We start from the raw sequence: 61,779 nt of genomic DNA on the forward strand, positions 1-61,779 counted from the left end.
GATGAATAATGAGGATGGTGGGGATCCCGTGCCGCCGCGGCATCCCAGTCCCCCGGCACTGGCCAGTGCTGGCCGGCCGCATCTCCCACCCAGCCCTCCCTCTGCGCTATCCCAGCAGGCTGTCACTGCCACGGGAAGCGTGCAGGGAGGAGGGATGGAGGAAAGGAGACGGTGCCTGGCTGGGGAGGAAGGACCCCTGACGCTGCCGGCACAGCCCCAGCGAGCTGAAAAACCCCCAGTATCGCAAAGAAAAACAACCCCCAAAACACACCCCCGACCAGCAGCTGCTCACCCAACCCATTTTTAATTGTACAACACACCAACGGAAAAAAATGACTTCTTCTTCTTCTCCAACCCATTGTGATAAATGTTATTTCACTCGGCGCTGGCAGATAAAATCAAGTTTAAGCCACGTGCCTTAAATACGAGCCTTCATCTGAGCCGGGTTTGGAGCCTGACCTTTACCGCGGCGCGGTGCCGCGCTCTCTGCCGAGCGCCGCCGGCTTTCAGCCCCGGGAGCGCGGGAGCAGACGCGGCACCCGAGGTGCCTCCAAGGTGGCACGGGGGGCCCAGGGAAGAAGAAAGAGGAAGGAGGGGAAGAGGTTTTCCTGGCCGGGGACCGGAGGGAGGGCTGGAAGGGTTTGGGGATGGACGGGCTGCCCGGCGGAGCGGGACGGAGCGAGCGGCACACGTGGGTTACGGCAGCCTGCGCCGGGGCAGGCAGCTGGGCGCAGATGTGGTGAGAGCAGCCGCAGGACGTGCACCGAGCTGCCACCGGGCTCAGGCACCTGCGGGTGACGTCACCAGCGCCGAAAAGCCCCAAACCCTACCCGCCCCGACCCTTCTCCCACCCAAAGGGTGACTCTGTTGGAGTGACCGGGCATTGCCTTCCCCGCGCCTTGGGTGCGCATCCCCCGTGCCGGGCAGGGACCAAACCTGGGTCTTCTGCATCCCAGGTGAGCCCTGAGCCACCGAATTGAAAAGAACACACAAAACAAAATAGAGCCATTACGCCTCCTCCAGCTTGCTCCGTGTCCCTAGTGGCTACTCTGAACGTGCAAAGGTTATGTATATAAAAATAGGGTTTTTTAAAAAATATAGGTTTGTTAAAGAAACATCTAACCCATCTCTGTGCGGGATGTCGCTGTTCTTCACCCATCTGCAGCGGTGATGGTGAGGTGGTGACGGACCAAGGGACGGTCCCGCAGCAGCAGCAGCAGCAGCAGCAGCAGCAACCTCTTCTGGAGGCAGCGGTGGCTGAGAACGGTCCCGTCGTGACCCGAGTGGTCCCTGGGCCGGGGCGCGGGCATTCCCCGGGTGCTGTGGCTTTGATTCACTGCTGGCCTGAGTTAATTTGTTACCGGATTGATGGGTATTTCAAACTGGGTGAAGGTATTTGTTGTCCCTAATGGGGCTGAGTGATGTTGCCTTGGGTGACATTAATGCCTCATCTGTACAGGAACCAGGACCACTGCTTCGTTAGCGTGCGCCTCGCTAATTAGTGAGGTGCCTGCAACTTTTAACAACCTCAAACTTTTTTTTTTTTTTTTTTTAAATGCCTTAAAAACTGCAATTAAGAAATTTGGCCTCTGCCGAGCGGTGGCAGGGAGATGTTGTCGGCAGCAAGGGCTCGGCCAGGGGTACTTGGCGATGGGTTGCCACCAGCAAGCGATGGAGAATCTGGGAGAGAGCAAGCCCCAGACCCCGGCTGGGGGCCCTGGCTCGCCACCGAGGCACGGCACGATGGCAAAGGGTGAAAAGTGAGTAAACTTGGGTTTTCTGCAGAAGAAAAAGCGAGCCACCCACGCGCCAGGAAATCTCTCCTCTCCGTGTGGGTGGTGGAGGCCCCAAGATGAGTTATCTCTAAAGGGCGACTCTGGGGATACCTAGAGATCTTCATCAGCGTGGATTCGGCGCGCGCCGAGGAGGAAATATCAGCGTCGCCAGCTGGGGCTTTGGGTTTTTGTGTCGTTGTTTTTTTCAAAGCTCTTTTTTAGCAGCTCATTTTAAAATCGGTTAGAAAATAGGAGCCTCCACCCCACCAGGTCATCTCTCCGTGGACCCGTTCCCACGGCCGTCGTGCCGCCTGGCCCTTCCTGCCATGGTTTTACCCTTTATCCCTCTTGCTTTCCCAGGGGATGCTCGTGCGAGGGGATTGCAGGAGCAGGTGCCCGGCACGGGGGCTTCTTTTTAAGGCTATTTAATGGAAAATCACAGGGCACAGGCAGCCTGAACCCGACCCTGCACCAGCGCGGGCAGGCAGCGTCCTTTTAGCCATCCCCACCAGCGACGCCATCTCAGACCTCTGCTCCTCACCGGGGCTTAGCCATAATCATTCATAGCAAAACTAAAAGCCCAGAATGATAAAATCAAGGCAATTGCAAGGAAAAAATCCCACCCGGTGCATCCCTGCAGGCATCCTCAGAGTTCACACCCGTGCCCGGCTTCCCCGGGATGCTCGTAGCCGTTGAGCAGGAGCAGTGCTTGCAGGCAGACGGGATGCGTGCCAAGCGAGGAGGGATGCACGGCGAGTTGTAGCTAACACCTATCTACCATATATAACGATGTGAAACTCCTACACCCACGCGAACTCCTTCTCCACTCGCGGGGGGGGGGGGCTGACATTTAAGTTCTAGAGGCTCCCGCCCGGCTGGTGGCATAGCTGGCGGGGACATACCTGTACCGCAGCCGCTGCTAGGGGGGAAAAAAAAAAATAAAACATAAAAAAATCACTACCCCGAGGTGGGGCAGGCAGAAATTAGCATGAATTAAGGGCAAACACGCAGGTAAAAACTCCATCGTGCTCGTAACGCAGCGGCGTACGCCGCTCCGAAAAGTGCGGAGCACTTTTCGGAGCGGCGTACGCCGCTGCGTTACGAGGAACTAAATGTATATATATGTTTACTATATATATATATATATAAACTTGAGCCTGGCAGAGATTTTTGCCTGGACAGAGAACAGCTGGCTCCAGCTCAGCTTGTAAGAAAATTAAACGAAGGAGGAAGGAGGGGGAAAAAAAAAAAAGTAACCCCAGCATTGAATGTTTGTATTTCCACCGGCTACAAGGAGGTTTCTCCAGCTGATCCGCCTCACGCTGCGACTTGCTACAGCTGACTTCTTAACCAGCTGCTTCGTATCAATCCCGAAGGCTTTTCCGCATGCCGCAGAAAGCCTAACAAGAAGCAAAACAGGCTGCATTAAAGGGTAATCCGAGAGTTATTTGCGATGAAGGCAGGCAGAGGAGCCCCCAGCTGCGGGAAGGAAACATCCCACGTTGCTGCGTGACGTGGAAAAGGTTTTCCCAAAGCAAGGAAATAGCAGTGCTGCCGGGTCTCCCGAAACTGCAGGCAGGTGGACAGGCAGCTGCGGAACCCCAGGGCACGCAGCACCGCATCCTACGGGGAGGCATCGGTCAGGGGCAGGTTTGCTGCCGGCAGCAGGGAGATGAGCGAGAGCCCGATGCGAGACCCGGGAGGAGCGGATAAACAAACAGCGTAACAGTGAATTACTCAAAATAACGCATTCGCTGGGGTCAACGCCCCTCCCGCCAAGACAGGCTTTCCTACGGTGCGGTTGGATTTATGAAAACAACCGAGCGAGCGTTTCCAGTACCTCTGCACGCGGAGCAGCCTGCGATTCCAGCTCGCTGTGTGGCCGCCTTTCCCTCCGCGGCCCTCGGGCCACAACAGCAAACCCTACGAAAGCCAACCCATCCGTCCCCACTCGCGGCAAGCCCGGCATCCCTGCCCTTCCCTCAGCATCCCGGGCTGTATCGGCTGGCCTGGGCTTAGCTCACCTACCCAACCGCTGGATGGTTTTCAAGTTGAACAATTGAAGCGGAGCAAAAAATAGCCCTGAAATACAGCGAGAGGCAGAGAGATTTATGAAAGTCTGTTGTTTGTCTCCCTCCTGTGGATAGACTCACGAATAAAATTAATGCCCTCACCTGCCCCCCCGGGGCTCTGCTGATAACACACCCTTTTTTCCTATCTATTTCACAGGATTATAAACCAGGGCGCCGCATGAACGCGACTGCGAGCAGCATCAGGATAACTGCATCCCGCAGGCTGCGTGCTCCTCCGGAGCCCCTCTGAAGCGTGCCGCCGCGAGAGCGCTCTCCAGCTTCTCCGTAGATTAAGTCCGCACATCCCTCGCGCGCAGCTTGAGCGAGGAGGATTTGCAGGCAGCAAAGCCAGGCTGACAAAGCCCAAATGCCATATTTTTGCATGCTGCACATACGTTGAGCACTAATTTCCCCATGCAGCGCTGCTGGCTCTCCTCACCCTCATACGTTATCTTCTTTACAAATCACCCCAGGTCCTATAACTCCCGGTTACGGCTCCCCATTTTATCCACGGACGGGAAGAAGGTCTTCAGCGAGAGAAGCATCTCAGTGCTGGGATCATCCCAGTAATCCTGGCTTCTTGGCAGTGCGCTGCACTGCCGGCCATCCGTTACTCACCGTTTGTAAGGCATCAACGCGGAGCACACCCAGCCCGCGAGGAGCAAAGCCCCGATACGTATTTATCCCCCCAAGATCAAATCGGCAGCCACAGAGGCTCGAGCGAAGGCAGCAACGAGCTGCGGCGCAGCTTTCGGGCAAGCAGCCGCAGGAGCACCAGCTTCCCCGGAGACGGGGCAGCCAGGGAGATTTTGCCACCAAATGGGTATCCCAGAAGGGGAGGGGGAAGGCAGGGGAGGTCCAGCTAGGAATCCCTCCAAAGCGAGCGCAGTTGTGGCTCCGGAGAAAGGTCGCACAGACTAGTTTTAGCAGCAAGTCTCGGCTTAGCGATGCTGAAGGATGAGGAGAGACAAAAAGAAAAGTCGCTCCGCGGCAAGGGGAGCTCGGGAGGTGCCGTCCGTCCTTCGCGGTACCTAACGGCCACATCCAGCTACTCCTGGTACCCTTTTTAAATGTTTGGCTGCAAGAATAAATACCGTGAGCAAGTTTTGCTTTGAAGCAAGGCAAGCAGAGAAAACGTCCACCCGAGACGGTTGCTTGGTGTGAGTCAATGCAGACGTTGCTCCAAAGAAGCAATGTCCGTTCCCACCTGAGGAGAACGCAGCCTTTGCTCCCAAGCCAAGGAAGACAGCCCAGCACGGATGCCGCCGTGGAGCTGGTGTGTTCAAGGTGCCTGCTAGATTTCTTTGGAGTTTGTGTAATTCGGGTAATTCAAGTTATTTTGACGTTTAAAAAAATAGCTATAAATTCAAGCCAGCCTCACGCAAACTCGAGTGAGCGACTTGCATAGGCAGCAACGATTCAGCGTGTTGGGGTACGGCCGCTGTAGTTAAGAAACATAAAAACAGATAAAAAGGAAGAGGGGGCACTTTTAAAGGAACGCTTTCCTGGCATTTTCCCCAGAGTATTTTCACAATATTCTGCCGCAGTAAAGGCAAACAAAACCTCAGACCGAGCAGAAAACAACCATTTCAATGCCAGTCAGGAGAGACACTTGCCTCTTGGCTTTCCCCCCTCCTCTCTAATAATTGTGTTGTGGCTGGTCAGAAGTGGATGTAACACAAGTGGCAAGTGTGACTTCAGTCCTCTCTCATCTACATCTGAGCTGCGAACCTCGGCTTCTTTCAACCCGAGAGAAAGGGCAGAGCAGGAGGGCTGTGAAGGTAGGAGCCCCAAGCCTCAAAGAACTGCAATAGCAGCGCTCGGAGCGCTGTCGCTCGTCTGCGCCTTCATCTCGTCACCGCCTCGAAACAGCGTTTCCTCGTATTCATTAATTATCCGCAGTGGCTTTTTTAGATGAGAGACCTACAGAAAACCTGTCCTCCTTACACCTACCGACCGTGGGATTTCCCCTGATCAGCTGTAGAAAGCTATACGAGTTCACGCTCTCGTAGCCCGCGTTACGTACGTGCTATTTCACTTCCAAGTGCTCTCTTCACTTCTCTTAGAAGAGATGCGGGAGTCTTCCACGATGGTGGAGTCTCAGTCTGGAATTACGTTCCCGTTTCCAACAACTGGCTCCTCCCCAAAGGCTCTGTTCACCATTTTTCATGTCGGGAAAATGATTCCTCGACACCTCACGTACGTTTTACGCTTCAAAGATCAGCCTGCCCTTCACCTGGCTGGACCGCATTGAAAGATTATCTTTCACCAGTTTTTTTTTTTTTCCCTCTTAGAAATGCACAATATTACGACAACTGTCTACAGTCTCCAGCACGCCCATGCCTCCCAAAGTGGACAAGTTAAATTAACAAGTAATTTTAGGGTAATTTTTTTTGTTTTCCACAAAAGCATAGAAAGATGCAAGTTATCATTCCTGAAGTTAACCCCATGAACGTTTATTTTTAAAACAAGTTATTACAAAAAGGTTTCACATCAATAAAACGCCAGTCCTCAGTAACTGTGCAAACGAAATGCTTATTTTCGTGACCGCTTGTGTTCTATGAGCAACACAACAAGTCTGTTCCGAAGGAACTTTATTTCCTTTGCGTATGACTTGCAAAATAAGTCCTTCAGCCTTTCGCGCAAAACTCCTAGAGAAGGCAGGCTGTGGCAACTGGGGATGTTTAGCATGCTCTCAAAGAACTCTTTCCACAGGTCAGCGTTGGCAAGCCTGCAAAGGAACAAAAACGGATCAAAAAAAAAATTTCTAAAAAACTCAAGCTGTTAAAATACTACTTCCCGTATTTACCCCGCTCCCTCCCCAGTTAGAGGCTGGAGCAACTGCAGGCATCGCTGTAACACAACGCAGCTTCCGTTGCGGCACGCTGCTTAGCGAACCAGTGGGATTTTTTCCTCGTTAGTTGTCGTTTCCTCCTTCCAGGCAGCAAGCAGCTGAGGACGCCGTGCAATTCACCACGTGCGCTGCTGAAACGCTTCCTGTGCTTCAGTCAGTGAATTCTCTGAAGCAGTTCCCCTGCGCTGAACACCCGCAGTTTTTTAGGGCGCCAGGAAGTGCACCCAAGCACCACTGAAAGCTGTACAGAAACTAACCTCAAACAAACCTGGTACTAATGACGCATCTTTCTAGAGAAAGGAAGGTTTTGAAAAGATTTTTGACACCAACCTTCTGAAGGCTCCCTCAGGCTTCCAGATACCGTTTTCATTCTTCACTTGCATGTAGGTACCAAAGAGCATGCAGTAGACCGTTGCTGCAATGCCAAAGTAGTCCGTCTAAACAAAGTATAAACAAGTTTCGTATTAAAAACGTATTGAGACCGCTAAAAATTAGCTGAAGAACACGCCGTGGAGCCAACAGGGCAAGCTCCGTAAGAAGAGGGTTCAGGATCGCGTTTTTAAAGCGACAAGCTGAAGCTACAACTCTAGTGCAAAAGCCTAGCATTTCTATACTCCCTTTATTCACGCCAGATGCATGCAGTAAGCTCCAAACGTCCCGGCTGTCTATGCAATCTCATACCTGGTAGTTCCATGGCTTCTGCGTCAGCATTTCAATACACTGAAATCCAGATGTTTCACACTTTGCAGTAAAAGCTGTTCCTTCAGGAAAGAGTTTCATGTCTATACTCTGGCCCAAGTCAATGAGCGTCAAGCCGTGAGAGAGACCATCTATGTCACATGTATCATTGTCCAGAAACCTTCAATCATGACGACATGAAGCGATCACGTAAGTATCAAGGCTACGACATCACAATCTGCTGGCATCTCAGGTAGCAAAGGGAAATACTTGCCTTTCTCCAAGTATGAAATTGTCAGGTTTAATGTCACCATGAATGATTTTGCAGCTGTGGAGCTCTTCCACCATATACAGAATTTTTACGGCAAAGTAGATTACAAGTGCTTGAGGCATCACCTTCTCCGGAAGCTTTTTGTAAATGTTTATGGCATTCTGTAAACAAAAAGATAGGGAAGAACCATCAGCGACACAGAGACAACTCGACAGGGATTACAGGTCCATGTTGATAAACACGGAGTATGTTCACAAGGAAGTTCCGTAAAGCGGGGAGTAGAGGAGACATCTGAATACTGTAATGTGATAGCACTCCAAAAAGAATATAGAAGTTCCAGAGCACAAGCTGATCACACTTACCAGCAATGTTCCGTAGTTGTAGAGCTCACCAACCAAAATGCTTCCATTTTGAAAGAAGTGAGCAGAATAAAAGTGGATGTAGAGGTGGCGTACACTCGGACTGAGCCTTTCTACCAGTTGTGTTGCTATATAGAACTCCCAAGGGTTGGCAGGCTTCTGGACCTGTAACCAAAAAGTTGATTTACTAGGAAAATCTATTAGCGTTAAAAGCAGAAGTTCTTCTCAGGTTGAGTTTTTTTGTTGTTTTTTTAATGGCAGACTAGGCATTTTTCCTCTTGACCAAATACAATACTTGTATCTACAGTAATTAACCTCAGGTCGATACACTCAATGATTAATCCTCTTGAATCAAGACTTCAATTACACGCCACAATTCCATTCTGGCTTATACACTCTTTTGTGTTATTTAAAATGTCGGTCTTTCTGCGACATCGATGTTTCTGCTGGCAACAGACATTTTGCATAAGAGAGAAGGCTTTTGAAGTCAAAACAGGAAAACCCTTCCGATTCCTTCCCCTGCTATTTCCCCCGCTACGTTGAATACCTGATGCTTCAAAAAACACTGAAGTCACCTTTACATACTAGAAAGCTCTCAGTTAAGGTGTTAACACGAACAAGTGTTTTTTTTTCCCTGAAAGATTAAATGTTCCAGAGGAGATCCACAAAAAGGTTCCAAAGATAGATCTAATGTGGAGTGGCTTAAGGGGGGTGTGCGTGCATGTGTGAACTCAATCACACAACCACGTTTCAGCCAGACTGTAGTAACTGTACACGCGCCCTCTCAGCCAGCAGCAGACGCAGGGATGTGTGACCTAGCACAACCCTCTTGGGCTGAGCTGACCTCGCAGTTGCACAGACTTTCCTTTTGGCAGCGGTTCTGATGTAAACACATGCTATCATCTGTTGCTCATTCCTGCACTGAAGCAGCCTGGAAGAAGACAGGGCAGAGCAGAGCGGGAGCCGCTCAATCTACAATCGCCATCGAGACAAGCGCGTTTATTAATAAAACCGCGCCAGAGAGGTATCACCCAGCAAAGTCGACGTAATAGCCAGCTGCCGCCAAACAGGCTGGCTGCACAAAGTGCAAAAACGCTTGTGGAAAGCTAGCGGGCACGTATCTGGAACAAAGAGCGGCCCCGATTTTATCATCAAACCACATACATTTTCATTTGCTGTGGACTAAGAGCGCTCGCACAAGTAGCTGCCTTTGTTCAGCTGAGAAAGATAGCCTGGCTGTAATTCTTACTCCTCAGGATACTTGTGACGACCTTATAAAGAAAAGATGAAGAGGCAAGTCGAGTCAAGAGCATAAATAACTTCCCATGTAGAATGAATCCGACATCACAGCACTCAATCTGAACGAGGCTTTGAGGATAGACCAATATGCTTTACTTCATATTTATAAATAAGAAAACTCAGCAGAATCCACCCAGGGTAGGTGTCATTACTATAAGACTCACGAATTTTCCAGCAGAGCTATTCTGAATCAACACTGCTTACCTTGAATATTACTTTCTGATTGTTTCTAGGGTTACTTGCATCCAGAATGGAAGCCTGATAGACTTGGGCAAAAGCTCCCTCTCCAACCAAGCAGTCCACATGGAAGGAGCTGGAACCTTTAAGAGATTAAGAACTTTAAGCCCTTCTTGCAAACTTCACAGAAGAGACATCGCTACTCAGGGAAAAAAAGAAAAAAAAGAAAAAAGCACCATATAGGTGCACTATAAAGCATATATATATATATATAATATATATATAAAAAAGCACTGTTAAAAATAAGTTACTGCTTCAACCCTAGTGCTAGTCTTTCTTTACAAGCCTCTTCTTGCTAGCCAGCCGTTCCACAGAAGAGAGCCTGCACTCACTCTTGAGAACAAGAGTGCTGCAAAGTGCCACATACTAAAAAATCAGTGTTTCTATTTCTGTCTGACTCCCTGGAAGTAATCAAATTCCAAAGTGCATTCCTTAAAAAGTAAACACTAATGTTTAAGTCATACAAGTATGTCGCAATCACTGTCATACAGATTTTGTTGACACAGGACTGCTGCTCTATACAAAGTTTGAGAGTTGTGTCACAGATTACTAGGAAAGGAAAACTAGGAAAATTCCCTACTCAGAATGCCTAATCAAAAATGCTTATGCTACAAAAGACAAACAAAAAACCAGGTCTAATTTAAAATCTGAGGCTCAGATAATCTGGAAGCTATCTGGATATAAGTGCAAGTAAACTGAATTACAAAAATACTTCCGAGGTTCCCAGAAAAGCTTCAAGAAATGCTTTAAAGTGAAATGTTTGAAGTAGCTCTTACCCAGTGGGAGTTCAGCCTTCAGTTTGATGGATGGAAGAGCAGATTTCCATTCAAAGTAGTTGGCATAGGTGTGGAGTGGTTTAGGAAGCTCTGATAAGAATTTGCAAATCAGTTCCTTATCCCAAGGGTTCTCAACAAGGACTTCACAGAAAGAAGAAAAATATTTAAGCTATAAGAAAAGCATCATTTCAAAGGGGTAACATAAGCTTATAATTGAATGAGTGTCACTGATTTAAAAAAAAAAACAACAAAACAAACCAAAAAACCCACAACACAAAAATCAAAGAGGGATAAGTTAAGTATTCCTTAATTTTGACAATCCAGCTTTTATACCTATGCCTTCCGTTAAAGACGCCCAGAAATTTTTTTTAATCGCAAGTTGAAAACAGATGTTTCTGAAGTACAGTATTTGAGCCTCAACTAGCAAAGAACTCTTAGGTACTCCCGAGTACTCCTGTACTTCAGAATCTCTTTGGCATCGTGTAACACAGGTACGACCCACATTTGTCCTTCCTTACATCACTTGCACGTACGCAGCGATCTCCTTGCAGGAGCTGCGAGACTGTTTGCTCACTGCAGTGACCACCTGCACGTTGGAACAAAGCACTGCTGCAAGAACATGAAACCGCTCTGGTCTCAGGCTCGATGGGAGAAAACTGTAGGCAATGCTCTGTACCTGCAGCTCTAACACTCTGGGCTGGCCTGTCCTGCCCAGCTCCAGACAGCTTTTCATGGGAAATTCTGTCCACCCCAACAGACGAGGAATATTCAGTTCTGCTCGTGGCAGTCTGCTCATGTAATCTTTGAGAAGCAGCTGTAGCAATTCCTTGAATTCCCTTTCCTTGTTTCAAGACATTTCCTTGAAGCTCTCCTTGTTCTGCAATGTGTTCAAGAGCAGGGCTACATATTTAAAACAAAATATTATTAATTGACAGTACTGCCATGGTATTTTGCATCTTCAGTAAGCACAAACGTGTCAAACGTCCACACTTGCAACTTTGGCCATAACCAACATTAAGATGAATAAAATGGACATTTCTTAAGAAAATAAGATCTGGCCATATCGTGCTACCCATAGTCTAATAACTTTCAAGTTCATCGGTCAACAGGTTCAGCCAATATTGAAAAGAAAGCAGTAGTTTTACATACACAGCCATTAAAACTTTCTGGACGGTTAACTTTTGATTTAAACGTGTCAGAAAACTTAAATCCTAAGAGCATTTTCAGGGGCATTATCACCATACCCAGGTTCATTTAACTCTGCAAAGTGCTGAGATGTATGCTAAGCAGAGTCAGTCTGACACAAACACGTCAGCTCTAGATTACTTGGAAAACTTGCATTGAGAGCAGCATAGCAGACCTGCCTGCTCTGGCGTAGATTTGCCCAGCACTCTCAAGCCTTGAAAATCTCAGCAAGTCATGACATACCTTAGCTTCTTAGTTTTTGTCTGCTTGTGCAGTTCTTCAGAAAACTCCAAATCCATTTGCGGCAAGTCATCCCCACAGGCTGCACAAAAGGAGTAGCAACAACAGCAAACGTTTATTTTCCCCAAAGGCAAGCACATTTAGAGTATTCTTACCAAGACAAGAAGGTTAAGTCACACTGCAGCTGTGAAAGCTGCTAAGGTATCACAGAAGCTAGAACTGAACAAGCCTATTTTAAAATATATGAGTAAAGATAGTAGCTTGATTTCTTTAGGGAGTGTATTCCAAGACTAAAGAGGGGCAGACGAGCATAAAGGTGCCCCCAGAAGAAGAAGGTGCTGGGACTTCAGTCAATTTTTTGACTATTTACAACCCCTTGGAACAGTTCAGAACACAGCAGTCCGACAACACAGTCAAAGCCTCTCTTGTCCCTCGTTACCTTCTCTTATTCCCCCAATTAAAAATTCTCGGAAAGCGTATGCGCTGGGCCAGCCCATGCTTCCAGCTGCTGTTCTGCAAGGAACACGTCCTCAGAAGCGGCAGCAGCGGGAGCCACACCTACGTGGTATTTGGCAAGGCCTGGGAGGCAACCAGGGCACAGAAATGGAGTTACACAGTACTGAATTACATGCTCTCAACCTGAAGTATTCATTATTTTACCTTTGTCCTCCAAAGCTTGTCGCGAATGTGCCGACAGGTAATTAAATGGTGTTGATACAAGCTGGGCAGCTCGTGCAAAGTCTCTTGTGTTGTTTGGACTGGGTGCTAACGTTTTGTTACTACTTGGTACATTCCACACCGTATAATCATCCCGCAAGAACTCCGGTGTCCCTGTTTCTTCCTAGAGAGGAAAAAATACATAAAGATTTAAAACTAAGCCATCGGAACTATCCTGCCAGAGCTGCACTGTAACCTACCAGCAGCCTCTGCAGTCAGTTTCGACAATGTTGAGACTGCATGTGCCAGCTTACAATATTAGAAAAATAAAGGAATGGCAATCGAACCTAAATCACAGGTTTACATTGTTTTGTATCAGACCTGAGCATTGGCAATAATCAATACCACAGCAAAATGCCAGACAACTAAAAAATTGCCTTAAAAGTCTGAAAAAGCCCATCTCATTACTTAGTGATCACTTATATCCAAGCAGCCTGGAGTTTTATGCATCTCCTTGGCTATGAAAACTGTGAGGTGGTTATTAGAACATTAAGTGTCTCTTCCTCCCTGTCCTTCCTCCCCCAAACAGATGCCAAATCTACACATCAACTGCAGCCAGATTTGTTCAAGGGATAGCCGTCTCCACTATCAAGCTCCTAGAAGTTTCGTGAAAATTAACAACTGAAAAAGTTCATCCCATTGGGAGGAAATGGGAAAGGTTATCTAGGCTGCAGCTAGGTATCAGTCACAAGAATATTGCGGGATTGGGATAGAACAAAGGTAAACACAACCACCTCCGATACCCCCTATAACTACGTAACCCATTTTCAAGGCTAATTCTTGCAATAAGACCGAACACTCACTTCTGTACTTGCTGTACAGTCAGTCAAGGGACGTTCTCCAATAGTTCTGGGCTCTTCTGGCTTGTTTTTATGCTGTGGGATCCTGACAAAACAGGTAGTTTAGAATAGCTTTTCCCCAGAAACTTTCCCAGGCAGACTGATCAGAACAAAGACTTATTGGTTTTAACTTTTAATTTTTAAAAATTTTTTTAAAGAATCCCATTTGCAGATCCTTAGAGAAGTTGCAGTAGCTCAAAGAAACAAGCTATGCACGGCTATGCAGAAAATTAAGCATCTCAAGCACACTGCCCAAACAGGAAAGTTGCGCAATTCCACAGAGAAGCAACTACAGCTTTCTCATGCCACTTCCACACAGCTGCTAGTGATCGTACGCAAGCCAATCCTGATACTGCAAATACAGTCACAGCAAAAATATATGGAATAGAATCAATCCTATACGTAACTCTTCATAAACTGAACTCAGCTGTTACTTTTTTCCTCCTTACCCACTGTTCTCTTTTTCATTCTCATCTTCAAAGATAGAAAACGCAGGCATGACAGGGGCAACAACATTAGTTTTCAGACTTCCATCATGCCCTTAAAAATAAAAAGATAACCGATATTATCTTCATCCAATGAAGATTATATAAATAGTCACATTTTCACCCCTAACCAGGCAACTGATGGTCATGGCTGCATCCAGCTAGACCAGGAGCATCCTCAGAATTGCCACTCAACTTATCTCTCCTATAAGCTCTTGGAAACAGGGAAGATTTTTTCATCTCAAAACCAAGACTGGCCAGAGTACAGAAGCCTTCTTGGCTGCATCTGACCAGTTGTGAAATATCTCTGTGCTCGCTCTTGAAAGCCACTGCTACCGCCTGGTTTTCAGACGATTTTAACCGTTACAGCAAGCTGGCGATTCAGACACCAGCCTGCAAAATGTTTTAGGAAAAAAGCTTTACTCATATGAAGTACCAGCTGTGCCCTTTTCAAAATTAGGTTTTAAATATGAGAGAAGTCTCTACAGAGAAGCAACATGTTCAATACACACATTGCTAACAGTAAAGTGCTTCTGCCATTCTCAGACTGTACATCAAAATTTAGAAATTGTCAGTAAATTAAATTATCAGGAAAGAAGTTGCTTCTTCACACCTACTCAAACAACTACTTATCTCAAAATTATGAGGACTGGTGGGAGGGGTAAACAGGAAATAAAGGAGTGAAATATCATGGATTGAAAAAACAAGTAGTACTTACCACTTTTTCTGCAGAAGACTTCAAATTGCTCCTCGCTTTCTTCAAGAGGAGATGGTTCAGGCAAGATGGGTGTTTGAAACATATCCATGAGAAATCCTAAAAAAAAAAAAGAAGAAGATATAAACCCCACAAGAATATCACCCCCAGTAAAAGAAAAGAAATTTTCAGAGGTTCTTCCATTGTGTGGTAGTCAAATCAAAAGCCAATTAATTATTATTTGTCAAATGCCAATAACCAATTATTCCTTCATATTGCTTTTAAACACTCCAGACAACTGAACAAACACAGGAAGATCTGACTTGGCCAACACATACTTGTTGGTGCCCTGGCCTTTTTTTTTTTTTTTTTTTGTTCCCTCTCCAAGATGAGTTTTCAAGTTCCCCTAAAGGAGCAAATTCTCCTTTATCTTCTTAGATATTTGGAAGGCTAATGAATATCGCAAGCTTTTTTTTAATTATTATTTTTACACATATATATTCAGCTGCAGCAGTTTGCTACATGGTAGCAGTTAATAGGCTTACTATCAAAACAGAACATGGCAGAAGAGTACAAAAGGGATAAAACAGCATCAGGACATTATTACTCCACATCTGACATCAGAAACACAATTGCAATTTCCCTCTTAGGATTTTGAAAAAGCAACGTTTAGAATTGACGGTGCCCGTTAAATAATCAAAGACCTTTTGCATACGGCACTTTGGGGGAAGCTCAACATCAACCAGAGTTGATTTATTAACTTCCTAACATTCTTCCACATTAGTCTGTCGTAGGTCTTCACCTCAGAAACAGGAGTCGCTGACAGTACTGACAAGAGCAGCTCAGAGAACATGCTGTCCAATGGAGCCTGGCAGGTGTATCACCAGTGACGTATCCGGGAGTTTACAAGATGTGGCTGCTGGGATGTTATTAAAGCATCTATTTCTGGTCAAAAGGTTTGGGTCATCCAGACAATCGCAAAAGAAGAGTACCAATTTAATTTTATTTTCCTCTTTGATTGAACGGTGCACATGCCCATCACTAGATAGCCTCCTTGTATATTCGACTCCACTAAAATTACCAGGCAAGATCCCATTAACCCCAGTGGAACTAGCATGTTATTCCAGACGCTTACCCAACGCTTCCTTCGTATGAACTGTAGGTGAAGGTTGCACTTTGAACGGTGTTGCCTGCATTGCTCCTCCCAGCGAGGTGTTTGGGGTAGCTTGAGAAGCATTTCCAGAAGCAAAGGAAGAATTTCCAACTCTAGATGCTAGAAAAGAGAACAGCAAGATCATTTCTGAAGTAGCCTGGGATTGTTTATTAACATTTCAGTAGCTAGCAAAATGTTAGTAAGAGAAGTAAACAAGATGAGTAGCAGAATGACAACCCAGAATTTTGGGAGAGATTTTGGCTGGTTCAGAGACCTGCTTGGCAGATTCCCAAGGGAGACTGCCCTGAAGGGCAAGAGGGACCTTGGACAGCTGGGTGGCCTCCGAGGACTCCGTCTTCGATTCACAGGAATGATCCATTCTGACACAGAAAGTCAAGCAGGCAGGAAGCCAGCAAGGACAAACAGCGAACTCCCGACCGAGCTCAAACAAAAAGGAATTGCACAGAAGGTGGAAACAGGGACTGGCTCCATGGAAGGGATATAAAGACATTGCCCAAACATGCAGGGATGGAGTTAGGAAAGTCAAAAAGCTTAGCTAGGGTTGGAACTAGTAGCCAAAACGCTATTGATCCCCAGCCAGTAACAGCGATACCAATAGCATTGGTCTTATCAAAACTGGGCTTATTACCTTCTTTCACATCCACAGAAGTAGTTAGTCCAGTGGATTTCTTGTTAGGGTGCCTTCAAAGGAAAGATTAAGAACATTAGCTTGAACTAAAAGCTATTATTTAAATTCCAGCTTCAGTTCAGGACTTAGCAGTACTGCACTCTAAGCAGTAAAGAGGCCTTTCCCAGTCTAGAACAAAAGAAACATCCCAGACAGACGGCAACTAGTGATCCTACTTTTTCCCCCCCATGAATGACTCTTTTTTTTAGTCACACAAACGAAGCAAATGAGAGATCCTTTAGAATATTATTAGAGACTGCCCCCCAGAAAGTTTCTCATACAGTTGCCAATAGGTATAAAACCTGAAAGGCAGCAGAGTCCTTGAAAAAGGTTAAAAGGCAGGCGTTAAATACTCTTCTTGGATACAGTTTGCCTCCAAGTAACTCCATAACGTGAGTCAATGACAACTGGTTCCATTTCCTCTCGTTGGCCAAGCCTACTCAGCCATGCTTGCTTTGCCAACCGAGGTTTCTCCCTCTGCCCCCAATTTTGTTTCCTGTATTAGCTAAGGCACGCAAGCAAGAGTGCAGAAGATAAATACAAGCACTTTTTTTTCTTCTCTGGAGACCTTTGTGGCCAAGATGTAACGTATGGGATCTGCATGAACTAAACATATCCTGGTGTTTATTTCAGGCATGCCAGGGACAGCAATGCTGAATAATTAATTACTTCAGTTACACACTGAATTTCCTCTTAGTTATTACAACAAAAACACAGGGTTAAAGGAATTAAAAACTGAAATTAGGACCGTAAGTTATGTAAGTTTGATCTATGTCTAAATATTGGTTTCCACAGGCTACTTCAGATTTTTTTTTTTCAGAAGAGGAAGAGAGACACCTTTTCTTTTAGTTAATTCTCAGCTGAAGTGTCGATATTGAAGACTGCACAGTTTGCAGAGCAAGAATTAGCCTGTTTATACGTACTGTTCTCCAGTGCTCCAATTAAGAGCTGAGTCAGGATGTGCCCGTTCCCAAGCTGAAACGTTACTGAATGGAGGGTGTAACAAACTGTTCTGGAGTTCTCCAAGCTCTAGCTGAGTTTTGACTGCATCCTTCTTATATGTTACTTCCCCCAGGGAGGCTGATGTCGTCCGGTGGCCGACAGGTTTCACTGACTGCAGTGTAAGAGCAGTGGATGACAAAGTACTTGACTGAGGCTGGTCTGGCACCAGACCTTGGGCGTTTTGCAGATCTGAACTTTGACGAGATGCCATCCAGTTCTGCTGTAGAGCTGCACTGGGTGTCACATGTGGATGCACCTTTAGAGATGAGAAATGTTCTTTTATGCTCAAACACCCCCCCACAAGTATAGCCGTTGCCATTTTCCCTTTTATTTCTGCATAACTAGAACAGTTTTTCATGCATAAGAGAACTTTCGTATGCAACTAAACCTAAATTGTGTAGAAGCAAAAATGAACTTTTGGGTTTAACAATTAAAATATATTTCCTCAAGTATTTCAAGTTATGCCAGGTATCTATACTAGTCAGGTGTTATTAACTAAATTCTGGAAGTTCAGGCTGCAATCTACTCTGGTTACTGTCTAAAGCATGGTTAAATTTTGTGAGATAGAATCTTAAAATCATAGAATCATTTAGGTTGGCAAAGACCTTTAAGATCATCGAGTCCAACCGTTAACCTAACACTGCCAAGTCCACCACTAACCACATCCCTAAGCGCCATGTCTGCATGTCTTTTAAATACCTCCAGGGATGGTGACTCCACCACTTCCCTGGGCAGCCTGTTCCAGTGCTTGACAACCCTTTTGGTGAAGAAATTTTTCCCTATATCCAATCTAAACCTCCCCTGGCGCAACTTGAGGCCATTTCCTCTTGTCCTATCACTTGTTACTTGGGAGAAGAGACCGACCCCCACCTCGCTACAACCTCCTTTCAGGTAGTTGTAGAGAGTGAAGAGGTCTCCCCTCAGCCTCCTTTTCTCCAGGCTAAACAACCCCAGTTCCCTCAGCCGCTCCTCATAAGACTTGTTTTCCAGACCCTTCCCCAGCTTCGTTGCTCTTCTTTTGACAGGCTCCAGCACCTCAATGTCTTTCTTGTAGTGAGGGGCCCAAAACTGAACACAGGATTCGAGGTGTGGCCTCCCCAGTGCCGAGTACAGGGGGACGGTCGCTTCCCTAGTCCTGCTGGCCACACTATTGCTGATACAAGCCAGGAGGCTATTGGCCTTCTTGGCCACCTGGGCACACTGCCGGCTCATATTCAGCCGGCTGTCAACCAACACCCCCAGGTCCTTTTCCGCCGGGCAGCTTTCCAGCCGCTCTTCCCCAAGCCTGTAGCGTTGCATGGGGTTGGTGTGACCCAAGGGCAGGACCCGGCACTGAGCCTTGTTGAACCTCATGCAGCTGGCCTCGGCCCATCGATCCAGCCTGCCCAGATCCCTCTGTAGAGCCTTCCTTCCCTCAAGCAGATCAACGCTCCCGCCCAAGTTGGTGTCATCTGCAAACTTACTGAGGGTGCGCTCGATCCCCTCATCCAGATCACTGATAAAGATATTAAACAGAACTGGCTCCAATACTGAGCCCCGGGGAACACCACTTGTGACCGGCCACCAACTGGATAAGTTCATGAAGGCTGCTCCTATTGATCATAGACTATTGATCAAGACTTACCACCATCTTATTTGGTTCAGCTGATGTCGTAGATGCTGGTTCCAATCTAGTTTCCTCCAAGCTTTTAGTGAGCTGGGTGAGCTGTTCCAGCTTCTGCTGCAGGGCTTGCAGTTCAAGGACAGCTGACTCTTTTTTCCTTACGGAGTCTCTCTCTTCTTCTTCTAAGGATTAAACAATGATATTAAGTGAAACAGTTAATCAGTATACAAATGAGTTTCTCAACACAGACATTACAAGCTGCTTGAATTTTAAATTTAGCTATGCAGTCTGTACAACAGTAGGATGACACTCAGCTCTGGAGGCATAAGTTTGGGAGAAGCCGGTATCTCCCACATGACCCACCGTGTCTAACCTCTCAGTCCTGATCCCTCAGGGGAGGGCTACACAACGCTATCTCAGCACGAGCCTGGCAATCAGCGGCAGCCAGCCCTAACGCTTTTTAGCAGAGCTCACAGGCTAGCCTACCTCTCACCTGCTGTGCGCTTGTGGTGCCAGGCTCTGTGCTGCTGCAAGCATGCTAATGGCACCCATCCTCAGCACAAAAGGAAAGCAACTCTGAAAGATTCTACCAACATGACCCTTTGGAGAAACTTGGGCGGGGATGGAGCCTGCGGTCCCCAAGGGAAGAGCTGCCCCTACTGGGATTTATCATACACAACTACTGGATTAAAAAAATAAAAGAAATCCAGACTCAAACACTTGTTTTAAAAATGCATTAGCATCTTCCCTCCCACTGAATCTCTCCCTGTTCCACTGACTACAATTCATCCATTTCTTCCTTCACCAAATGAGGTAATCACTTCTTTCATCCAGCAACATCCCCCAGCAACGTTTTTCCCCCCTCCTATAAATGTTTAGATAAACAACTAACTCACTTCTGAGCAGCTGCTCTTTATTTGCACTCAGTTTTGGCTTTGCTTCTCTAACACCTGATTTGTCTATTTGAAAGCCCACTACTTTTTCTCCAAAATGTCATCATTCAGCAAACAAAGGTATTACCCCTAATTACAAACTTTGCCTTTTCTATGCCTTGAGACCATCCCAGCTACAAGCATGCCATCGCTGAGAATACAAGGGGCATCCCACAGCTACATTTGCCAAGGCGGCCAAGTGAAGACAGAGTGCCACTCTTTGCTGCAGCATGCCTTTGACTGACTGGGGCCAAGGACCAAGTGTGGCATCACACATAACCATATGACAGTTTAAAGACTACTCTGGGCGCTCTCCGATTACAGCCTACTGACAGGAACCAAGATACTCTCAAATCTTGAATTACAGGGGGCAGAGCGCCACAGCTAGAGCTCACATCAGGGTAACTAGTACTGCTAAGAGCTGCTCACACTTTCTTCCCGTTGCCTCAGAAGAAACACCACTGTCTATGAAAATCTAGGTTTGAACAGACAAACCCAAGGGATGAGCTTAAACAATAAATATCGATGTCAGTCATTTGGCACGTTACCCGATGTTTCCAAGCTCACCCCACCCTGTTTCTGTACAGGGATGCTAACTTGGGCTTTGACAAAGTTTTCAGGCTTCAGCAGAGAGGCTGAAAAGAAATGAATGCAGCCAAGTACTAGTTTTCCAAGAATATGAGAATGTTTCTGAAATAGCTAGGTGGAAAGAGAAGAATACCCCATTCTTGCTGTCTTCTGAGGCGCTCGTATTTCTTTAAGTATCTCTTGGCTCTTAGCTCCTCAAATGAAAGTTCAGAGCCTTCACATATGAGCAGGTTTTTATCATACATTGCAATCTGCTCAGATTCAACAACAGTAGATGACGACTTAGGAAGAACTTCAGATTTGGAGATGTATGTAACGTACTTTCTGTGAGGAAAAATAAGAAAAAGCTCTATTCAAGTTTATTGGATTTATTCTGGGAGCATGTTAGTTTTCCCACAGTGCGACTTAAAAAAACCCACCCAACACTTACACTTCTTCTCTTCCACCAGAAGAACAGGACTGAGGACCAGCAGAATCGCGACCCTAAAGCAGGGCAGGGGAAATAAAAAAATAAATAAAAAAAAAGAAAGAATTCCAATATTATAGTTAACCATTCATTTTGACAAGAACAGCAACCACGAAGCCCCTAATATTTAATTCTGATTGAAGAGATGACGATTCAGACCATGAGCATGGCAAGAACAGATCAGACAGAGAGCTCTACAAGTCATCAGAGCCTGAGGAAGCTGATCCTGAAGAATTATCCATATAACAGCTTGCTGTAATCTCTGAAAGCTTTTGCAAGACAAACAAGATCCCAGAGAACTAAGAGAGACAGATGTAGTTCTGGAAACTGCAGTCCAGAAGGACACTGGAACTAGTTGAACAGGTAGTTTCTATTCCAAAAAACAGGAATATAAGTTATAGATCACTTGGGTTTGTTCAGAACAGACTGGACAGCCCCATCCAATTTTTCTTTGACAAGCTATCCAACCTCGGGGCTAAGGAACAGGCAGCAGACATAGTAAGTTTTAAGCTCTATTCCATCATCCAAGATATCTGTCAGTATTTGCAGGCAATACTAAACTGGAAGAGTCACGAGCACTTTAGAAAACAGGACCAAGTTGAGAAAGGTTACATCAGTTTCCTACCCGCAGTCTTTCAGTTTTTAATTTCACCCCCCGTTCACCTCTCATCTGATTGTGCCAGAAAGACTGTGAAGAATTGTAACTAGCTTTGCCAAACCTCAGAAGAATGAGAGTGCTGCGTTCTGGTACTTAGCTGAGTTACAAGAAGTATGGTTTCTTTTGTTGTTGTTTTATTGTGGGGAAGGGGGTGAAGGAAGACTACAGGGTGACAGGATTTGGACTGTAAAGTTAACTCAAGATGTCCACAAAGTATGAACAGAACCTCAGCTGGAACTTTTTAGAGACAAGCTAACCTGGCAAGCTACAGAGGGGCTCAGGAACTGTGATAAAGTCATCTCCTAGTCATTTCCCAGCTCAACAGACTGACTTCTATAAGAAGCCACCATCACACTGAGGACCAGCCCGGAAATTTCTCTTCTTCCTCTGGTATTATCTTTTATTCATTCTTAAAGAGGGTACTGAAGAAGTAACTTGAATTTCACCAAAATTCAGTGTAGGCAATTTCCAAGAAGCGTGACTGGCACAGAATCGATCGATAATATTATTCCTCTGAAGAATGCTAACCAGCTGGATGGATCACTCTTTGCCTGTGGATCTGGAAACATGTCAAGTGACTAAAAAGTGTGTCCCAATGCTTCCCAAATGAGAGATTTCTATGATGTGATGCTTACAGCATAAACACATCAGTAACATTTCTGAGATACACCAGGTATAGTTCATATATTTTATCATTCTTATTCATCAATCTAAACTTTATGTGAGGGCTCCACATCTTTCCCACAATGTCCAAGTCACTTATTAATAGCCATTTACCTGATTTTTGCCAGCATACACTGGGTCATTAGGATTTGAAACACCTTTTTGAGGAGCCATTTGATTTGCAGCATGTGAAGTTTGAAGTGGTTTTATAACAGTAGCACCTGGGACAGATAATATAGGTTTGCATTAATGAGTAGAAATCATTTTCTCATTTATGAATTTCTATTAGCTTTAAGCATCGGAAAACTAATACCTTGTTTTGAATATACTCCCCTTAACAATTTTAAATACGGCCAGGAAAACAGGGGGGGAAAAAGAAAAAATCAGTTTCTACAGGAAACTTATTTTCTTCAGTGACAAAACTCACTGATCAAGGTAAAAGATTCATCTAATTGAGCTACAGCTCACAGGCTGTCCTGGTTTCGGCTGGGATAGAGTTAATTTTCTTCTTAGTAGCTGGTACAGTGCTGTGTTTTGGATTTAGTATGAAAATTGTGTTGATAACACACTGATGTTTTTAGTTGTTGCTGACTAGTGTTTATACTAAAATCAAGGATTTTTCAGCTTCTCATGCCCAGCCAGCAAGAAGGCTGGAGGGGCACAAGAAGCTGGGAGGGGACACAGCCAGGACAGCTGACCCAAACTGGCCAAAGGGATATTCCATACCATATGACATCATGCCCAGTATATAAACTGGGGGGAGCTGGCCAGGACAGGTGGCTCGCTGCTCAGGAACTAACAGGGCATCGGTCAGCGAGTGGTGAGCAATTGCATTGTGTGTCACTTGTTTTGTATATTCTAATTCTTTTAGTATTATTATTGTCATTTTATTATTATCATTATTATTATTTTCTTCCTTTCTGTCCTATTAAACTGTCTTTATCTCAACCCATGAGGTTTGGGGGTTTTTTTTCCGATTCTCTCCCCCATCCCCCTGGGTGGGGGCAGCAAGCGAGCGGTCGCGTGGTGCTCAGTTGCCGGCTGGGGTTAAACCACAGCACAGGCAGGTATCTTTAGCCTCACCTTGCAAAGGAGGATTCCGAGGATCATAATTCTGCAGCCAGCTAAATTGCAAGAAATGTCAGTTATTATCATTAAGTCACCTGTCCCTCATTCCTCCCCACTCCCCAGGAACCTTTGATTTCCTTGTGCAATCATCATGCCATGAAATGTAACACTGAAAAACTCAGGTTAGTTACAGGACACTTATTACTGTACACGGACATATCCCATTAGCTTCACATTCGCAAAAATAAAAAAGCCTGCAATAGGCAGCAGTATAGGGAAATTGGGTTCTTGTTTTATCATCACCGGCGGGAACATGTATCATCATGATTCTCAATACACCCAACAAATATCGAACAGCAAAGAAGTACTGTTAAGCTTATACCTGCCTTTAACAAAAATAATCATTGGTCTACCTCTGCTACAGCACAGGGCATACACACACAAGAAAAAGAATTAACCGTACGCTATCTGAATAGCTCAACAAGTAAAAGACGCGTCAGAATTACCAATACAGCTGTTGCAAGTTCTCTCGTGGCTGTGCCTGGCTGTGAAGTCCTTTTTGAAGGACAGCTCCTGCACACTGCGCGTTGCCTTCATTTACCAGCTGCTGAGCCCAAGCAACATAGAAGTTGGATGCCTTTGCACCAATTCCCTGCCCGTACAGGTAGTCAAAATACTGGCAAGGAGAAGTGATGAACTCCGCCTGCATAAGATAAAGATGCATAAGCCATAAGCACTTTCAAAAACATCCAAGGAAGTTGCAGGCAAAAAAAACCCCAATAACATTTCTTAGTTACCATCACAGGAAAGCATTATTTTCTAAAGATAAACCCCAGCTGGCAGATAAGATGCCTCTCACAAGCTAAACAGTTTAATAACACAGCTTTAAAAAAAACATGCTATCTTTCAGCAAGACTGAAAAGATCTCAGAGCTCCTGTAGAGAGCAATACCTCTGAATTCCACACCACATCCCTGAGGGCTCCTCCTTCTCCCACAGCTCTTTGCAGTCACAGAACTACGGAATGGTGGGACGACTTTAATTTTTTAGGATAGCTTAATTCCCAAAAAAGCATGTACCTACCAGCTTAATGCAGTAGTTAACAAATCTTGGATCTTGGTGGTACCGCTTGTCACTTAAGAACTTCTTCACAAGCTGCTCCAGGAGACTGGGCAAGCGGCTTTGTTTTTCTTGAAGGGGAAGACATCCTTCTATCCACTGCAGGTACCTGAAATACACTCGAGGAAGTTATAATCCTGACGCACACCAGCAGCGACGCTAACATCCGAGCCACAGGCGCGCCGACCTGTCCCACGGGTCCAGCGGGTCGGTCCCTTGGTAGTTCCGTATCCGAGCCTCGTAGCTCCTGCAAGGCAAAGGGCAGGTCAGGCTGGGCCAAGGGGAGAGAGCCACAGCCAGGACGGACACCGGCCAGGCTCAGCACCGCCCGGCGAGGGGCTAACCGCTCCCCTGCCACCGCCCGCCGGCCCCTCCCAGGCCTTAACACCCTCACAGCTCCGGCGGGAAACCGGCGGGAAAACCACCCCCGGGGTAAAGGCCGAGGCCTGCACCCCTCTGTCTCCCCTATAAACCCCCAGCCCCGCCACAGCACCTGCCCCTCTGCCCTAACGCACCCCCCCTCCCCCAGCACAGGTCCGGCTGAGCCCCGGCGCCCTCCCCGCACACAGCGGCCCCCGGAGCCCCGTCCCGGGGCGGGGGTTCCCGCTCACCGCACGGCCCCGTCCATGGCGGACCCGCCTGCCTCAACCGCCGCCGCCGGACGATTCAAACCCGCCGCGCAGGCGCGTTGCGACCCTGCGCCGCCTTCCTATTGGCCGCCCCGCTTCCGCCAATCCCGCCCGCTTCCGCCGGGAGGCCACGCCTCTTATCATCCCGGTGGCCGCTCCCGCCATGCCGGGCCGCGGCTGGGGCGAAGCCTGCGAGGCCCCGGGGCGGGCGGGGAGGAAAAATAATCAAGATGTAAAATAATAAATGCAGATTTAGCAAAGCTAAAGGTTGCATAGGGCAGGCCCAGGCAGCGCTACTCACTGCAGCTCGGTCTCGGCCAGCGAGAGCGGTCCTCCACGTACGCTCAGATGATGTCCTCTGCGCGCGCAGGGAAGCAGGAAAATTCGGAGGAGCCCGTAGCCCTCTCTCCCGCATGTATGGCCCGGGTTCAGCCGTAACCACGTCCAGGGCCTCGTGCCCGTTAACGGCCCGCAAGGGTGAGGATGCGACGCAGCGCACCCAGCCCCCTCCCATCATTAACTCTGGGATAATCGGTTTGATTTCTTTTCCTCAGACTGCTGAATTTAATGTACTACAGAGCTGTTTAATCCAGCTTACGTTGGTCCATACATGCATATAAGAGCGCTGTAATACAAGATTCCAGTTACAAGAAGTAGGTATTCCATAACATACTGAATGCAGCACCGTTGCTCGACTGGCACGGTCAGATACACCAAACTCTCCCTCCGCTTTCCCGTAAGGGTATTTCCAGTTTCAACATTTATACGAGACTTTACATGAGATAAAGCTCTTTTACATGACGCAGCCGTTTCCGGCGTCAGCTGCCTCTTCCACTGTGTAATCTGGCCCCCCCGCCACGCGTGTGAGCGCGGTGGCTGAAGGCAGCCAGCCAGGGAACACGCTCGAGACCCGGGCAGCTGAGCGTTAGCTCCTCCTCGTCGACCGCCGTGGATTGCCCCCCTTACGCAGCACTCTCCGAAGTCAGATTACTGGGTAGAGCAGTGGTAGGGGACAAGTTTAAGATCTCTTCAAACGAGGGGCCTTCGTCCTCAAGGGGTATCTCTGCCTCAAACATACGCTGGAGCAGAGCGTCAACCGTCCTGTACCCTGCAGGTGGCCAAAAAAAAAAAAAAAAAAAAAAAAAAAAAAAAAAAGAGTCCCTGTCAGCATCCATTCCTGTTCCTCAGCAGAAGCTAGGTAGTGGCTACCTTAAGGCAGCTCTTACTCAAAGGCTGCTCCCCATGTTTTACACTAAACAGGCAAGAAAACAAATGCCCCAAATGATGTTCCCTGGTATTTCACCCCATATACTTTTAAGCACTGGGAGCACTTGTAAAGGATAAGACCATTATTTGAAGATTTTAAGCACTTCTATTCCTGTGTGTCCTTCAATGGATCTGTGACCCCAGTCAGCTGCCATGCTGAGAAGCATGAGCTTGGGGAACTGCTAAGGTACAGCAAGAAAGCCAGAAGAAAAAGTAGTCATTAAGCTAGAGGAAAGGAGTGTACAGTCACCCCGTGATCCAAGCCAGGAGGAATGCAAAGTGCATATAGGAAGGAGAAAAGAAAACAGACTTCTTGGCAACAGCAGGACCTCAGCCACCAAGGCAGCGTCTTCACAGACTGGCTAGCAAAGACAAGCGTGCACAGAAGGGCCGAGGTAGAAGAGAGGAAAAGAAGTTGCTACAGAAGTAAAAAGAAACAGCAAACATGAGAGTGTCCACAGTTCTCCAAAAATCCCCACCTGGGTTTTAGCTGCTTTTATAGCCCACAGGAAGCAGAAGTGCTTGGGAGCTTCCCCAGAGAGAGGGCTACCATCAGGGACAGTTCAGAGCCGTGGCCTCTTAAACAAAAGACTGGGCACACTGTAGGGCTGCACTTACGTTTGGAGGCAATTTTAAACACCAGCCCTTTAGACTGTGGCTTTGTTCCACCTTCCCCCTCGAGGTCGTGCTCGGCACTCTCCATGTTCTCAAGGAGCTGTTCATCCTGGAGCTCATCCCTACACCAGAAGGACCAGAAGTTACCCCGAGGGGGGAGCACGTCCTACCCCAGGGGCCCACACGTACCCAGCAGCAACGGATTCTCTGGGACAGGGCAAGCACCAGTCACGGTGTTAGTTTCCAGCATCTCTCCTGTCCTCTGGGCAACAGCCCTGGGCGGGAAGAGCTGCAAGGCCAACACGAGTAGCCTTCTGCTAAGATCTAGACCAAGCCTACATGGTCATGGCAGATTAGCAAGAACTTTGTGACAAGGAAGAGGAGTCTCAGCTCGCACCTCGGGACAGAGGGTGGCTTTTTCCTCCAGTCCCACAGCCCTCATCAGATGTGCCAAACCAGCCACATCCAGCACTACCCTTTTGGGGGGCTTACTCTTGAACTCCCATTCCCAGCTCCTGGATTTTCTGCTCAATGGCTGTTTCTACTTCACTCTTCTCTAGGGAGTACTCCACAAAGAAAGCTTCCAAAATGAACGACACAAAGATACTGAAAGAAATGATGAGCACAATTACATAGCAGCATTCCCTTACTGACATCCCCCCTGCTTCTGGGCATCAACTACTGTCTCGGTATTCCCAGGCTCATTCCCCAGCACTCCATCCCCTCCTCTGCTGGAGACGGGGAGCTCCGAGTCAGAGCAGCGCTCAGCAGAGGTAAGAACAGATACAGCAGATTCCTCTATAACACATGTCCTGCCTGTCTGTAAGAGTCACACCACGCGTGACCCTGGGACCACCAGCAGCCCCCTGGCAGGGGGCAGAGCCCCTCTTCCCTCCAAAGTGGAAGGGAGCAAAGCAAAACTTACTTGACGATAATTATCACCATCACAATGTGGAAGGCAATGAAATACAGCTTTGCGGGCTGAACCGTCACGTTGGCAAATCCATTGGCAAAGAGTATAATGGGGAGTTAAGGGCAAGAGTGCTAAAGGAGGAGAACATCCTGCTGTAGATCAGTGCTAAGGGAGGAACCAGATAATACCCCCCAGCATCGACCTTCCGAACAAAGCCCTCTGCAGGGACCATTTCTCTGTCGGCCGGCACTATGCGCGTGGCTGCGTGCAATACAAGGGGAAGAGCAGAGTCGGGGAAGAGCACGGATGGCCAAGCTCTAGTTCGGACCTTCCACCACAAAGGATATCATGCCACTGATTGACTACAGTGAGCTCCATCAGGACGATGAAGGATGATGCAAAGTTGTTGAAGTTGTTCTTGCAGTATTTCCCACGGGCAAACAGAGAATCCTTGAGAGCTGGGTTTCCACATTCCAGGGCATGAGGAGCATTCGAGTTTGCAGGGAAGAACTGGATTTTCCCATGGAATAACTCCATGCCAACGATAGCAAATACACAGTACACAACCTGGGAAGAGAAACCCCATCGCCTGCTTCTCCAGTGAGCAGCAAGCTCCACGGGAAGTTTAGAGTTCCAGCAGGTTTTCCAGTTTTTACAGACACGGCAAACTGCTGAGGAGCAGCACAGAGTCCAAGAGACCCAAGCCACTCAAGAGCAATTACCAGGCAGGAATAAGAAGCCAAGAACTACAGCCCAAATACACGGAAATGAAGTATTCTCAAATCATAAGATGAGAAGCTATTTTTAGGAAGTTATTTGAGAAACAGGTTTCTCTTTCAGCTTCTTGCCCAAACCACAGTTTGATTCCTTACAGTGTGAAGCCCAGACTGCACAGAACATCCTCACTGCCCTGTGGAGCAAAGAAGGATGTCCTGACCTGGCAACTAGCAGGAACCCAACCCCTCTGCACACGTTTACATGTGCGATGACCAAGAATCAAACGGACACTTACAGTTTCAGAGGCCTGCCATCCAGGCATTTGCATTTATCCTCTTGGAAACAGCACAAGCGTGAGACTTAAGACACATTCTTGTAAAACTGGAGTGCTTTGAGCTAAGATACCAGGATTTCTTACCAGAGTCAGCCCACCAAATGTCAACATTGTCGGTACGATGTTTATCAGTGTGTTCATGATGACCCGGAACCTACAGCAAACGATTCATGACAACACCTGCTGTGGGGAAGCTCTTTTAAAGCCCATGCTTGCTTATCGTCATATCCCATCCAGCATGTGCTCCCCACATGTTCTTATTTATAAGTAAGTCTCCAGAGAGGCTGCAGCAACTGGGCTCATCCCAGGCACGCTGGGACAAGGCCTTGGGATGCTTTGTTGGGTGGCCATGGTCAGTCCAAAGCAGCCATGCAGAGCAACTGAAGGCGCTGTCTCAGCCAGCCTCTGACACAGCCTGCACCCCAAAAAAACCATACCCCTATCCCATTCTCTTCATTACCTCTGAATGCTGTCAACAATCCTTATTAGCCTGAGGACCCTTAGGATGAAGACAATGTCCAGGATCTGCTGGCTGTTGTACTTCGTGGCTGAGAAAGGAAAAAAGATTTTTTTGTGATAAAAATAAGCAGGGAAGTGTAGAGGTAAAGCATGTTCTTACATTTGTTATGATTATGTCCTTGTTAAACACTATTTATAACGGGTAGCTATAAAAAAGAAAGACTGGGTTAGTTCTTAGAAACCCTGTAGGAAATTCATCGTCTTGTCAAAAAGCCTCCCAAGCCCAAGGTGATGGCAAAAGACGACTCAAGACCACCGAGTTTTCCCAGATGCATGCAGACTGCTTAAGCTGCACTTACTCGATTTCAGGGTGGTATTGAGTATCGTTGCAGTCAAGGCAGCAAAGATGATGAGGGTATCAAACCTAGCACGAGGGAAGGCAGTGCTGTTAGATTTGCGGGCAACAGAGAATGGGCGCTTAAGCCGCCACACGACATAAACAAGTAGTGACCCCTCTTCCTCACGTGTGTGCCAGGCAGCCCTGCATCATCTCAAACTATTTGCAGGGCGGGAAGATGGGAAAGCTTTGTTTAGCGAAACACTTTCCCCTGCCCAGCCACTATCTTCACATGCTGCAGAGTCACCTTTGACTGAGCTAGCAGAGCAGGGCAGAGAACAGTAGTCTCTGTCAGAGCCAGGTTAGTGCCACGAAAGAGCACAGTGTCCTCTGACGCATACGATCATTTTAACTACACCCTGGCACAGGAGTTAGTGTCCAGCAGCCCATCTCTCCAAGAGACTTTCAGTTCTTGAGGAGCTGAACACAAAGATCTCGTCACACTTCACACCACCTTTAAAACAAACTTTCATCCTACTCACCAGTTCCAGAACTGATTTTTGCCAAAGAATGCCCTCGGTTCATAAGTATACACTTTCAGGAGTATCTCAATTATATACAAAGCGAGGAAGACCCACTCTGCGTAAGAAATATAAGGGGTTTCCTCATCCAGAGCAATGAAGATAGCATTTATTAGAATGATCACATCATAAGTCCAAACAAATCCCCTGCAAGAAGAAAAAGAGAAATCAGTTTGCCACTCCCAAGAAGGTAAAAGTTACACACTTACTTCAGGAGTTCTTTGCCTCCTCTCTCAAACGTTGCCATTTAGGAAACTACCTTTGCCCATCAGTTCTCCCCAAACCTGAGAGTTTAGGAAAGTTACTGCAGCGTTTAGCTTTGCCCTTGAAGTCCAACACAAAGCAGAGCACCAGCCTTCACGGTACACCACTGCCAATGCTCTCAGTGTTAAACAAACTCTCAGAGACAGACTGCAACTGAGTTTCCAACAAGTCAAGCAGCATTTCTCAAGCAGAAAGACTGGATGAGTAAAACAGAAGACTATACAGAATTGGGAGGGGTGGCTGGTACACCAGATGGGTGCACTGGGGTCAGAAGGACCTGGACAAGCTGGGAAGCGGGCACAGAGGAATCCCACCATGTTCAAAGGGAAATGCAAAGCCCTGCTCCTAGGGAGGAATAACCTCAGGCACCAGTGCAGGCTGGGGGTCAACCATCTGAAAAGCAGCACTGCACAGGATCTGGGAGGTGCGGGGGGGTCTTGGCTGACAAGTTGAACATGAGCCAGCAATGCACTCTGGTGGCAAAGAAACCCAACAGCATCCTGGGCTACATTAGGAAGAGTGTTGAGAAAAGGTCGAGGGAAGTGATTTTTCCCGTCTACTCAGTACTGGTGAGGCCACATTTGGAGTGCTGTGTTGACAACTGGGCTCCCCAGCACAAAAAGAGACATGAACAAACCAGAGCGAGCGCAGCAAAGGGTCACAAAACAATTAAAGGATAGGACAGTCTGACACGTGACATGTTGAGAGAGCTGGGATTGTTCAGCCTGAAGGGGAGAAGGGTCAGGAGGAGCTCAATATGTATAAATACCTGATGGGAAGGTGTAGAGAAGATGGAGCCAGACTCTTCTCAGTGGTATCCAGTGAAAGCACAAGAGGCAAGGGGCACAAGTTGAAATACAGGATTTTCCATTTAAACAAAAAAGCTTTTTTTGTGGTTTGTTGTGGTTTTTTTTAAACCGAGGGTGATCAAACACTGGAACAGGTTGCAGAGAGGTTATGAAGTCTCCATCCTTGGAGATACTCAAAACCCAACTAGATATAGCCCTGAGTACCCTACTCTAGCTGACCTTGCTTTGAGCAGTGGGGTTACACTAGACCGTCTCTAGACGTTCCTTCCAACCTCAGTGATTTTGCAATTCTGGGAAGACTCAGATGTGAAACAGAGCACTAGTAGCTCATAGTACCAACTTGGTAAGAGCTGATGAAGCAGCACAATGCAGCTTTGCAGCAGAGACTGCCAAGGTAAGGTCACCTTTCAGTGAAGCATTTAGTCTAGTCCTTCAAGGTAGGCCACAAAGCACTTCTTGCTTTCAGTAAACACTATTTACACTCAGCACCTATAGAAGATCTGAACAAGTGGGACTGGAAGAGGTATGGACTCGCCAATAGCCAAGCCTAGTTTCTCCGCACCACTGAAGGTAGGCTAAGAGCAGAGCTGGTCCACAGAACACTTGTAAAAACAGAACCCCCAATGTCTGCCTAAATGCAGTTTGTACTTTCCAGCATGACACTCAGATGAGCATTTGCTTGCACCACCACTGCTCTGCAGCCCTTTCAATATTAAGAGCTGCTTGCTCCACCCGTAGAGGCTTACCTGTGCCTGACCATGCTGCGCAGGAACTGACTCACAGCTGACTTGTATACACGAGGCATCCATTGCCCCAGCGGATGGCTGCGTATTTTCAGGGTAATCACCTGGATGTTGAGGAGATCTGCCAGTTGTACAAAGGACTTCTTGTCTGCGGTAGGGGAGAGCACTACGCATCAGTCTGCTGTCATTAAAAAAAAACCGACAGTGTCTGGCAAATGCAAACCTATATGCACACAAGTTGCAGCAGTCTGGACTCAGTATCTGTTCACTGCAGCAGGCTAAGCACATGCCCAAAGTGGTATCCACCACAAAACAGGCTGAACTCAGTACTCAAGCAGCTCCTCTTGCCCCATTCCTGGGGGACTGGCCCAAGCCATAGGCCAACAACCAACACAAACCTTTAATGATCAGGATGGGCACCATCTAGCATGAGGAGACTGACCCATCTCTCCTGATATCCTGTCTCCAGCAGGAACAGAGCGAGAGGCTCCAGAGGACTGTGTGGGAAGCCACATTGCTTGGAGGAATCTGATAACAAGGGAGGCTTTCCTTGTCCTGTGCTGAGAACAGGAGGTCCCATTCTCCATGGCGAGCTTGGCCTGATGTCAAATGGCCATGAAGAGCTGCCCACAGCGTACATGACACGGGCTACAGCACAGGCAGAAAGAACAACCTTTCAGGACTTAAGCAATCTGGAGGGAAGCAGGAAGAGGGGCCTGGAGTCCCTCTGGGTCCATTATAGACCACAAGTCCCAATGCCAAAACCCTTGAAGCATCAGGCTCCTGACCCCCTTGAGCATAGCAGTGCCCCACTGCTCACCTATGAAACCCTTCTGCTCATCATCCGAGATGCGTAGCAGCAGCTCTCGGTGGGAGTTGCTGATATCAGGAGCCACCAGCTTGACAAGCTGCTTCCACCGGGCTTCTCTAACCACAAACTGCGCTCCTTCCTCTTCCTTCAGGAGGTTGAAGGCCTCTATCATCTTGCGGTGCTTCATGTAAGCAAGCTTACGGATCTCATTCTAGAGAGAGTATCATGATTCAGGCAGCTTCAATCACCCTTCCCCCTCTTTTTTTTTTTTTTTTTTAATAAAAAAAATCTCATTTTCATGGCACAGAGATGCAAGAAGAGACTCAGAGGAACACACTTGGAGTGACAGTAGACACAAAGTACAGCACAGTCAGTGGGGGTGATGAGAAATGCTGTTTGAGAGGCAACCACGGGCTCTCTGCACAGCACTCTGGAAGGATCAATAGATTGCTTGCTGCTGGGCGATGCACTGAAAAACCGGAAGAAAAGACAAAGGATAGCGTCTAACAGGAAGGAGATGACAAAGATCACAGGATCTGCATGTCCACAGGTCACAGAAGCAAAGAGGCTGAGTCCACACATGCTTCCCATCCGTAAGTGAATACTGCTGAGATCAGGGGTGAAGATCCTCTTCTGCACACTGTTACAAGCAGGCTAAAGAACCTCATACCCTTGGGAGACCAGCCTCTGGGAAGACCGAGCAGACTGCTTACTGAGAAAGAGCCAATCCCCTCATGGGAGCACCCAGGAATTTCCAGCTCTCACCCTTTGATCACAAGCACCAAACTGCACCTACTCAGTTTGGGTAGAAGCAGCAAGAGTTCCGATTTACTTAGACCTCCCTTTACATTTCCTTTGCTTTAAGAGTACATGCAGTGGCAGAAAAAGCGGGCTGTGCACTTATAGCCAACTGAGAACAGTCTCCTGCATAGAGACAGCGTTTTTGAGCTAGGACTATGCCTCTAACAGCAATAATGCAGAGACACGTGCTCCCTATCTGTTGCAGCTTCTTGGGTCCACAGCGCCATAGAATATTTCATTGTTAAATGCTACAAGCAGAACTCACAACAATCCCCACGATATGAAAGGTGGACCTGTGCTTGTTATTTGCAGAGCATCAGCAAAGGCAAGAAGCTGTACTCCCTTCTCCACACTGTCCAGAAGCAGCAGCTTTCCAAGGAAAAGCCAGATATTTCCTTACAAGGTTATATAGAACAGCAGGCAGTCACCAATCACAATTCACCCCTCCAAACATTACCTTCAGGTGTTTTTTGTAGTTGTTGTACACAACAGCCAGGAAGAGAGACATGAAGATATAAGTGTTGACGATGACAAAGGCAATGAAGAACAGGGCATACCATGAGCTGAAGTCGAAAGCCGGCATCCTAGAGAAGGGGAGAGAGATTGCTACTTGCTAGGCAGACAAACAGGGAAAGAAAAGAAACCACAAGAAAACTGTCTTCCAGATGGATTTCTAAGTACTGTTTTGGATAGCCAGATCAAACTTGCTAGATAATACCCAAGCTAAAAAACTGTGCATTAGTTCAGTTAGAGAGCAGTTTTCTTCCACTAGGTTTTCATCCTAGTTTATCAGGCCCCGATTGAAGGGACACAGAAGGGAAAGCACAGAGATTAAGCTTCTGTCAACATGGCTAAGTTTAAGTGCAGTCTTGAGGTGATGTCTCAGTCATAAGCTGGTTATTGGCTTCACAGACCCTCGCTGCACTCAGACCTCCTCGTCCGCTTACTCTAGGAGGACTAGTGGCATTTCTCAGTCTAAATTCCCAGGGTCCCTGCAACATCCCAGTTCTGTTCAGTACATCTCCAGCACACAAAGAAGTGTGCCATTCCTCCCCGCCCCCCTCTTTGATGGCACCTTCACAGTACAAACCAAAATGGGAACCCAGTTAGAAGAAATGAGGATGGAAAGCCCAACCCTGGCATAAGTTTAACACAGCTGTGAGAATTAAAAAAAGTCTGCATAGAAAGCCCTGCAAATATTACGAGAGAAAAAGACACCCGATCACTACAGCACACCCTTCCTTTTCAGGAAAGGGTTTTAATCAAACAGTGTGTGTGTTTGTCCCTCCGGTTTAAGCCTTCATCAGCTACTGGGTCATTTAGAAAGCAGTATTTTTAATGCATCTTTTCTAAAAGTCTTCCTAACCTCAGATTCTGGTTCAGAGCCATTTATAAAACAGATGGCTGAGAATTCACAAAACCCCTGCAGGCTGGTAAAGTAAAAGCCCTGTTGCCGCTCTCAAACACCTTGTTGTGCACAACACAGTATTGTTCTAACCAGAGATCCTGCCACTAGGAGCAGGACACCAGCATTCACAACAGAAAGACTGCAAGCTCAGCATACATACATGACATCCGGGCTGTTTGCTGTCGTCACCAGCACATAGAGGTCAAACACAATTTCTAGGTAGTTTTTGAAATACGGCAAGCCTTCTGCTGTCTGGAGATTCCTAGGAGAAAAAGGACAATCTGAAGTTAAGCACAGAGATCACATGTCCCACCACAGGAACTGCACGTATCAGCAGTGCTTGTATTCACTAGTAATCGTTTGGAGTTGCCAGATTCCCTCCTGCCCAAAAGTATCACACACATTCTTCCCACCCAGCTCTGAGCAAAAGAAGTATTCACACCTCTCACCAAACAGCTTCAAGGCCATGAGGGAGAACATGAGAAGGCTAAACATGAAGAGCAAGAAGACATAGGTGATCTCTGGCAGCGTGTTGCGGATGCTGCGGAAGGCTCTCCGAATCTGCCAGGGAGAAGGGAAGCGTTTAGAGGCAAGGTGGTACCCGTTTTTCCCCTCACCGTCCCATCCGGATCAAACGCCTGCACAGGGACAGGCAAGCAAAGTGGGACACAGGTACTCTTCTGTCACCCAGCAGGAGAGATTGTGACCTGGATGTGCCAGCTCCGTTCTGCTAAAACCTCTGCAAGAGTACCAGGCCTTTCCTCCTCATTCCCCAGAGGGGATGCTAGAAGGAGAAACCCTATCTACATACCATCGTGAACTCCGCTAGCCAAGGGACAGAGGGCCCTGTGGCACTGCTGAGATGCTCTTGCTGCAGGGGACTGGTCAGGGACAGAAGCCCATCACTCCAGGCCACAAAATACACGCTCTGAGCTGGAGAGTTCAACTGCTCCCTCCCCCAGGCCGCCACACCACAGTAGTTTATTCATTTGTAAGTCAGGACCAGAACGGTCTCGTGCAGCAGGGCAAAGATCTCCCCGTGACAAGAGGAATCAGAGTCCAAATCACCCATCTGGACTACAAGTTCAGTTTCTGAGAACAGCATGACACTTGTGCTTGTTTGCCTAGGAGACTTCCAGAAATAAGTAACCTGGCCCCTGACCCAGGGAGAAACAGTTTTCTCGTCTGCGGTGCTGCTCACGTTCACACCTCCTGAGGACAGCCTCTAACTCTGCTTGCAAACAGAGGCTGCTCCTCCACACAGGCTGGACTAAGCACAGCCCATGGGCTGACCTTACAAGAAACATTCTTCCTTCTCCATGCAGTCTTACACTTTGTTAAGCGCGATCTTCCCTAAATCATCACAGCGCCGTGTTTGGTGAGAAGCTCTAGTTCCAGCCCCAAGCAGGCTCAGGGCTCTGGACAGCAATAAACCAGCCCATAGGTACAGGGAGAAGCCTTTTGGTACTCTGCACAGAGCCCAAGCAGCACCAGTGCGAACGCACCCTTTTCTCCATCTCAGATTCTTGCTTCAGGCCACCTCCGAGAGAAACCTTTACTCACAGGAACCGAAGTTCTGCCATTTCTGCACAAAAACCTTTCTACTAAACCCCCTGGACGTCAGAAAGCAGCAGGCTGTCCAAAAATAGGACCCTTCACCAGAGGTACATCCCACCAGACCTCTTCCTTACCTGGCGACTCTCTGCAAAGTTGATCAGGAAGATGGGCCTCACAATTCTTGACCATCGAATGCTCCTCACGTTGTACATCCTGAGGACCCCATATATGGCCAAGTCTGTTAGGGATAACTGTAGAAGAAAGAAGGAAAATTCCCCGAAGCAATGTTGGAAATGTGTCTAGATGGCGAAGACAATAGGGTTAGCTGATACAAGACAGCTGCACACGCGACAGGTTTGTGAGAACGGGCCCAACTGTGTGTCGATTTGGCCACGGCTCTTGTAGAGCCCTTGTGCATCAGGCCTATGTTACCAGGAAAGCAACAGGAGGAAAAAGCCACCTCCACATTGGCCACTTCAACCTTGGAGTTGGCCTAACTCACCAGGATTGCAACCATGATGCAGATGTTCTTGGTATCCTTCCAGAACACGTTGCGAAGGGTGACTTTTGCAAAATGTGTCAGTCGGCCGAAGAACACCAGAAGGCACACCACCTCGACCAGAGAAGTGACCTGCAGAGAGAGAAGGGGCCCAAGTCAGGACAGCCAAGAGCAGCGCTAGCCCTCTTCGCACAGATGAGGATGTTCAGGCTAGGGTACAGGCAAAGAAAAAATAGGCAGAGTCAGTATAAAAGTTTTCCCAGTGGGTTTTGCTGTCGGCTGTTTTACAGGCTCACGTATCTGGCACAGAGCAATAGTTTCAGGCTTCCTTTTGTGAAATTCCCTGCCACAGGCAGGTTAAAGCCAGTAGATCTGTATTTGCTTAGGATTCAAGGAGCACATCTCTCACAAACACACTACTGCAGAACAAATAAAGACTACAGAAAAGTCAGTCCTAAGGGCAACACTCCGCTTCTGCTTTCAGACATGAGGACTGGACTTGGGTCACATAGAAGGCTGGAATTGTTCTCCGAGATGCAGAAAAGCAACATGACTTTGTCTGCAGTCACGTCAGCCGTTGCTGACGGCCACGATGGCTCTCATAGTCCCTGTCTAGCTCCTATGCCCTTGTTTGGCCCCATTTCAGTAGATCAAAGATATCAACAGAAATATCAGCATCAATTATCTCTTGACACCTTTGACAACTAGTTTCAAGCAAGGAACCCTTGCTTGCTCTACCAAGCAAGGCAATACTAGTTGCATTGCTGCTTCTACACTGAAAACTTACCAGGAAGGGGAGTGGATATACAGCAGGTTCTTCAAACATCGCAAGGGACAGGTTGAGAAAGATGAAGAAGTATGTGGCTGTTCGCATAATCCAGTGGTTATAGAGATAATAAAGCCTGTGGAAAGAAGGCAGCGGCACCATAAATAAAGGCTTCAGTGCACGTACCCATGGGCTCACCAAATGCATCTTGGAAGAACAGCACATGCTGTCCCAAACAGCCATGGAGGAAGAAGGGTAACAGCAGCACGATTTTTGCCAGCCAGGCATTTGGCAATTTGTTTCCTGGCCCTTCCTTATAGTCTCACAGCTGATGGACGCTATACTCCCTTTCAGGGAGCAAAAAGCCCGGCAAGGTGGAACGCAGGCATTCTTCAGTTCTGTTTAAGACTGCAACATACAGATTTGGTAAAGCTGCTTCCTTTTTGTAATTATCCTGTTCCTTAATTTTAGCGCAAACTTCTGCTAAGCTCAGGCATCCACATGACAAACAAACTAAGTCTGATTAGTTATCTAACATCCTTTCTTTGCAGGTTAAAAAGCAAAGAGATAAGAAAAGCCACCAGAGAGAAATATGGAGTTGCACAGTAAACTGTTTCTTTTATACACAGCTCAAGCAGTATTCTATCCCCTACGGCAGCAAAACCTCCGGTGAACGCTATCAATAACCATGAACACATTGGCTCTAAGCCTCCTACAGGAGGTTTCACACAATGACATGCAACAGTGGCTCCTTTGGGGAAATGCAGAGCAGATCTGCAGAGCATATAGTTTCTCTGTCAAGAAAAGAGCTGCCATCATTGCCACACAGTCATCTCATCTGCCAAATAACCACCTGCATAAAGGCTACAGGGCAGGTGATTATACATATGACATGATATTATGCCCTTAATAACGCCACCGAGGCACAACCACGTAAAACCCGATCATTTGTATTATTTATACCAAGCATACTTGGGCAGGACAAGATTACATGCACACATTCTGTTTTTCCAAAGCAGACAGGCATTACAACTACACAACAGCACACACCTGCTCAAATCCTTTGTAACAAACATACTTAACCATACTTGTGTCTCCAAGATATCCAAAAAACTTTATTAGCTAAGACATGAGAACTAAGTAAAAGGGAAGGGGTTTGTGGGGAGGGCTATAGGAGGCATTAATGCTCACACACGGCTTTGCTGGCAGTCTGCTGCTGTATCACCTTTCACTTCTACACTAGCCACCTTCTCTTAAGTTTTACACATAGAAATAGTTTGCCTAAAGCAGTCCGAGCCTGAAGGAAAAGTCACCTCTCCGACTGAAGCTGCTCAGCCTCTTACCAGCAACTAAAAGGGAAGACAGTCACCATTGCAGGCAAAATATCCTCGACTTGGGGAATTTCACTTAACGTATCACCAATTAACATAAGCTTTTAATTACTCCTGCCCCTAGCAGCTACCGCCCTTTCTGAAGTACACCTGAGCAGAGGCACCATATGCTCCTTCAACTAACTGAAGTTCTGGCGTGCCGTGGGTTGGCGTCACCCGCTGCCGCACCAGCTGACAATGCCTGTGTCCCCCTAGCACCGGGCTGTTCTCCCACACGGGCCAATTGTGGGGGCCCCTGCTACCGAAACCCTGCCGCTTACACCCAGCACGGCCACACTTCAGCACCCCTTCCATACAGGTGAGGGCTGACCAAGCCTCCCATACTCTTCATCCCCACAGAGTGCTACAGCTTCAGTCTTGAAGATTTTTTTTTTTTCTCCAGGAATAAACAAGTTTTTGTTTCCTCTCCCATCCTCCACGTACAGCTGCCATTCATGAGCCCCATTCAACACACGGATTTCAGCTTAAATCCAGTTCTTTGCATCCCACCCACCCAACCTTCTCAGCACCCAGCTGGTGAATCCGAGGTCCCCAGCCTTTGCTGGCTGTTGCTCGTTGGACACAGCTGTGGTTGGTTCTCCCCATCCCAGCTTGGGTGCCACACAGCACCGCACGCTGCCCGCGAGACCAGCACAGAGCCCTGCTCCCAACGCGAGGGTGTGGGTGTTTGCGGGGACACAGGCTTCCTTACCTGACTGCCTCCGGGGAGGTGTTAAAAGGAATATTTCTGTTGTACTGCGCATCGGAGACAAACGCTGCTGCCAGCAGGAGATCCTGCGGAAAGGGGAAAAACACAGACAGCTGGTCAGTAGGTGTTGGAGCTTGACACAAACTCCACGCAGATATTCAGGGGAGGTCCCTGTCACCCCAAGGCACGCTATAGAGGCGACAAGCGGTACAAGGGATGCCGCAGCTTCGCACACCCGCATTCCCTCTTCTGCTAGCGAGGACACATCACCGTCCCGTCCCGTCCCGTCCCGTCCCGTCCCGGGCAGGGCCGCGGGACCCCCCCCCGAATCCTCCCCAGCGGGACCCCCCACCAGACCGCTCCGCTACCTGCGAGACCCCCTCCGCCATGGCGCGGGCAGACGCTGCGCCTCCCCGGTCCCGCCGCCTTTAACGGGGCCCGCCCCCGCCGCCGGCGGAAGCGGGAGGCGGTGCCGAGCCGTAGCCGTGAGCGGAGCTGGACCGGGGATGGGGCCGGAGGCGCTGCGGCAGCGGGCCGTGCGCTGGGCGCTGCTGGCCGCCTTCGCGGCCGGGGTGCTGGTGGGCTGGCAGGCCGGCCGTGCCCGCCGCCGTTTCCTCCGCTGGCGCCAGCGCCGCCTCCAGCGCCGTCTCGCCGCCGCTCAGGAGCAGCTGGAGGCGGCGTGAGCCGAGGAGAGCTCTCGGTGGGTCCCCGCGGCCGGGCTGCCGGCCTCCTTCCTTCCTTCCTTGCCCTCGCAGCGGGTTTGGGAGGTCAAGGCGACCCTCCGGTTGTCTCCTCCAGCAGCCTCGCCTCGGTGGATGTGGTATGAGCAGAACCGGATTCGTCCTCCCCACCGCTCCCGCCACGCCGCTGTCGGAGCCGGTTTGCAAAGGGCTGGTGAAAACGGCGTCGAAGCGCTGCTGGGAAAGGACAGCATCCGTGGAATAGCAAGGCCTTCTCTCCTGTCCTTCAGAAGACAGGATCCCGAGCCGCGTCGGACTAACCCAACAAAATACTGAGGACACAGGAACGCTGCCGCCAGATGTATTTCCGTATTTCAAAGGGTTGTCTGTACTCGTCTTGCGTTAAGTCTGCTACTGAGGTACGCTGCTCTGCCCTTGCCAGGGAGCGCTGCTGATACATTAAACTAGCAAAAGTCATGACGTGATATTCCTAGATGTGTTTATTTCTCTGATAAGTGAAAACATACTTTACGGGCGCTTGTAATGAGTGACAGATCTCCTTGTGAAAGTACGCACGTGAAAAAAACCCTGTGGGGACAATTTAGTGGTGAAATAGCTGCAGGCGTTGGGTAGGGTGAATGAGCAAATCAAATGAAGGATGCTTGTGCTTTCGACTCTCAATTTCTTCTTGCGCTTTGGACAAGGAATTGTGGCGATAGCTGTAGGGTGTTCCTGTTTCCCCACCCCTGGCTAGCAAATTCCAGAAGAGTCTGAGAGAAGGGGGTGCTCCTGCTTTGCGCCGGAGGATTTACTGCATGCTGTGCAGGCTGCTGGCTTTCAACTATATTACTGAACTGTCAAAGTTTTAAAAGTTTTCAGGGGGAAAAAAAAAATACTGCCCGGCGCCCCTTAAGATCGCGAAATGCTGATTTGTAGCCAAAGAAGTAGTCCTGTGGCTTTCTGGTAGAAACAAGGTTTCAGACCTTTGGGAGTTCCTTCAGTGCAAACGCGGGGGGGTGTGCAGTATCGAGTGCCCCTGTTCAGCAGAGCTGCAGTTCACTGGAGTGCCTGGTCCAAACCGCACCAGCTGGGTCCAAGTTGTACTTACTTTACCAGTGATGTGTTGATACCTTTTCACGGTGCACCTTTTGGCGTTTTTTAACCTCGAGACTGGCAGACTGTTAGAAACAGGGGTTTCCGTACAGCTGCCGATGCCACGTCGTGGCCTCGTCTGCCTGCGGGTGCTGTTTTGTCGAGGCGGGGAGAGTGACTACCAGTTAAGTGCGAAGCGTGCCCTCGTGCACGTTTTCCAGCACGAGCTAGAAGCTGATGTACCACAGCCTTACGGCTTGCCCCGGGGAGGGCAGGAACAGGATTTACCTGCGGGATGGCTGCAGGCCGACTGTCTGTCAGTCCCCAGGCCAGGCCCTGCCTGGCCAGCAAGGACTCCCTGGCTGGCGGGCCAGGGCTGGGTGAAGCTCTTCTGGCTCCGACCCGCAGCCCCGACCACGACCAGGCCGTGCCCGGTCCGGGCTTGGCGATCCCCGGGAGCGGAGGCCGCACATCCCCCGGTTCTCCCTCAGGCAGACGGCCCGCGGCGCCTACGATTCCCGGCGTGCCGCGCGCCCCGGAAGTGACGGCATCTCGCAGCGCCCATGCGCCCGTTGCTTAGCAACCATGTCGGGGCGGCGGGCGCGGGGCCCGCTGCAACGGGTACAGCGGCGGAGCCGGGAGCTGCAGGCGCAGGTACCGGGGCTGACGGCCCGGCCTGGGGCGCGGCGGGGCTCCGCCGGCGGCTAACGGCGCCTATCCTGTGTTGCAGGTGGAGGAGCTGCGGGCGGAGAGCGTGGCCCTGGCCCCCGGGCAGCGGAAAGCCCTTTCGCAGAGGTGAGGCGGCAGCCGAGGGGTCCCCGCCCGCCGGGGCTGCGGGGGACCCGGCCTCGCTCCCACCCGTCCCTGCCCTCAGCCTTCCCCCCGCTCTTCACTTTAGCAGCGTTCCGTGGCCAGGAGTTGCATAGCTTAGCTCTGTGTTGTGGAAATGAACCATCTCCCGGTTGCTCTGAGCAAAGCCCCTGGCAGATTCACTCCGTTCCCCGTCACCTTTGCATCAGAAGAAGTAGCAGACAGTTCCCCGTACGCCTTTCCATTTTCCTCCTAATTGTACAGATCTCTTCCCTGCCCCTTCTCACTCGTCTTGTTTTCCCGGCGGAAGCAACAGGCCAGCTGCTTCCCGGTCCTCAAGGGCTGAGGTAGTTTTAAGTGGGAACTTGCACATCACAGGTAACAATCAGCTAAGCTGCCGTTTGGGCTTGTATTGATATTTGTCAGGCTGCGTGAAGGTCTGAGTATGTAAACTTACACGTTTCAGCACGCATGCATGATTTGGGTCACCCATCTATCAGAATTTTAAGAAAATGCTATCTATCTGTCTTGCTTTCAATGCAGATGTATGCAGCTGAAGAAACTGGTGGATGAGAATACAAATGCTCTTCATGACTTGAAAAAAGTAAGTATGGAGACAAATTTGTTAATGGTTTTCTCCAAAATACATCACGGAGAGCATTTAGAGAACACCAGGCTCCTTCGATTTTAGATGCCTCGGGACAAGAGCAATGCCTGGCACTGCACAATCCCCGATTGGGATCTCTGAGATACATTTATATTATTTAAAGGCACATTTTTAATGCTTTATTCTGTACAAGTTTGGCGCTTAAAATGTTTATCAACCCAACGCATTATATTGGAAGTGGAGAATGCAGATTTGAAATTTAACACGAAATTTCATCTTGGCAGAGTAAAAGGGCAAGAAAGATGTCACTAAACAGGGAGTGACAGCAGCCCAGGAAGGTGAAAGCTTGTAAGACATGTCTGGAAAACTAACTTTATAGGGGAACTTTAACTTTGATTCTTTCAGCAATTTGTTGTGTTCTTCTTTCTCAGGCTGATGAGCCTGCACCCGTGGGGAATTACAATCAGAGGAAAGAAGAAGAAGAAAAGCTATTGCTGAAACTCTCTCAGCAGCTGCAGAAACTTGTTCTTGTCTTGAATCAGGATAATGGGACTACGAATTCTGCAGCGTAAGTAGCTTAAACAAATACAATCTGCACTTCTATAGAATTGTACGTGTATGGTTGGAAAGGACCCTGAAAACTTGTTAGCTCATCCCCTTTATTATGTTAACATACAGTTAAAAAAGAAGCACTGAAGAGCCAGCTCTTATGGGGCTTGTTTTCTTCATGCAGTCATGAACAACTCGCTGGAATTTTCTAAGGGTGTTGGTTAATGGCTGAAATATAAAGTGGCTGTTGAGAGGAGAAGATGCAATGTGGTCTGTACGCTGAGGGAGGAAACACCACTGGGATTCTGGAGTTTTGTTTAGCTCAGGACAGAGAGTAAAACACAGGAATGAAAATTCTGTATCTGGATAATGTCCTTGCGGAGAAGCCCATATTGCAAGGCTTTACAGCAATTTCAAGAAGTTTTGTTAAAATAATAATAAAAAAAGTTTGATTGATTTTGGGTAGGGATGAGGAACATCGGAAAGATCCTCAAACGGAAGATGAAAATGAAGAAGAGGATGAGAGTGAAGATGATGAAAGTAGTGAGGAGGAAGACAGTGAAGAAGCAGATGATGATGAGGAGGATAAATTGTTGGATGATCCAAATGTTAAAGAATGTATTGCAGTTGGAAACTTTAATGCACAGCAGGAAGGGGATCTCACATTTACGGTAAAGATGTCTCTCTCAAAGTTTTTTGACTGCAGATCATGCCATATTAAGCAATAACTATAATTAAATCCTATGCTTCTGGGATTCAGCCAGTTCCTTGCCGGATTCAGGGGGAAATGGCTTTTCCCGGTGTACGTTTGGCTTAGTGGAGTCCAGTGTCCTTTTGCCACCGTCTGTAGTGGCAGGGTCTGTTGCGGTAGTCTGTGATCTCTGTTGTGAGAAAAATTAAGCTTTTGTGGTTTGGGTTTGGTTTTTTTTTTTTTTTTTTAAATTGTGCCTGGAGCCATTTTGAAATATTTGGTTGTCTTTTGTCTCTGTCTCTCCTTCTAATGGCAAAGAAAGGTGAAGTCCTACTTATACGTGACAAGAAGGCGGATGGCTGGTGGGTAGCCGAAAACTCAAAAGGGGAGAGAGGCCTCGTTCCTAGAACCTATCTTGCGGTTAGTGTGCCGCTACCTTCTTCTGTTCTAGTCTCACCTCTGTTATTTTATATATATTAGTGATAATATAGCTGCATAAAATTGATCACAATGCTTATGTGGGGACACACAGCAGTGTTTTGCCAGTTGTTTGGAAATAACACCATGTTTGTGTAAATGTGTGTGGAGACAGCTAGCAAAAGCAGTGGTTTTGTGCCTTGTGAAGATGTGACACGTAAGCGCAGAGAAGTTTCTTGAATATGAAAGTCATAATCTTTGTCACTAAAGGTCAACTCTGAAGACTCCAAGCTGCTATGGACTAATTCGGGCTTTTCGTAATTTATATGAAATGTGAGTCCATGTAAATGTTGGAGTATTTTGTAATTCAACATGGAAGAACCTTTTAAAAAATCGATTTTAAAGCTTTGTAACTTTTTCCCTCTCCCATTTTTAGAGTTGCTTACACATGTTAGTTTATGTACTTACGCCCATATATATCCAGTGTACCATTGTGGTGAACATTTAAATGTGGGTACACAGTTTGGATTGAGTGATCAGATGAAACAGAGCTTTTCACAGTGTCACTAAAGAGCATGTTGAGTAGCTAGCTTTTTACTTTATGATGCTGATGCATTTCTGTTTTTAAAGAATCCACTTTGCAAATGCATTCTCTTGCTTACTTGTAGGAATCCTCCAGTCCCTTGCTGTAGCTGCAGAACTAAGGGCAGTGTTCTGCAGTTACAGTGCTCTGGAGTGATACATCACAGACAGAAAATCTCCTCTTCTAAACTATTAACATGTGCTATGGTTGGAGAAAGCATTTTTAAGAACAGAACTGTGAAGAAATCAAGCACTTTCCCATTTTGAATCTGAATTACAGGTCCATAATGAAGATGGCGAAAGCCAAGAGCAAAGTGAAGAACACATAGAAGTGGTGGATGAAACAGCAGATGGAACTGAAATTAAAAAAAGGTAAATGGAGTGATGTGAAAGCAAATAAGTATAAAATTATTCTTCGTCCTCCTTAAATCTGACAGTACATTTCTTACAGTGAGAATACCTCACAAGGGTATTTGGTTCTTTGCATTTTTCTTTTCAGTACAGCAGTCACTTGCCTTTTTTTCAGTTTGCAGACACACTTTTACTTGAGTGGTTTGTTGGGGAGTTTTGCTTTGGTTTGCCTTCCCCCCACCCCCCCCATAAAATCAAAAGAATGACTGGGTCATGTATCAAGTTATGTTCCAGTTCATGAGACAGTCTAGCAATTAGTCTTAGTGGCTGGAAATATGTCATTATTAGTATCTCAGATAGATACAGTTATTAAGCTGCTGCTATTTGAAAACAAACCCATATTTAGCGTTTAAATTTTTGTCCACATGAGGATGATATATTATAAAAAATACGTTCTTTTTCTTCCAGAACAGATTCTCACTGGAATGCTGTAAGAAGAGCTATCACAGAGGTAGGTTAATTATTTTGTAGACAAGGTTTGCCTTTTACCAAACACTGTGTCTCTCATTACAGACCATTGTTTTTAATTAACATCTCTATTTTGTTTTTTGTAGCAAGAAATGCTACAGAAATGTTCTCTAACGCTTTAGAAATAGGCTGCAGCCCAGCCCATGTGTCTGAATGAAGATGCAAATAAGACGTCTTTTGTTGTTTTGCCACAGTAGTACGATACCATTTCTTTGTCAAGGGTGTGATTTTGTTCTGTAACTGGCTGCTCTGCTGCTGCTTTGAAATGGAAGGGGGATTTAACAAAATGGGAGTCTGCCTGGGTTCATACATGAAACAGAGTAAAAGTTCCTCAGGATGGGCCAAACTAGCTTCGGATGAGGTGACTGATGCCCCAGGTCTCCGACATTGGCGGTGTGAGAATTAGCTGTTAAATAGCAGGAATACTAATATCCTTTTTTTTTTTTTTTTTGGTAATAGAATGACACAGTAGAGGTACTGGCAACCATAGGAGCAGTTCCTGCAGGATTCCGCCTATCCACACTTTTCCAGCTCTTAGAGGAAGGTAAGGTTTTCTCATAATAATTGCAGCGCAGGATTCTCGAGTGTCTATGGTGAGTTTCTTATCCTGGTTACTAGCCTATTGGACTAAAATCAGCATGGCGTAATTACAGTTGGGTAATCTGTACAGGCTATATTTGACCCATCAAATAACGTATAAAAGGCTTTTTTTTCTTCTTCAATTAAGTTTTAATTTATCTGTGTGAAATCCTGGCCACACGGAGGCAATGACCAATTTCCTAATGATTTCAAAGATTTTCCTCTTTGGAAGATACTTCCTGTTGATGTTGCAGAAAATAACTATTTTTTTTTTTTTTTAATCTTCCCTTTTTCTCAGAGATCTTTGGAGTCTCTTCACCAGATATATTACACATCTCACGTTTTATTCGTCTTTTTGTTTAAAACTGTTTCAAATCAATAGCTCTTTTTGTTAATTACTCTGCTTCTGGAATGAAATACTGCAGAACACTTACAAATAGTAAAAGTACCCTTTTTAAAGGGTGCTTGTAGAAGATACCTCCCTAGTTTTGTTTGGACCAGTCAAATAGTCAAATGGAGTTTAGCCACATCTGAATTTTGGGGGGTGTTCATTCTGTGGCAATAAAGATCATAAAAAATTTTAAGAATTTTTAAAATTACTCTTGTTGTAGGCAGTCAGTTTCGAGCAAGTTACTTTTTGCAGCCTGCACTTACTCCATCGCAGTTGGCTTTCAAAGACTTGGTGTGGAACTCTGAAAAAAATACTGTGAGTATTAGTGGTAAGAAAGCTATGATGCTTTTTGTTTGAGAGAAATGACAGGATCTCTAGACGTGAATTGCTAGCAACATTTTGTATTGGTGGGTAAATATTGCTGTGAAACAGATGATGGATTTCGATGTCAATCCAGACTCCTTAGGCAGTAGATGTTATCACATCCTACTCTCTAATAGGCAAAAAATCGGTACAAATTGTCATGTTGGGTGTCTTTTAAGAGTCGTGTTTCATCTTAAGTTTGTGGGTTCCTTCCCTGTCTGGGGTGAAGCAGATCTGCATGGGTGACTAGTCTGAATTTTTAAACCATGAACTTCTGCTAGGCACTGTGAAATCATGAATTTAATTTGTCTTCTTTCATTTTGGCTAATGATTATGTCTTCATTTGCACCATTTTTAGAATATTTCTTTCTTCTCAAACTTTGATAGGACCTTCTATCTGTCACACTAAAATATTTGTAGTAATTTCCTTAGAAGAGAGCTAAAGGCTTATGAAGAAATTTTGCTGCTGCTGCTAATACTACACAAGCTTTGTGGTTAGAAGAATCCAGTCTAGTGAACAGTACACTTGATCATCTCAGTAAATAAACACAAACTGGCACCACGTGCAGGAGGACCCTGTAGATTTAATCCTTCTTCTGTTGTCTGTATTTCAGATCTATCCTAGACCAACTCGAGTATCCCTGATTGTAACTTTATGTAGCTGTAAAATGATTCCTCTCCCAGGAGTCAGTATACAGGTTCTCAGCAGACACGTTCGACTCTGTCTATTCGATGGCAACCGGGTAAGTTCTTTGGCTATCAAAAAAGTCTTGATGAGGTGTGGATCTTTCAGGATCTTTCGTGCTCTGGTTCCTCTGGTAGCCAACTCCTCCAGTTGTCTCAGAGAGAAAGACAGACAGACAGACAGACAGACACACACACACACACATGCAATCTGCCTCCCAAGCCGCTTAACTTACTCTCCCAATAGTCTGGCTTGATACTCGCCTGTGATCACACACTGACATACGTACCCTCACTCTCTCACTTGCAGTCACCGCAGGCGCGTAGGCCCCCAGTGACCTGTGGTCTGGCTAGCTGCTGGCACCTAGACGTACACACACACATGCATTCAGAATAGAGAGCCCATTCACCCAGAAAAATAGTTATAAATGGAGTTTAATGAGAAAACAGGACAGACTGCATTGATCAGGCGCTGGGCGTGTCCAGACACGCATACTTATCCCTCTGTTTTCCCACCCTTGTTACTCCAGAAAGCACCTTGATCCCTCCCTTTTTCTGCGTTTGGTTTCTCCTCCGAACATCCCGTAGTAAGTCACAGGCAGTCCCCAAATGCCCTTCCCCTGCACGCCAGTGTCTCATACCCCTCAGCAGTGACCCCTTTCAGTCTGGAAGGCGATCCAGCGAGCCGCTCCTGTTGACTCATCACGATGGGAGTCACACCCGGCCTCTGGGGCTGATGGCTGTCCTGGGCAGCCCTGGGAGGGGCTGGGGCGGGAGCTCCGCTTCTCTGAGTCCATAATTTCGGTTCCCCCACCTGCCATTGTGCCTCTTTGCTCCTTTGTGTTTGTGGAGATGAGCCTTTTCTGGGCTGATCTCTCTCCTGTGATGGGCCTGGGAGTAGCTGGGTCAGGGTCATATTCAGATTCCCCCACCTGCTGTTGATCCTCTGCGTTCCTTTGTGCGTATGCGTAGAGCAGCTTTTTATAACAATCTAACGCTGACCATCCGGCAGTTCTCTTTCAGCTGCGCTGAATGCTCCTGGGGGCAAAGGGACTATTACTGGTGTATATGAAGCAAGGATGGTTGGAAAGTGCTCTGTGGCTTCAGAGAAAACTTCCTCTGTAGTCCTTTAAACGGAAACCATCTGATAAAGTTGAAGAGAAAGCGTAATTTTATCTTTGTTGTGTGCAGTGTTGGATTAATCTGAGATTACACTGCATTTTCTTAAAGCTGCATAGCCTTCCAGAAAAACTTGTCTTAGCTTTTTTGACCACTATCGTGCTTTAGGTGCTGAGTAACATTCACACAGTGAGAGCTACGTGGCAACCTAAAAATCCTCAAACGTGGACCTTTTCTCCAAGGGTAGGTATCTCGCTCAGGGAGTGACATAGCCAGTAACTATCTATTTACAGCTTCTTATTTAGTGACGCCTATTACTTCTGGTATTCGTGTTGAAATAAAATGTACTGCAACCAAAATGAACATGCAGAAGAGAAAAGACTTGCTGAAGTGCATGAATTCAAACTTAACCAAGTGTTGTGGCAAAAACACTTTGGAGAAAAGAGTTGGGGGGAAGGAAAAGTAGCGGGAGGGACTGGTGATCCAGCCGGTGGCACTGCTTAACTTTGAATCAGTATCAGGCGCACGCTACGTGGTATTCATGGAGAAGGGAAGAGGCTAGCCACTTTGCATGTCAGCTTTTGCTTTGATGTCATTAAAAAAAGAACACATGCGTTGTCCCATGTTTCGGGTGCCGTGCAGGGCCACACTCACAGCAGTAGCGTTGTCATGTTTTACCCCAGTTGTTGCTGTGTTCTTGGAGGGAGTTAAGTGCTTTTTGACGTCTAAAGTTCTTTAATAGCTTGTCATCACACACAAAAAAAGTACCTTGGTAGCACAGCTGTGTTTCATTGCAAGATAAAGAATAAGGGGAGCAAGGTTTCAGCTGAAATTGGTTCTCTACTCATCATTTTCTCTTATATGCGATGGGATTGGGTCTGAGATCTTATGTGAATGAATGATGTGTTCGATGGCCTTCAAAAATCAGTGGTTTTTTTTTTTTTAATAGGTACATTCACGTTTCTTCTTTTTCTCCCCCCCCCCTCTGTATTAGGTAACGGGCATTTTACCCAGCTTGCTCGACGGTGACTGTTTTGTCAGGTCCAGCTCTCTGTCTTCAGACATTGGTATATTATTTGAGCTTGGCATCACTTATATTCGCAATGTAAGTGTGTAAAGTTGCAGTATAAATTGTTCCAAGCACAGGTTGATAAAGTGAACCAGCTGTCCCATATTCGATGTTAAGCGGCAGTATCCCAGCAGCGAACTGTGAGATCCAAATGGAAATTTAGCTCAACTATTCCTAGCTTACTATAAGATTGTGTTCCTTTTGGCTTCTGGGAGGGATGAGAGAGATGTTGGGAACTTTTAGTTCTAGTCAATATTCAGAGAATAAAAGACTTTCTGACTAGTGGACATGAAGGTACCTTTACTTACACTGAAGTAACTTCTGTTAGTCTGCCAAAGATCTCATCTAATGTGATCGCAAAGGACCAATTCTCTCTTCACTCCTGCATCATTTTTCTGTCGTTGGGATTTGTTTCAGACTACTGTGCTACATAGTTTGGAAGCTAAAATTCTAACTGCTTAAATAGTATGGACACTGGTTCCTAGCTGCGATCAATACAGATATATCCTATCCATCTAGGATATGCTTCTGAAAAGTACAACAGGTAGTGACACAATAGATGGTAAAGCCCGTAAGAACTACCGTGATAGAAGGTGGATGCGTGCAGGAGCATAAGAAACACTAATATCTGGAGGACACAGTGGCTTTTTGGAACAGGTCACTGTTCTGAAAGATCTCAGCCATTTTGTCAACAAGACTGACTTGAGTCTTGCTGCCTCTTTCTGAACACTTACGTTTTCATTATGGTCACAATCTTCCTCAGGTGAATCTTGCCAATCAAGTAAGTCATGGGTGAAAGACAGAAAGTGGGGTAACCACAACGGTTAGCAAGCAGGGTATTAAATAGTGGGCAATAGAATTCTGAAAAGATGGAAAGAGAAGTTGCAAAGGGGAGTATTGCTGTATTTTCTCTTTCACTAACACCTGTATGAACTTGGGGTGCAAGAGCGCAGCGCCTGTGGAGATGTGGAGGAGAGACAGGCTGATAGTGTGGTGGGGATGCAGAACTGTTGTGCGGGGAGATAAGCAGAGCGTGTAGGGAACTGGACTATCTAAGTCCTGGTGATGAACAGCATGTTGGTAAGTGATGGTTCACAGAGACCCAATGGGGCATAATGGCCCTCCTCATGCTAACTGGAGTAGTCAAGATTACGCAAAGTTGTCTGCTTCTGTTTACAGAGTAAGTTTAAATGAAGGCTGGAGCGTGTACAAGTTCCTACCTGGTTTTAGTGCTTTTGGGGTCTGGAAACGGATGGGCTGGCACACAGGATCAGCTCCCCTTCCCAGGCACTGTCTGTGGTACTATGAGTAAAGCCTTCCGATGCACAGGGTCACTGGCTTGGAAACTGTTGACTCTGGAATCAGATGGGTAAATCCTCTGGGTAAATTTTTTCCCCCTCCTTTCTGTCCTGCATTCTTTAGAGCATCAGTGCAGGTTTGGGGGTCTTTACCTTTGTATCTGTGCACTTCTTTTTCAGGAGCTTGATATACTTAGGTTTCCCTTAAATGTGTATTTCTTGGCTTTAGAAATCCTCGTCTCTTAAATACGTTCATGGACAATCAACTTCAGCAAAACTCTGTGTGCTGTTTGGTAAACATCTTCAAACACCTGTGAATGTGACATAGTCAGTGTTTGCTTTCCACAAATCTGGGGCTTTTACCATTTTTATGTGATTATTCTAAATAATTGTTTGTGCTTCAGTTACTCATTCTGCTTTAGCTGCTCCAAGTTATTTACGTTTCTCTCTTTTTTCTAGTCAACAGGTGAAAGAGGGGAGCTAAGCTGTGGCTGGGCATTTCTGAAGCTTTTTACTTCTAATGGAATGCCTGTTCCTTCCAAGTAAGTTTATTATGTTTTCCTTCTCTCTCTCTCTTTCTGTATTTATGTATCTATGTATATACATCTGTTTTAGGCTAGGAGTAAAGTTCATATTTCATACTTACACACTGATAGGTATAGGTGTAATCCAGACTAATGTGCAGGTTGTAACTGGTCTTTCAGTGAGAATGCTGGTCCTGCTTCCACACCCAGTGTATGTTCTACTAAGTTTGTGTGGGAAAAGTGCTCCCGGACCCAACATTCAGGTTTGAAATGTTGCAAGTGAATATGTGTTTAAAAATATTCTTCAGTGGAATTTTAAAACTGGAAATGTCTGAGTTAATAGGGAGTTATTTAGAGTTCTGTCTATATAAAATAGAATCATTACCTACATTGAAGGTGACAACCTCCTTTTTGATTCTGGCTCTTCTTTATGTGCACTTTGCTGTGCACATGTAAAAATTAGGAGATTGGTTTCTAAGACTTGGAAGCAGGTAAGAGTTGTTGTGAATGAATTTCTTGCTGTTCACTTGGAGAGTGTGAATAAGCTTATATTTTGCAGCTGATTTATGATTGGTTCATGGGTCCAACAATCTTAAAGAATAATAAAATGTACATATTTCTATTTTATTAAATGTAGGAAAGCTTTCTGTTAATTTACAGAAATGATTCATTGTAGATCAGACTTGCAATACTTGATTTTTACCAAATATATATTTGTATTCTGAATATATTTGGATTACAGGGCAAAAAAAATACCCACGGGAGACCTCTACTGTTCTATGTCTCTAAATCTCTTCTAAATCTGATCTCTAACAGTGTTTTTCTGTTCCATTAAGTTAAAGAGGGTATCTAGAGAGTGAAATTGCATGCTTGCTTCAACAGCGACTTACTCCTGACAGAACTGGGATTACATTATTCTTCAATGTTTTAAATCTTCCATATGTAAAATTTGCTACATAAGCGATGACTCCTCAAAAACATTTTAGTGAAACAATTGCTAAATTTCATGTAAGAAAAATATTGAGTCATGTGGAAAAGAATCCATGTTGCTAATTTCTTTTAAAATTATTAACTAGCTTCCCAATATAATACAAGTTTCAAATTTATCATTTGAGGTTTGGTTACTTAATTAGGTGTAGTCATTTCATGTAAAATACTAGTCATAACATCAAGCACCATGTCGGTTTTTTATTTGAGATAGCAGGTTTCTTTCTTTCTCAGAAAGCGCTTGTGCTGTTCTCACATATCCTTACATCTTTTTAACTTCTTTCACAGGATGTATGAGCTGCTATTAAATGGTGGTACTCCCTATGAGAGAGGTGTTGAGGTTGACCCATCAATATCAAGAAGAGGTGTGGTTTCTCCTAAACATTATATAATCAAAATGATACAACAAACGCTATACCTATTTTACAACATGCTCTCGTTATCTCCCATTAGCATGCAGCCACCACAGCCTGGTTCTGTTTTGTGTGTTCTCATTTTGCATAAGAGAGTTGTTAGGGCTGGTGGGATTCAGAACTATCTGCCAGTGCTAATGTTTCTGTAATTTCTAGTGTTTGCAGGTTGAGGATTATTTCTGATAAACGTATTCAATTATTTCTTTAACTGCACTTAACACTTCTTGGCTATGGGGTGATGGTACAAGGCTCAGCAGTTACACTGGTCTAAAGGGTTCCCAAGCCAGGCTGTTCAAGTCCCGTATCATCAATCCCATATCACTTATGCACAAGTTCCACATGTGCATAAATATGCTACAGAACATCTGTACTGGTTCTCCCTGTGGGATTGAATAAAGCTACGCTAAGAGCTGGTACAGACGATAGACCACTTGTGTTTTAAATAAGGGCGGGCACGGCTTTCCTCTGGAAGCTGTAACAACATCCATTTGCCAGTGACGCGTGCTGCAAGCTACGGAAGACCTTTACCTTTTGTTTGGATGCTTACCTCCACATTACTCCACGTGTATTATGAATCCGCCAACCTAGAGAGAGGTAATAGCTTCTGTTAGACCAAATGCTGATATAGCTGATACGTTGGTATGTTTCAATTCCTCCTGGTTTTTAGACCATCCTTAAACCATTACAGTTTTAGCAAAACGTCTCTTGCCAAATGTAAATGTCCATTCTTGTAATATAATTCTTGATGTTCTTTCAAAATGACTGATTTCCTATCGGGTGTTTATTTCTTAAGCAGGCAGTGGTGTTTTTCATCAGTTTATAACACTCAAGAAACAGCCTGTGCTTGTAGTGAAACTGAGGTCACTAAGTGCGCAGTCGAAAGACATCCTGAAGTAAGTATGCATGTGTGCTGCCATAAAATGAAGAAGTATTTCAGATAGCCTAGAATGGTTCCAGAGGTCTAAAGCGTTCCCCTTCCTTGCAACACTGGCTATGGAAAAATCTGAGGGTCGCGTCACCTGCATATTGTACTTGATCTCTGTTTGACATTTAGAGCTATTCTGTTGAAAACAACTAAAAAGTCTTTAAGTTTAGATAATATTGAAAAATGCAACAGCAGGAGTCTGGCTGTTACAGCTTTATCAATGTACACCTTCAAAAGTTGTGATAGATTCGTGGAAATGCCAATACGAGCTATTAATCATCTCCATGAAGCTGTCATTACTCTCAAGTTTTGGTGAACAATGCTTTGTAGGAGCAGTTTTCAATAAAAATCTCAACTGCGTGTTCTTTCTTTTCCCAACAGCTTGCTACCAGAAACGTTAATTGGCAGTATGTGCTACATCCACCTCTTGATATTTTATCGACAAATACTTGGTGATGCACTCCTGAAAGACAGAATAAGCATGCAAAGCACAGGTAAGAATTGCTGTTGTGGAGAAGAACTCAGTAATGGAGAGCGTGTTGGAGAAAGATCAGGTTCCTAAGGAGAATTACTCTCTCCAGAGTCTTCCTTTTGTAACAGAAAGCAGGGGTCTGCAGGAACTACTCTCACTGATACAGGGTACTCGTAGAATTTTGTTCCCTGGTAGTGCTGGCATTGACTGACCGTCTCACAAGGCTAGGAAGTCGTGCTCCCTGTGTAGAGGATTTCAGTGCTTTAACTTTCAGTCTGCAGGTGTTGTGGGACAAAGAGAAAGCTGTTGTTGTTCTTGATAAAAGAGAACAGCCTCTCGCTGTGAATACCACCACTCGGTGTGTTTGCCTTTCAAACTAGTAATATTTCAACTCGCATCTGATGTGTTGCCCTGTTTGACATCAGTTCACATCGCAGAATGCAAAAACCACAAGAATAGTTTTGTTTTCTGTGAAGTATGAATGAAGTGCTTTCAGTGAAATTCTCACTAAAAAAAACCCTGTGGGTAGGCAAAGGGTTATTTCTAAATAAATAAATAAAAATAAAAAGCAAATAAAGGATTATTTGGAAATGTTTCCTTTTCACCACCCATGCAATGAGAGATTAGACGTGCACACGGGTTTACTCATTCATTTCTAGTGTATGCGTGTTCTCTGAGTTATAGAAGAGATTAGGCAGATGTTTTTGTCATTGAGGCTAAGTCATCCTCTTTTTTAAATTATTATTTACTTATTGGCTAATGCAGCAGGGAGAGACAGGAGTGGAAGAGTTCTGGTTTTAGAGCTCAGTATCTTGCTCTGATTTTGCAACTCTGTATCTTATTCCTTCCATATCTTTCCTTCAACAGAAGTGTAATAGTTTATAGTCTTCTCCATTTTAAAATCAATTTGAAATATGGAAAAATTACATTTCTTAACTGTACTACGGGTAAATTTATATTGGTACTGCAAAGTGATTTTCTTGTGTTTTCCCCCATCTCTTCTCCAGACTGAATTATGTATCATCTATTCCTATGGCAAATAAATTTGCTTGTGCACTTACTAACATTTTAAACTTACAATCTTTAGCCATACTTAGGCATCTGAATTACAGGTTCATCTTTCAAAGGTGCTCAGAACTCAACTCCCTTCCTGATTTTCTTGAACTTTAATATACATTCTGAGTAAACTTTTTGCAGTATCTGAAAGTCAGACCCTTTCATAAATTAATGCTTTACTTAATAAACTTATCACAGAGAAACTGAAAATGCTTAGTTTTTAAAGGCCAGTTGAGAACCGCTATACTTACTTGATTTGATCTTTGTAACATAGGACAATAGACCGGGCCGATGACCTCTCCTGGAGTTAAATTGCATCCATTTGGATTCAGACTTCATTTGAAATGATTTAAAGGCTTTACCCCAGCATTTCAGAAGTTGTTCTGGTAGCGATTTTCTACTTTTTTCTGGTGTAACAAAAGAAGATTTCTCTTATTTCAAAATCAACTATCGCTTTAGAAATAGGCAACTTAAAATGCCTGTTATATTTCACAAAAGTAATCAGTTCTGGCTTGCTTCCCTGAAATGTTTAGTTATTAGTAAATGGTTAGTGTTTGCTAAACTTCCCATCAACTTCAACGTGAAGAAACAACAGCGTACATTAAATATTTAAAATCGCAAGAGAAAGAAAACACTTCAACCAAAATTCCTCTATATGTCACTTGTAGCACCCTTGTAATCTTATCCACAACCTCATTAACTAAAATAATGACAGGGCCCCGGCACCACTGGGGCTCAAGACTTGCTGTGCTTTGTAACAGAGAGCTTTGATTCCTGCCAGTCACAGGGAGGCAGCTCTGCCCTGCCTGATTTTGATACAGCCGGCCTGTTCAGCTCAAACAGGAGACCCAGCTATTACCCGGCAGATAACCTGAAAAGCACGCGGGAGACCTATGCAGTCTGATGATGTGCCCCATTTGGTAAATTTACTATGCCACTTGTTACCCGGTTATCTTAAAATAGCACACAACACAAGCCAGATTAAGGTAGAATGAAAGTGTTTATTCCTAACATCCAAATCAAGCAGCACAATTTCAGATGTTTATAAAAAAGACAGGTGCAGAAATGAGGAAAACCACCTCAATCTGCCCCCAGGTTAAATCAGTGAGGTCTCTCGCTTGCTGGCTTCTCCTAATAAACCAGCAACTGATTTTTGTGTGTGTCTCCTCTCTCAGGTTAACTGTCTCTCAGCCACTGAGAGTTTGCTACAGTCAAAGAATGCATTTGTTAGCTCTTCTACCTTTCCTGCTGCTCCGGAGTACTATTACAGCTAATTTTCCCTTTGAAATAATCTGAGGGGAGGGGATGTGCTGAATACCTTGATGTGTTGATACCTTGAAAACCATCCTGTGTCTTCCTTAGCCTCGAACGTGTTTGTTTTCTGTTTCAGATTTGATCTGTAATCCTATTTTAGCAACTTTCCCTCAACTCATGGATCAGCCAGACCTGATGGACGCACTTCGGGTATGTTATCTACATAGCGTTCAATTACATCTGATGTGTCAGCGTTTCCAGATAGTCTGCAAAATTTGAGCTTTTTTTATCCTGTGAAAAGATAAATGGGAAAGCCAAACAGCAGAAAAGTTTTATAATTGTTTCAAGTACGCGCAGATCTCATGTGTCTTAGTGCCTCTAAACTGCAACAGAACGCTCAAGTACGTTCAGAAGGGATACAAAGATATGAATTGGCTAGTTTGAGCCCTGCTAGCCATGTAGTCACAGCAAGAGAGTGCTCAGGTGCGTTAGCTGCCTGAATGTTCGTTTGGCTCCTAGGACAGTGCTGCTTTCACGACAGGTAGGAGCTGACTTAGCTTCTGACCGGCAGGACAGCGCTCACCGTATTTACACTGCAGTCCCTTGCAGGTGTCCTAGTACCAGACGAAAACAGCCGAGTTACTTCTGCCCGAAGGACACTGCTGTTAGAAGCTGTCAGCCTTTGGGGTTAGGCTGTATTTCTCCATGCTTGTAGGGTGGGACAAAAAACAACCTCGGTTGTGACTGATTTTTCTGAAAAGCGGATCCCCTTGATTTCATTTATATGGCTCTGATTGATAGTTTCAAATCTCCAAATCCTCACATCTGTAAAATCTGGTGGAACGGCTGTTCGCTTAAATCAGCTAAACTGGCACAAGGGCGGAATGGGGAGTGTGAGGAAAGTGGGACTGCAACAGGAGCTCAAACTACTGTGGGATCGCAGTGAGAGAGATTTTTGCAGCTAAAAATGGAATTGCTTTAGATCTCCACAATCTCTGTCTGATTCTACATTTCATTTCATTTTAGAGCGCTTGGGCAGATAGAGAAAGAACGTTGAAGAGATCTGAGAAGGTAATAAATTACAGGTTTTTCTTTGACATATATTCGATCTAATTCGAACTAGAAGCTTTCTGTCAGTGTTATTGCTAGTTAACTATTCCGCTCACCATACATTTATTTAGAAAATGTAGATACGTTAAATGCAGTTCTTAACATTTCTTACCCATATTTATAACAGTAAACTAGGAGAAGAAGGAATATGAAATTAACTTGTAACTTTTTGTCTCAGTGTTGTTAGTGGGGAAGCTACTACAGGTTCATACCCAAAGTGTGGCTCCTTTCACAATGTCCTTCCAATACTTGACTGGTAAAAGCTTTCCACTGGTACAAAAGGGGCTGCGTATGTCCACAAAATAATCTTTCCTCTTCCGACCCCTGTGATCTGGTGTTCCCACACTCTGCCTGGAAAAAGGCCCCCAAATTCTGCAAATCTCCCTACCTCACACAGCTGTAATCTCCCATTTTGGTGTGTAGACAGCTGGAGAAGAACGGAATTGGCCATGTCACTAGGCTTCCCCCTACCTTGTCCTACCTCCTGTCCTCTGGACAAAGAGAAGCTGTAGGTAACTGAATGAGAAAGGCCTTGGCTCTTGATCCAAGACACTTCACTTCTTGGGAGCAGCAGCACGATATTGCATTCATTGTGCATGCTACTGAATAGATACGCAAAGAGATCTCCCCGTTTATACAAACAAAACAAAATGCCGTTGAGTCAGAATCACTTTTTCAAGGCCATTCATCCAAAATGAAAGCTGATCTCCTCAAAGAATTAGTAACTCTTCGGTATCCCAGAACCATCCAGTTTTACCTGATTTGTCATGTGCCACTCCCATGGTAGGATTGCTGCCTGGCGAATTCTTACTCCTTGCATGGTTATACGACGCTTAGCTGCTAAATCTCCTGCTGAGACGTGAACTGTTCAATGCCAGTCATAGCGCTCCCATTTCTGGAACATTTCTGGAAGAGTCTGGGTGCTCAATGAGTTTTCCAGGAGGCAGGACTCTCTGTGTGTCCTTGCATGAAGGGGTTTTTCTAGTGCGCGTGTGGAAGATGAGGCACACAAATCTTGTCTAGTTAAAGCGGTCGGGATCTTTCAGTGTTTGATAATTGACCAGGCTGATTCTTAGTCTCTGGGTTTTGCAAACTGCTCTTTACAGGGGAGGGCATAATTCTTGCCACACACAGAATGTCCTGTCAAAGTGTGAAATAACAGTACTTACAGTGTGGCCTTGCCTCCTGCTAAGAGCCAAGTGCTGCGAGCAGCGTGGGATTGTTGCGACTCTCTGCCTAGGGCAGTAGAGAAACGAGTGGAGTTTGGGCTTCCAAGGTGGCGAGGATGTGGCACTTGCCCGGCGGCCATGGCAGTCTCAGTCTGTACCTGCAGAGGCTGTGGGGAACAGTTGTCACACGCTGGTGTCTTTAGGAAGAAATATAAATACCCCACGAGCAAAGGGCTCTCAGTGACTGTTGTACAGATTGCCATTTTGTGGTAACACCGGCAGGGTTTGGCTGCGTATCGCTGCTCTTTGTCGTTTGGAAAAGTAGGTGGGTTGGAGAGCAGATTTGTTGATCTGTAGTTTATATAGTGTAGTTCTTGGTGGTGAGTTTGAGGCTCATCCGAGCTAACTGATGTTTGTTTAGGAAGGTCAAATCTCTTCCCGTCGTTATCCTGGGAACTGGGGGTTAGTTGAATGTTTTCTTGTTTGGTTTTTTTTTTTTTTCCTGTGTACACTACTTCTCCAGAAGTGCTTAGCAACACCGTGTATTTGCACTGAAGTATCTTCAAATAATCTTCTCTGCAGAGAGATCGAGAATTTCTGAAGTCTCTGTTTGTCCTGGTGTACCACGACTCTGTCTTCCCTCTCCTCCAGTCCACTTTGCTCCCCGACTACAAGTGGGCTGAGGAAGAGTCTGAAGCATCTCGCTGGAAGGTGATTGCTGACTTTTTGAAGAAGAGCCAAGAGAATGATGGTGCACTTCAGTATCTGCTGTCATCAGAAAACACTCACAAAGCCTTCGATATCTCAGAGCTGGCTTACGATTTCTTAGGAGAAGTGAGGAAAAACAATCCTGGAGTATGAATGGATTACAGAAGAACGACACAGGCTATGTAAGAATGGGGTAACGATATGAATAAATTCTTACAAAAAAGAAACTGTGTGTGCTATCTACCTGAATTGTAATGAATATTTTAACATATTTAACACTTTGAGACTAAAATTATTTTATCAATTTAACTAATGGAAATTATATTTTTAATTTTCCCCTTTGCAATGTTAGACAAGGCTATGGTTGTCTGTTGCTACATGTACCTGTTGTAGCCACGTCGAGTGTCGTATTTTGCCTAAGCTGAGCAAATACTGAGGCAGCACTTCTGTCCTCTCATGCAACTTCCAATTAATTTCCAGTTTTGTGTTAATCGGGGTGAACAAAAGACTTTTTGTCCCAGTACCCCAGCAGACTGGTAACAGGCAAGGAAAATAGCAATGATCTTTAAGAATGCTGCTGAGCAAGGTCAGCTAGGTTAGGAAAAGAAAAAATCATCTCTTGTCCAATCAGTGGACAGCAGGTTGCTCTGTATTTAGACTGTTCTACTGTTTTTCTTTTCCACTCAGGAAAAGGTTGGATTATTCACAGGAATGTGCTTGACCCACCTAATACAAACAAAAGCTGGTGAGAAGTCAGGGCATGCTGTGTTTCCCCTGTGCATGGCCATGCCGTACGGTAGCTCCCTCTGTGCTGACTTTCTAGGGCAGGCTGACGAGCTGCGGGACCAGGATGTTAAAGGCTTCTTTCCCCTGAGCAGTTTGTAACCACAGGCCGTACGTGCTGCCTGCTCCCAGCGGGAAGTTACTAATCCGATTTCTCTTTCATGCTGGAGTGTCTGGATGCTTTCTGCATGGCGATGGGTACGTTGCCACTGTGTCCGATGAGGTAGGTGGGCACCAAGTCATATGTGGATTTAAGTCTGAGCCAGGCACTAGTTTTGTCTGGTGTGAAATGTTCTAAAACAGGATCTTTCAAAGACCACAGCACACTGCGTGGAGCCCGAAGCCAGCTCCCACTGGCAGCGTTTATAAACTGGAGCCTCCAGAAATGCCACAAAGCACTTCCCCCCCGGCCTAGGAGGGGCTCGGACAATAAGAAGCATCATGGATTTGATATTTGTATTGCGCAAGAGCTTGGCACAGAAGCCAAATTCCTAGGGCATCACTCGGCTCTCCTAACAGAGAGATGGTATCTTAATAGGCTATCGTCCTCCTCCTGCTGC

General features: G+C 46.1%; 4 protein-coding genes across 4 annotated transcripts; 2 read left to right on the top strand and 2 right to left on the bottom strand.

The window, feature by feature from the left end:
• Window positions 1-6,287: 6,287 nt before the first annotated feature.
• On the bottom strand, window positions 6,288-25,048 carry BUB1 (BUB1 mitotic checkpoint serine/threonine kinase). The gene is made up of 25 exons (XM_050893022.1): window positions 25,032-25,048; window positions 24,608-24,667; window positions 24,385-24,529; window positions 23,809-24,005; window positions 23,318-23,358; window positions 22,349-22,455; window positions 20,878-20,930; window positions 20,581-20,771; window positions 18,949-19,109; window positions 17,246-17,580; window positions 16,284-16,336; window positions 15,617-15,754; window positions 14,506-14,601; window positions 13,752-13,842; window positions 13,267-13,348; window positions 12,407-12,587; window positions 11,750-11,828; window positions 10,998-11,221; window positions 10,322-10,462; window positions 9,513-9,628; window positions 8,013-8,174; window positions 7,654-7,811; window positions 7,383-7,560; window positions 7,032-7,138; window positions 6,288-6,578 (listed from the first exon to the last, which is right to left on the bottom strand). The coding sequence occupies exons 1-25, from the start codon at window positions 25,046-25,048 to the stop codon at window positions 6,383-6,385; spliced, it is 3,309 nt and encodes a 1,102-aa protein (XP_050748979.1). The 3' UTR covers window positions 6,288-6,382.
• Window positions 25,049-25,599: 551 nt separating this feature from the next.
• On the bottom strand, window positions 25,600-40,397 carry LOC127014641 (uncharacterized). Its single transcript, XM_050894129.1, has 19 exons — window positions 40,377-40,397; window positions 40,012-40,094; window positions 37,951-38,065; window positions 37,167-37,295; window positions 36,799-36,915; window positions 35,550-35,668; window positions 35,268-35,369; window positions 34,157-34,283; window positions 32,908-33,109; window positions 32,091-32,235; window positions 30,233-30,418; window positions 29,713-29,777; window positions 29,355-29,442; window positions 28,979-29,048; window positions 28,191-28,410; window positions 27,856-27,946; window positions 27,423-27,536; window positions 26,934-27,052; window positions 25,600-26,157 (listed from the first exon to the last, which is right to left on the bottom strand). Exons 1-19 carry the CDS (start codon window positions 40,395-40,397, stop codon window positions 26,012-26,014), a joined length of 2,259 nt encoding a protein of 752 aa, XP_050750086.1. The 3' UTR covers window positions 25,600-26,011.
• Window positions 40,398-40,514: 117 nt separating this feature from the next.
• MTLN (mitoregulin) lies at window positions 40,515-41,165 on the top strand. Its single transcript, XM_050893024.1, has 2 exons — window positions 40,515-40,708; window positions 40,807-41,165. Exon 1 carries the CDS (start codon window positions 40,515-40,517, stop codon window positions 40,689-40,691), a length of 177 nt encoding a protein of 58 aa, XP_050748981.1. The 3' UTR covers window positions 40,692-40,708; window positions 40,807-41,165.
• A 1,200-nt stretch (window positions 41,166-42,365) lies between these two features.
• On the top strand, window positions 42,366-60,675 carry NPHP1 (nephrocystin 1). Its single transcript, XM_050894037.1, has 21 exons — window positions 42,366-42,434; window positions 42,511-42,575; window positions 43,134-43,194; window positions 43,629-43,765; window positions 44,073-44,080; window positions 44,248-44,417; window positions 44,756-44,857; window positions 45,717-45,808; window positions 46,256-46,298; window positions 46,775-46,859; window positions 47,506-47,600; window positions 48,263-48,391; window positions 49,620-49,694; window positions 50,446-50,556; window positions 52,278-52,360; window positions 53,618-53,694; window positions 54,536-54,635; window positions 55,049-55,161; window positions 57,586-57,659; window positions 58,476-58,520; window positions 60,311-60,675. Exons 1-21 carry the CDS (start codon window positions 42,366-42,368, stop codon window positions 60,587-60,589), a joined length of 2,013 nt encoding a protein of 670 aa, XP_050749994.1. The 3' UTR covers window positions 60,590-60,675.
• Window positions 60,676-61,779: the final 1,104 nt, after the last annotated feature.

The sequence above is a fragment of the Gymnogyps californianus genome, chromosome 3 (assembly GCF_018139145.2).
Source record: "Gymnogyps californianus isolate 813 chromosome 3, ASM1813914v2, whole genome shotgun sequence".
In the NCBI taxonomy this organism is placed as follows: domain Eukaryota; kingdom Metazoa; phylum Chordata; class Aves; order Accipitriformes; family Cathartidae; genus Gymnogyps; species Gymnogyps californianus.

What these genes read in the sequence shown, in the direction of transcription:
- BUB1 (XM_050893022.1), bottom strand. An exon ending in CAGAAGACAGCAAGAATGGG is followed by an intron (nt 19,110 to 20,580) that starts GTATTCTTCTCT and finishes TTTAATCCTTAG; the next exon opens with AAGAAGAAGAGAGAGACTCC. An exon ending in TTCTGTGGATGTGAAAGAAG is followed by an intron (nt 15,755 to 16,283) that starts GTAATAAGCCCA and finishes TCTCTTTTCTAG; the next exon opens with CATCTAGAGTTGGAAATTCT.
- LOC127014641 (XM_050894129.1), bottom strand. Translation starts at nt 40,397, where the DNA reads ATGGCGGAGGGGGTCTCGCAG. An exon ending in GCATCATGGTTGCAATCCTG is followed by an intron (nt 36,916 to 37,166) that starts GTGAGTTAGGCC and finishes TTTCTTCTACAG; the next exon opens with TTATCCCTAACAGACTTGGC. An exon ending in CTGGGAATGGGAGTTCAAGA is followed by an intron (nt 27,053 to 27,422) that starts GTAAGCCCCCCA and finishes CTTCTGGTGTAG; the next exon opens with GGATGAGCTCCAGGATGAAC.
- MTLN (XM_050893024.1), top strand. Translation starts at nt 40,515, where the DNA reads ATGGGGCCGGAGGCGCTGCGGCAGCGGGCCGTGCGCTGGGCGCTGCTG.
- NPHP1 (XM_050894037.1), top strand. Translation starts at nt 42,366, where the DNA reads ATGTCGGGGCGGCGGGCGCGGGGCCCGCTGCAACGGGTACAGCGGCGG. An exon ending in GCCGGGAGCTGCAGGCGCAG is followed by an intron (nt 42,435 to 42,510) that starts GTACCGGGGCTG and finishes CCTGTGTTGCAG; the next exon opens with GTGGAGGAGCTGCGGGCGGA. An exon ending in CGGAAAGCCCTTTCGCAGAG is followed by an intron (nt 42,576 to 43,133) that starts GTGAGGCGGCAG and finishes CTTTCAATGCAG; the next exon opens with ATGTATGCAGCTGAAGAAAC.